Source organism: Agelaius tricolor, unplaced genomic scaffold (genome assembly GCF_023055355.1).
Source record: "Agelaius tricolor isolate 1412-34295 unplaced genomic scaffold, bAgeTri1.0.p SCAF_4, whole genome shotgun sequence".
Classification (NCBI taxonomy): Eukaryota; Metazoa; Chordata; class Aves; order Passeriformes; family Icteridae; genus Agelaius; species Agelaius tricolor.
Window position 1 is genome coordinate 56,053,150 of NW_027269264.1, and position 70,011 is coordinate 56,123,160.

At 44.2% G+C, this 70,011-nt stretch overlaps 3 protein-coding genes across 9 annotated transcripts; 1 reads left to right on the top strand and 2 right to left on the bottom strand.

Moving 5' to 3' along the window:
* Nucleotides 1–754: 754 nt before the first annotated feature.
* Nucleotides 755–29,452, top strand: KATNAL2 (katanin catalytic subunit A1 like 2). 5 transcript variants are annotated; one of them, XM_071425827.1, is made up of 17 exons: nt 870–918; nt 7,054–7,136; nt 7,265–7,335; nt 7,733–7,899; nt 9,969–10,011; nt 10,421–10,544; nt 11,538–11,633; nt 12,150–12,248; nt 12,940–13,017; nt 16,091–16,189; nt 16,729–16,792; nt 18,023–18,141; nt 20,178–20,269; nt 21,806–21,916; nt 27,341–27,503; nt 28,620–28,722; nt 29,050–29,452. In XM_071425827.1, exons 3-17 carry the CDS (start codon nt 7,271–7,273, stop codon nt 29,187–29,189), a joined length of 1,563 nt encoding a protein of 520 aa, XP_071281928.1. In that variant the 5' UTR covers nt 870–918; nt 7,054–7,136; nt 7,265–7,270; the 3' UTR covers nt 29,190–29,452. The 5 variants fall into 5 exon arrangements, with proteins under 5 accessions (XP_071281924.1, XP_071281925.1, XP_071281928.1 ...); XM_071425823.1 differs by lacking the exon at nt 7,054–7,136 and having other exon boundaries at nt 755–918; XM_071425824.1 differs by lacking the exon at nt 7,054–7,136 and having other exon boundaries at nt 755–918; nt 9,972–10,011.
* Nucleotides 29,453–31,280: 1,828 nt separating this feature from the next.
* On the bottom strand, nt 31,281–45,138 carry HDHD2 (haloacid dehalogenase like hydrolase domain containing 2). 3 transcript variants are annotated; one of them, XM_071425830.1, is made up of 8 exons: nt 45,006–45,138; nt 44,638–44,706; nt 42,764–42,896; nt 39,823–40,031; nt 37,715–37,799; nt 34,325–34,541; nt 33,519–33,582; nt 31,281–32,405 (listed from the first exon to the last, which is right to left on the bottom strand). In XM_071425830.1, exons 3-8 carry the CDS (start codon nt 42,862–42,864, stop codon nt 32,302–32,304), a joined length of 780 nt encoding a protein of 259 aa, XP_071281931.1. In that variant the 5' UTR covers nt 42,865–42,896; nt 44,638–44,706; nt 45,006–45,138; the 3' UTR covers nt 31,281–32,301. The 3 variants fall into 3 exon arrangements, with proteins under 3 accessions (XP_071281931.1, XP_071281930.1, XP_071281932.1); XM_071425829.1 differs by having other exon boundaries at nt 42,764–42,899; nt 45,006–45,135; XM_071425831.1 differs by lacking the exon at nt 44,638–44,706 and having other exon boundaries at nt 42,764–42,899.
* Nucleotides 45,139–46,883: 1,745 nt separating this feature from the next.
* Nucleotides 46,884–51,084, bottom strand: IER3IP1 (immediate early response 3 interacting protein 1). The gene is made up of 3 exons (XM_071425832.1): nt 50,876–51,084; nt 49,254–49,355; nt 46,884–48,405 (listed from the first exon to the last, which is right to left on the bottom strand). The coding sequence occupies exons 1-3, from the start codon at nt 50,964–50,966 to the stop codon at nt 48,350–48,352; spliced, it is 249 nt and encodes an 82-aa protein (XP_071281933.1). The 5' UTR covers nt 50,967–51,084; the 3' UTR covers nt 46,884–48,349.
* Between the last annotated feature and the right edge of the window lie 18,927 nt (nt 51,085–70,011).

Below are 70,011 nucleotides of genomic sequence, written 5' to 3' on the forward strand. Positions count from 1 at the left end.
GGATTCCTCATGCAAGAGGAGTTTTGGCAGAGGTCCTGAGACTGAGCTTTAGGTTTCATCTCGCCTTTATCATAGGTCCTTCTCCAGCTGGACTGAAGCTGGACCACATGCAACATGCACAATTCACCTCTCGAATAATTTGCACCCTGAACCCCAGGAGGCTGCAGCAACCAGACAGCCGAGTTGTGCTCTGAAGAGAGCGCTTCTCACAGCCCTGTGCTCCCTCACAGCGGGGGTCTCCATTTTAATACCCCTTAATGTGAAAGACAAACTGTACTCTGCTGCTTCTCAGGCACACCTCAGCTGCGTGGGTGAGCTGGGCATGTCCAACAATGGAGTGAGCTGGGCTGCACTCGTTCGGGATGTTTTGGTTTGATTTGGCTTGTTTGGGGTGGGCTTTGGTTGGACTGGCATGGTTTGGGTTGGTTTGGCTTGATTGGGGTTGGTTTAGCTTGGTTTGGCATATTTTAGGTTGATTTGGCTTGTTTGGGGTTGTTCTGGCTTGGATTGGCATATTTTGGGTTTATTTGGCTTGGTTTATGTTGGCTTGGCTTGTTCTGGGAAGTTCTGGATTGTTTAGGGGCCAGACCGCTCCGTCCGCTCAGCCGAATCCCCCGGCTAACCGCCCCGTGCCACACAGCGGAGCCCGGCGCTCATTGGCCAGCGCCGCCTTCCACCCACGCTCCTCTACTCGTGATTGGGCAGGTCTTCAGTCAATCTTTCACCTTCCGACGTTTCGATTGGCTGCGCTGGAGAGGCGGGGTGCGCCTGTCCCCCTCGGGGGTCGGCGGGGTGCGGGTCCGGGCTTTCGGTGCGCTATTCCCGGCGGCGTTCCCGGTAACATTCCCGGCGGCACCCCTTGTCGCCATGGAGCTCGCCTGCCAGGCGCTGAGAACCACCCACCAGGCGAGGGAAGCGGTGAGAACCGGCGGGGCGCGCGGCTGCGCCTCGCGGTTGCGCGTCGCGGTTGCCTTGTCAACGGCGAGCGGGGGAATCTGCGCATGCGCAGGGGCTGGTGTTATCATGGCGGCGGGGCCGGGGTTGGACCCCCTGGGCCCGGGCGGGTGTGAATCCCTCACAGCCCCTCTCTGCATGGTTCTGGAGCAGTAGACACGGCCAAAGGAGACAGTCCATATCCCTTCCTCCATTCGTTCTTGTTTCAAAAAGTCACGGCTGTATTGCCCTATCCCCAGGTCGGGTTGGATGGGGCTTGAAGCAAGCTGGGATAATGAAATGTGCCCTGGCCATGGCAGGGTTTGGAATTGGATGGTCTTCAGGTCACTTCCAATCTAAACCATCCTGTAATTCAATGATTCTATGGTCCTTGCTCTAGAAAGCCGAGAAACAGCAAGATTTTGCTGAATTTCATAACCTGTTCCTCTGCTTCCATCTGCTGGTTAAATTACACCAGAGGGAGAGAGGCTGCTAAAAGCCTTTCCCATACAGCTGTTGGATGCTGTGCATGCATGCATACACCAATCCCTTTTCTTACTTAAGAATGAAAACAACAGGATTTTTCACAAAAGAGGTGTTTTGGGAGGAGCCCTGAGACTGAGCTTTAGATGTTATTTCAACTTCTTGTAGAATCATAGAATGTTCTGGGCTGGAAGGTACCCACAAGGATCATCATGTTCTTGCTCTTGCCCTTGCACAGCACAGCCCCAAAACTCACACCATGTTCTTGAAAGCATTGTCAAAACACTCCTGGAGCTCTGGCAGCTTTGGACTACTCCTTGGGGAACCTGTTGAGTGCCTGACCACCCTCTGGGGAAAAAAACCTTTTCTTGATATCCAGCCTAAAACTCCCCTTCCCCTGTTCCATGAAATTTCCTTGGATCATGTCACTGGTCACCAGAGGGAAGAGATTGGTGCCTGCCCCTCAATATCCTCCCCTCAGGAAGTGTTAATAGGATAGATATGTTTACCTAGGAATGGGATCCTCTAGCGTGGTCTCCTTCTGAGCCCTAAAGTGAATTCAGATCTTAACCACTGCAAATGGAGCCTGAAGGTGTGGTATTGAAACAGCATCAACATGCAGGAGGAGAAGAGAAAAGGGGACCTGATTTTTAACTTCACCAGTGGGGATTTGCATGGCCTTTGTCACAAAGATGGTGCTCGATACTAAATGCAGAAACATTTGTGGGACTGAGAACTGGAGCTCAAGAGCTCTGTCAGCTGTGCCACGGGTTTTGGTATGATGTGCTCTTGGTAAACTGGCTTCTCCATAGCCTTTTGAAGGTTACAGTCGGTGTTTTGGGTACAGAGATGAGGGAGTTGTTTGTGTTTCTCAGAAGAGCAGAAGTTTGGAGCCTCTTTTTTTGATTAGTGACTTAAAGAACCACCTGAAGCTGCCAAGTGGATTTTTTTCCTTCTTGTTCCCAGTCATAAGTTATATGGTGAGCTCGGTGTATGTCTTTAATTATGAAAGCTCATTGTAATCCTTGAAAAACTTTGGCAACTCTATTGTTTGCAGCACCCTCGTATTATTTGGAGGAGAGAGGAGGGCAAAGTGCCCTTTCTTTGTCCTGGGAAATTCTATTCAATGGCAGCCAAGTTATACATTGTTTAAAACTCACCAGTTCCATTTTCTGCTTGTGTTTCTCAGAAATTATGGTCAGCAAGCCAGACAAGAACTGAACATTCAGCCTTCTGAAATGCCTGTCAAGGGTGCAAATATTCAAAGGGCTATGGGAAAGCAAAGCCGTGGGAATACAGAGTGGTGGAGGGAGGGAGGAGGAAAACTAGGTGAGCCCATCAGGCCTCTCTGTCCTGGCACATGGTGCCAGCTTCATTTTGAGGAACTCCATACTTGCCAGCATCCTGGGATCCCAAAGACAAAGAGGGAAGGGTGTATTACAATTAGTGATTTCCCTGTGTGATTGCACAGCCACCTGGCTGCCTCTTGTCCGAGTTCCTAATCTCAGAGATCTTTCTGAGCACATCCTGACTGCCCCAGTTGTTTGCCCTTAGAGTGCATATGCTAAAGCAGAACAGTTCTTACTCCCAAGTTCCCCAGGTAATAATGACTTACTCTTGTAGCTCTTTATTTTTCATCCCAACAAACCTGCAAAATTCATGCAGAATAGATAGGGTGAAATGATAATGAAATGTTACTGAGTTAAATTAATCTTTTAGTAGGCCCATTAATTTCAGGAAATTGCACAAGAGAATTGGTTCATTCATTTACTTGAATGTAAATGCATTTTAGTGAAAGGTGTGGAAATGACTAAACAAACAATTGCACCTAAGATGCACAACTCTATTAGAATCTAATTCAAAATGACCCAAAAAAAGGAATATGTGCCACTATTTTGTTAAGCTAGAAAAAAAAAATAACAGTATAAGTGTTGAAGCTAATTAGTTAAGTGCTCAACTATTTCGTTTTTAAAACAAGATCACATTTAAGTGCCTTAAGGTTTTATTAATTTCATGGACACCAAAACCCCCTATAGTAATTGAAAATTTAATTACATATGTTTTTCTGTTCTTTTAAGAATGGAAGCTTATTAAACTTTAAACATTTAAACATCTATTGAAATACCAGTGGCTATAAACAACATGCGATTCTAAATACTAATTAAACAGGAAGGCTAGATCACTATAAAGCTAAACTGAATTTTAAGTAACTTTGCACTTGTAAGCACTCCTGTTTTTTCATGCTGTGTGAGATCTGCCATTTCCTCCCTAAGCGCACCAGAAGCCTTGGGCAGTGTTGGTATCTGCCTGGACTGTGGCAGGGAGGTTTTTTTGGGCATAAGTGCAGTGGGTCAGTCCTAGAGGACAAACAGGAGCTCAGGACAGCAGGCCAGGGCAGGCACAGAGCTCTTTTTTAAGGGGACAGATAAAGCTCCTGGTGGCACTGACACAGAGGCTCATCTGCCTTTTGGAAAGGGTGTGTGCTAAAATAATGGTGAAATAATAACGTGCTAAAACAATGGCTTAAATAATGGTGAAATGCAGGAAAGGGATTGGTGGGGCTGGTCAGGCAATAATCCATATGCCCCTGGTTCACCAGATTGGTGACTTGGCAGCAGATGCATGTTGAAAGGTCCTTGGTTTTTCTTTGGTTTATGGAACTCTCACAGAACTGAGCTACCAGAGAAACCTCAGTTCTGTTTTTCAGGTCCAACCTAATACAAGTCATTGTCAGTTGATTAACTGATTAACAGCTTAGTTAATTTTCTTTGGACACATCTGATTCTCAAAATCAGCCATTGCTTGCTGTTTGCATTCTTCTTAACAAAGGCTAAAGACAGAATTAACCTCTCAGTCTAAACTCTCATTTTTAGATGGGGCTCTTTTGGGATGTAAAGGTTCATTTTCCTTCTGTTTGGTCAGCACAACCAGAAGAACATTGCTATGTGAAGGCTGAAGTAGGTGGCTCACACATAGACACAATGTTATCCTACCCCCAAAGCAGGCCTGTACTTAAATTATTTGACATGCTGCCAATCACTGTATCACTATTTATACTAGAACTTAAAGTGCTTTTGGGATATCAGAAGTAACAAAAGGGGATGAACAGCAGCAGATGACATGCCAGAACACAAATTCTTTTCAAGGGAAGTTCCAGCCATGGATCATAAACCCTGTCAGTCCGTCAGGGAGAGGTAATTTCTCTCTTGTCAGAATATCCATGTTTATTCCATGAAACATTTGATGTGTCTTCTGTGGTGGCCACTCTGTTTGCATACTGTATTTTAAATATTCAGAAGTAGCTGTAACCTTGCCCTTTGATACATTAGCAAACACAACAGTTAATCTTTCTCAGCATAAACCTTAAGGAGCAGTTGCATTTTGAGGGATGTACAGGTGGGATTCTCAGCAAATGATGACTCCAGTTTCCTTCTTGCATCTCCAGATGTGTTTCAGAATTTCAGGTCATCCAGGAGAAATGGTAAAAAGGCAACAATTCAAAATCTGTTTTCCAAGCACCAGCATATCAAAAGATTAGGAAGGAAAAGACTCTTTCATCTCAGTGTGTGTGTGTTCTCTCTTTGCTCATGGCAATTCTCAGAATTGGTTCATTTCTTGTTGCAGCACCTCCCAGGAACCAGTCTGCTTCATTCAGGAGTTACCAATCTACAAAACATTTACACAGCACTCCTTTCTCCCCAAAATGGTTCAGAAAAATTATCTTTGTACCACCACTGAAGTAGTATTGTAGCTTCTTTTGGAAACACGTTCTCAAGAGGGTATCAAAGATAGAAAGGGGTTATGATTTTTTCCCTTTTCCCCAGCCAGTTTTAGCCTTCATTCTAGAAAACCAGAATGAACACTCTACAAATCTCATTTGCAGTGTGTGAAATGCCAGTTAACTTTGACTCTGCAGGAAACGTTAAAAGCAAACCCCAGCTCTTCCTTCGTCGTGACACTAGATGGCCCCACGACTGAAGCAAACGTCCCAGGAAATACCTGCTGGACTGAGATACTTTTTCCCAATTCTATCCAGTACATTTTACAGGCTGGCAGATTTTATTTTAAAATAAAACAGTAGCTGATGATGTTATCTCAAGTGTTGATATTAGCAGTGGAATGCCATGTGATACCCAGCGCTGTGTGCAGAGCAGAGGGAGGTCTAACCTTGCAAAGGAATGGTGTATAAAGAGGTAAATTGGTTTTGCACCACCCAAAAAACACCTTTGATTTTTGAAATAAGTGATTCTCTACTATCAGAAGTCTGCTATGGTTGCTCTCTCTTCCAAGAGACCAGAAAGAATAGAGTAATGGTCTTTATGTATATATATTTATTTTGCACATCTTGTGGGGTTTAAAAACATCAGCCTTGGTCAATAGTAGTTCCTTGGCATCTTTGTGTGCCAGGCACGGGTAGAGAGCAGCCCAAGTCCTTGATACAGGTGGTGGGGCTCTGTCTGCAGTATGAAGAGGAGAGAAATCTGTGTTTGTCACCCACAGGCAGTGGGTGACACTTGGGCTGGGCTTTTCCTTGGGGGTGGATGGGGATGCTGCTCAGTTGGGATAGAAGGGAGGAAAATTGGGGCTGGAAGCAGGAGCCTGTGTAGCTTTAGTGTGCAGTGTGATCAGGGCTGTGTGTGTGCTGTGCAATCAACAGAAATCATTGCTCCTTCCCCATCCATTAAGTGCCACTCCTTCCTGTTCATACTGGGTCCTCACAAGTAATCACAGAATCAAAGGAAAGACACAATACCTCAAGCTGGATGAGGATCACCGAGTCCAACTCCCAGTGCCTCCCAACCTAAAAGAGAAGGGAAGTCATTAATTTACCTAAATGCGTGTTTGGCCATACTTACTTTCCCTGTGGTCACGGTTTCAAGTCCCAGTGAAGCAGACCAAAGGCAATGTGCTGATTTCTAGAGCTTTCATTGTAGCACCTTCTGTTATGACCCAAGAATCTCAGAAGTTCTCTGCAGACACTGAGCATACATGGCGTGTTTCATCAGAGTAAGGCTTTATTCCATCATCTTGCATAATTCTGTTTCCACTGTGCCTTTTCCTCTACCTGATATTGCATCTGATACTCTCTCCGCTGAAGCTTCACTGAGTGAAGAACAGGATGTTTTATGCTGCTTATTTTTATTGCTGAACCATTTGTGAATGAGTTTGGGTTCTCCAGTCTGTGCCAAGACATCCATGGGACTGACTCTATATTGAATTTCTTCATGTTGAGTCCTGATTTTGGTCAGTCCTCTGTGAAAGTCATGCAAGTTTCATGTTATCTCAATCTACTAATTCTTCCAATGTCTGTGTTCCATTTATTCCATTTATACATCAAGGCCTATGAAATATGAGGTGTCAGCAAGTGTTACAGCTGGTCTTTGTAGCAGAGTCATGCAGATCTCAGACCTGTTCACCAGCCCCCCTTCTCCAGGCACTCAGAGAACAGGTTTCTGGTGGCAAGGGAAGGACACAGCCAGGATGGAGCACAAGGTTTCCTTGCACAGTCCCTGAAGCAGTGAGGTCTGCAAGAGTCCTGCCCTGACATTCACAGCAGTCTGAACATGTTGGGAGCCATAACCATAGTAAGGGAAGTAAGTTATTTGTTCAACCCTAAAATAATTTTCTCTTCTCTAGGAAAAGGTTTCTACCCATCCAGTAGCCCTGATAATGTGTAAGAAAAATTAGATTGAAAACCACTTTCCTTGTGTTTATTAACAGTGAGTTGTTTTACAGTTCTTACATGCTGTTGTGTTAATTTGTTTGTTTCCAGAGGCTACATTTAGATGTTGTTAACAGCAATAAAGAGAATATTACATTTGATCTAGAGTTCTGTCTTAATTCACAGGAGGAGATGCGAACAGAAGCTCGTCGGAAAAATCTCCTCATTCTAATTTTGCATTATTTAATGGAGGAAGGGTATGTTTTTTAAATAATAGTGCTCTACCCTTGTGGGATTGTGTTTATCTGACCTGCTGTACTGCATCTTTCTGTCCTCTGTTGGCTGAATGGACAGTGTGGGCCTTGGGGTTGATGTGAGCAAGTGGTAAACTACTATGAGGTGTCCTTGCAGGTTGCTTTGCTAAATTGTTTCAGTTTCTGAAACAAAAATTCTCTATATAATTTAAAATACTTTAGATCAACCAACAAAGCTTATTAAAATTAGAGTTTATACTTCTATAAAAATAGGACTATGGACAGGTTAAAGATACCCTATGCTTACTAGTGCCATTGTTTGCTTCTTCTTTCAGAAATCAGAGTGAGATGATGACTCTCAGTTTTTTGATCCTTATTTGTTTTGTTTTTAAATTGCCAGATATGTTGATGCTGCAAATGCTTTGGAACAAGAGACAAAATTAGGTTTACGTGGCTTTGAAGTTTGTGACAACATTGATCTTGAGACAATTTTGATGGAATATGAAAGCTACTATTTTGTAAAATTTCAAAAGTATCCTAAAATTACCAAAAAGGTCCTGGACACTGGTATGTGGCTCTATTCCTAAAAGAAAGCTTTTGTTTCCAAAGTCTAAAATGTTTATTTCCCTGCTATGCTCACAGCCCTTGTCATGTATGTCAGCATTTCATGTTCAGTTTAATGTAATGTTCAATTTAATGTACAGTTACACATCTGAAGTTCTAGCACACAAGATACCAGAATTAAAAGAGGTTCTTTGAGCCCTTCTGTTTTTCCTTTGTTCTTTATATAAAGGACCCAGAGGATGGCATTTTTCTGTCTTTTGAAAGCTGCTTTGGTATTAGAAAATGTCAGCTGAGCACAACGCATAATGGCAGAGATATATTTATTCACTTCCTTCTCATGGTCAGAGAATAGTGGATGAATGATACATACAGAATGAGGCAAATCAGAATATGAACATTCTGTTATGACCCTGAATGGTTTTGTACTTGAGCACAAAATATAACTTGGAGAAGCCATAATAACAACTGTATGAGAATAAATGATGAAGAGCTTGAAGGATCCAAGTTTGGATTAGACATTAGGAAAAATTTCCTCATGAAAAGGGTTGTCAAACCCTGGCACAGGCTGCTCAAGGAAGTGGTGGAGCAACATCCTTGAAGGGTTCAAAACACATGTTTTGAAGGAACAAAACATGTTCAAGGATGTTCACCAATGTGGTACTCTGGGACCTGGGTCAGTGGTGGCCACTGCAGGGGTTGGGGAGTGATTGGACTGGATGGTCTTAGAGGTGTTTTCCAGTTTAAAGGGTTTAGTAATTGAAATTTGCTTGAAAAAGGCAAGTACATGTAGAACCTATGGATTGGTGTTAATACAAAGGGGAAGAACAGCCCTGCAGGACAAAACAAAAAGGATTTGTTACGAGGCAAGAGGGAAAAAATATTATAAAGCATTTTTTCATATCATAGAGCAGCAGGCAAGACTGAATCCATGATCTAAGTAAAAAAAGAATTCCCAAAAAGTGACTCTTGGACACTTATGAGCTCTCTTTATGCATTTTTTGGTCAGTAAAGCTTCTCAGGCATGGAGTAGTCTGCTATATCTAAGCTCAGATTTGTGACCACGCTGGCAGGGAGGCATCATCCTTTTTCCCTAAAGCACAAGCAGCCTCTTCTCTTGCACTGCATGCAGTTTTCACCATGCCCTAAATTGTGCCTGTTGCCAGACTTGGATATCTAAATAAAACCCTTGGTGTGGTGCTCCTTCCAATTGAATTCTTTGCAGCACTCTTGGCAAGTCCTACAGTAGCAGGTTGGTAATTTCCAATGAGTTGGAAATGTAGATATACCCACAAGATTACAGGTTGCTCCGTGAGCTCTGCTGCCCCTAAACCTACCATGTTCCCAAGCTCCTTTCCTTCAGGGAAATAACAGTTTGGGAGGGATTATTTTAGTGTGTGAGAATCATGAGTGGAAGAGCATTGCACAGAGAACACTGAAATGAGAGGTGTTTCGGAGTAACCAGGGGCATGCTGGTAGCATCATACAAATCCTTGGCTTTATGAGTTCACATCTGGGCTTTGCAAGTTGGACATTTTGTGGAAAAAAAGCTCTCCTTTGACAGAAGTTGTTTAAAATTATAATAATGCAAAAGATAACATAGTTTGATAACCACTATTGCAATGTGACATTTATTCTGTCTTGTTATGTTGAACTTGATTCCCCTTCAGAGGAGTAAGGCAAATTCATATTTCCTAATTCAGCAACAAAAAAATTATTAGCATTAAATAAGCATTCTGTGTGCTCTATTAAATTATTTTACTTAATCTAATTTCTGGTGGTGTCCATTTTACTGTGAACATGATACTGGTTTTAAAATGTAAGCAGAGAAACCAAAGACTGAATGAGCTAAAATGTAAAAAACTTGAAGCAAAAGCACTCTTACCAATACCAGTTTGTTTTCAGTAAGATTTTACAAGCTTGCAGTGCTTATATTCCTGCTGTTCCTCTTTATGCCTTATTATTTCCAAGGTCATTATTGTTTGCTTAAAAATACTTTTAAAGGGAAAAAGAGCTTCAAATTGCCCTTTTTAGATCCTTAATTATTTTCCATTTTAATATTAATTTTGCCTCAGCAGAAAATAAACAACAGCTGAGAAGTGGAGGAAGAGCAAGAAGGTGAGATATATGTGTGGGGTGTTTTTCTGGGCAGAAAATATTCATAGTAAAAGCAAATATGCACAGTGGTTAAGATAATGCTGTGATACCTGAGGAGCACCAAAGCCTAGAGCCATGCTCCTGACTGTGTGGTGCATTTTTTCTGTATGTGCTGGAGGAAATTAGAGACTTGTTTCCCAAATGGAGAGGCAAACAATTTACAGAGTTTCTGCAGTGTGGGTAAAGTGGGGTGGGGTGTTTGAAAAAAGTAAGCATTAAACTCTGCTGTGATTGAAATTAACATCATAACTTCAGTGGAAGAAAAGTTAGCCTAAAACTTCTTTATTTGGAAGCTTTGGGCTTTAGTCTTTTGGTATTTTGAAGAAAAAAATGTCATGGAAGTCTTGCATTTTGTTTTTCTTTATTCTAGGACAGCAGCTTCTTCTCAGAATGTACCAAGAGTCAAACAACAGACAGTACAACGATCAGTATCAAAAACTTCAGCTGGGAGTACAGCAGAATCTAAATCCTCCACCAAGGAGAGCCCCAGACAGGTTTAAACATGTTTTATTTTTATCTTGGCAGCAGTACAGTTGAAATTAATGGGATTTTGTCTGGGGAGTCTGTAGGCAGCAAGAGGATGGGAGTTGCACAATTAATAATTGTGCACTAATGGGTTTTAGTGATTTTGTCACTTAAGGATTATAGGTGCAAGATCTTGAGAGAATTTCTGGCCATGAGTTTAGGGGCAGTCACAGGCAAAAATTAGAGGAAAAGGAGGTATATAATCCAACCTCTACCGAAAGCAATCAGAGGGGGTTTTTTTCCATTTATACTAATATATTCATCCTTTAGTACCAGAAATGAAAACAAACAAATAAAGAATGAAGTGGTATCAGTTGTAACCATCTTCACAGAGCATAAGTTGTTTGAGACTGGGGGACTAATTTGGATCTGTAATGTTTAGGTTTGAGAGTCTCATTTTGGTGAGATTGCTGTGAAATCTGCTTTATTACCATCCCTTCACAGAGGGTGGACAGGAACAGCAGGCTGGTGGGCAAGCACTGTGTCTATTGCAGCCTTTTTTTTAAGGGCCTGGCTATATTTCTGCATCAAGAGGAACTCTTCTCTGACCTATTGCTACCCCTAAAAATACCCCAAAACTTTGCCTTTTGGATTGTATACAGCAGTAACTGCTGTGAAGTTACTAAAATAGCTCCTCAAATAGCTCCTAATTTCTGAGTTGACATGCTGTGCCTTTTCCTTGGCCTGTCATTTCCTCTGTGCGTAAGACCTGCTTATGTAAAATGCAGTTTTCTGCTCAGTACGTGGAATAACTTCACTGCTGAGCTCCAGAGCCGTGGCTTTCACTGCTGTCACCAGTTAGGTGAAGTCCAATTAAATCTACAGTGGTGTTTAAATGATCAGTATTTCTCTTGGAACTTCATCTGGGCCTGTGTGAAGAGAGGGAATGATACTTATCATGTAATACCTTCAATCCATTTACTTGGCAACACATCTGTTTTTTAAAAGTCATTTTTCTTTAGGATAGTGATGGTGCAGATACTCTGGATCAATCTGATTTTGGCTTAAGCATCTCAGGAATCAGCAAAACTGGAGGAGACAGCTCTCACCCAAAAAAGGTTGGTGGAAACCTGGTATGTGGTTTCTCAGAGAAATATGTATGTGGGGAAAAAAAAGCACAGAGGTTTTAAAATATATCAAATGGTAGGGTTTTTTCTCCATTTTTATATAAAAATATTTCTGTATAGTCAGCTGAAGAGTCACTTTTATAATTTTGTATACAAAATTTTATAATTCTTTGCATAGGAGGCACTTTTTGCATTAAATACTATTTCAAACATATTCAGAGAGGAATATTTATTTATTTTTAAAGCCCAGTGGTAAATAACTAAGACTGAAGATAAATTTTGAATTCCTGAATGAGGTAATGAAAGGCTCTGCAGTTAAATTATTGAATTGCATGAGTTGTGTGTTCTATCCCCATTGCTACCACAGTTTTTGAGGTCAATTTTTGCCATAATTAGGACCGTAAGGAAACACACTGTTGTAATTGCAAGCAAAATTTGGTCCAGTGTGTTTTTAAGTGTAGTGCTACCACCATGGTAAAGCCTAAGCAACATTTTTTCCTTCTTTAGGGTCAAATAATTGACTACCGCAAGATAATTCAGGATGCTGTCAGAGTGTCACCAGATGGAATTCCCTTGAACAGCCTTAATTGTGATCCAGATCCATCAGTAAGTGTTTCTCTTCATATTTCCATCCAATCAATATGAACTTGAGTTTTGCACAACCAGGAACAAAACAAAACACTGCAACAATGTTGGTTTTGTTCCCAAGTGCTGAAAAAGGCCTCGGATTTCTGAGAGGTATATTTCCTCCTTGAAGGGACAGCCATACTTGATAGTGGTCTAATTTGATGACAGTTGTTTATTCTGAATATGAAAGCAGGCAACAAATAAAAATGAGGCCTTAAGATGAAAAAAAAAATGCAGACACCTGCAGAACTTCTGGGGGTGAAATCCTGGTTCCTTTCAGCTCAGTATTTCTCTAGCATTTGCCTCAGCTGAGACAACAACAGAATTTTGATGGTTGAGATAAATTTTCTGTAAACACTCCACACACAAGCCAGAACTTCTCAGATAGTGCATCCAGCTTTCATGGTACTTGTCTGCCTGGCAACTTGCTACACTGGAAGAAACTATCCAAAAAGAGAATGTGACAAAACAGTGACCTACAGTTACATTTTTTACTCCTCTTAGTCTATGTAGGTCATATTTAGGACTATAAGTGCAATAAGAAAGCTGCTCATATTTCTGCAACTTTAAAAGTTGATATTACTACAATGTATCAGTTTTTTAAAGAATACATAATAGTTTGTCTAAAAATACTTGCAGTCTGACAAGAACCTATGTTTTTCTGTTTTAGGAACGATTATTGAAACCTCTTAGTGCTTTTACTGGCATGACTGGTGAGATGAGAGAACTTGCAGTGGTTGTAAGCAAAGTAAGAGCAGATCTCCATGTCAGTTGTAGAGATGTTGGTTATCTTTATATGGGAATGCTGTTTGTTTCTTTTTACTGTCACTAATAGTGCAAGTTATTTTTTGCCTCCACATAGCTCCCCAACAAGTCATTTCTTTACATGTAATGATGTTTCTTTCTGATGCACAGTGGGAGGAAATTATTAAGTCCTTTCCTTTCTAATGGGGAACAGGTAATTTAATCATGCTGTGCAGACTGTCATGGGTTTCCTTTTTGCTACACAAAAAAGTGCAATACTTCACTGGAAAGAGATTTAAATATATTAGCTAAAACCAACTATTATCTAATGTTTTATCTAGCTGTGATCAGATGGTGGGAGAAACCTTGATTCCACCCTTTGGGTGCAGTTTCCATTCCAGGCACAGGGCTGTAGTCACTGTGGGCAGTGTGCCAGTATCACAGCAATATCTGAATTCTGAATGTATCTACTAGGTAACATCTACCAAAATTACTATTAAACCCTGGTATTCCTGCATGGTTTAGAATCAGAGAATCATGTAGGTTGGAAAAGCCATCTAAGGTCATCAGGACAGCAGCACTGCCAAGCACTGTCAAGGCCACCACTAACCATGTCCCCAAGGGCCATATCAACATGGCTTTTAAACTCCGGGGATGAGGATTCCACCACCACCCTAAGCAGCTGTGCCAAGGCTTGATAAACCTTTCCATGAAGGAATTGCTCCTGAGGTACACCCTGAGCCTGCCCTGGCCCAGCCTGAGGCCGTTCCCTCTGCTCCTGTCCCTGTTCCCTGGGAGCACAGCCCGACCCCCCCGGCTGTCCCCTCCTGTCAGGAGCTGTGCAGAGCCACAAGGGCCCCCCTGAGCCTCCTTTGCTCCAGGCTCAGCCCCTGCCCAGCTCCCTCAGCCTCTCCTGGGGCTCCAGCCCCTTCCCAGCTCCGTTCCCTGCCCTGGACATGCTCCAGCCCCTCAGGGTCTCTCTTGTCCTGAGGGCCCAGAGCTGTCCCAGCACTGGAGGTGCCTCAGCAGGGCTGGCACAGGGACAGGCCCTGCCCTGGGGCTGTGTCACAGCCTGGCTGGGACAGCCCAGGGGCCATTGGGTTCGTACTTGCCTGAGCCTTGCTTTGTGCAGCCTGCACAGTCTGCACTCCCTGTGTATTCTCAGTGGTGCAGTGCAGAGATGCTGTTACTGTCAGCTCTGCAAGCAGTGCCTTCATCCCAGCACTGCCAGGACAGCATCAGTAATGCACCATAACCCAGACTTGGGGATTCCTCCAGGATGGGCAGCTTGACCCCTGGATGGAACCACAGCCTTGTCAGCAGCATTCCATTTCACTCCTGGGCTGAGGTGTAGCCTAACAAACAGGCCCTGGTCTGCTGGGGATCTGTGGCTACAGCACACACAAACGCTTAGCACCCACCACTTTCGGATGAGGCACTCATCAAAAAGATTCTCAGCACCACAGTGTTTGGTAGTGTTGTGATTTTCTGGATATAAATATCATGAGTGTTAGTATCTTGGGTAAACCTGCTTAAAATCATCTCTCTAAAAATCATGGAAGACTTTTGCTGGCTGATTTTTATATCTGTGTATGGCCCGAATTCTTGGTCCACAAGTTTTGTATTTGACGTTTAGTAGAACTGAAGAAATGTCTTAGGAAATTTACAACCTTAAAGTAAGAAAATTTTCATTTGTTTCAATTCCTGTCTGGTCTTATTTATGGTAGACCTTTAAAATAATGTTGTTCTTGCTGCTACATTAACAAAAAAAGCAATAAAAAATTGCTTTCCATTTGTTATAGCGTGTTTTGTGAATTGTGCTCCATTATGGTATGTTGCTAGTTGCTATGGTAATCAAGACTGCATAAATCAATACAAATAAATAGCATGTTATATCTATTTCATAACACAATCTAACTTAATTTGGAAACAGTTATGTAAGTCTCTACTTAATGTCAGAAATCTGATTTATCTTAATTCACTGTTAATAGACAGGGAAAGTGTAATCTATTCTATATAAATAATTTTTTTCTAATTGTATTAACTTTTCTCCTTGGATGCAACCACATAATTTTTCTTCAGTCTGTGTGGACTATTTTTGTTGGAGAGCAAAATTTATCCTGAGTATTTGTACTGAGGATGCGATATTTTCTGCAATTAGCCCCTGGAACACAAAGCCACAAAATATTATAAAGGCAAATGGAAAGATTCATAGAAGATTTGGAAAGTTTGATTAATTAAATGAAATCAATTTAGTGAGTGTTTCAGGGCATAGACTAATTACCATCTATCTTTTGATAGATTCTTAGGGGGAAAATTTCTTCCTGTTGCAGAGTTTCTCACAGCTTTCCTTGCAGCATATAAAATCTTGCATAGAGTGGAGTAAATAGAAATTTTTCACTGTTACAACACAAGAAATAACATAAATAATAGGTATTAACATTATAATAGGTAGTAACATAAGTAATACGTGCAGCCATAAAGTTACTAAGCATCAAGTTTAAAAAACAAAATATATTTTCACATTGCACATGAGTGAGCTGTGGAACTTGTGACTATAAAATAAACATGTTTAAAACAGGGAAGAAAAATTCAATGAAAAATGAGTGTCAAAAGGTGTTTCAGCTCAAAGATTGAGATGTAATTTGAATTACCGAAGTCCATTGTTGTGTAAACTTGAACCAATATGTCACTATGATTACTTTTACTTCTTTTTTTAAACATCCAATACTTGCAGCAGTAGAGACAAAATATAAGGGCTGGTGAACCTTCTTAGCCCAATTGCTCCTGATATGTTGATTGGTTCCTAAATCAAACTAACAGAAAACAGATCTGAGGAAGATCTGCTCAGCATCTACATTTGCTAGGAATACATTAGGGAAACTGAGGCCTGGAGGGGAAGTGATTGCTGTGTGTGCTTCCCTCCTGGGAGGTCCCTGGTACCTCGGGTTAAATAACACAGCCTGTATCACTTAACAGCACCACTCTTTTATCCCTGAGTCGATCCTTTTACTTTGCCAGAGTCATTATCCGACTGCAGAAGGAGTTTTGCTAACAAGATGTGATGTGTGTTGCAGGACATTTATCTCCATAAGCCAAACGTGAAGTGGGATGATATTATAGGGCTGGATGCAGCTAAAAGGCTGGTCAAGGAAGCAGTTGTTTACCCCATAAAGGTAAGGTGCTAAATAGTTTGGACAAAACCACTGTTGGGCTTGTTTCCTTGCAGTTACAGTGGTGTTTTAGAGTCCTCAGTATTTCTGTGCCTTGGTAGGCCATTTGTGTTAGAGCTGTTGGTGTTCCTGTTTCATGCCAGGACTATTCCTGTTCCATCTGAAATGGCACCTGCATTCTTCTACAGGAAAATTACCTTTCAAAATTAATATTGTGTGAGTTAGGTCCAATTCTTTGGCACCTTTGGCATTGTAAGAAGAGCTGGGTTTGATTAATTCCATGAAAAATTACTTACAGAAGAGAATGTCACATCAATTGCACTTGAAAAAAAAACTAACACTGAAAGCAGATTTCAAATAATAAATACAGCATTCTACTCAGTACTCAGGTCATACATGTCCCTTTGTTTTGGTGTGGTTTTATGCCTCTTCAAATTTCTTATGTTTCTTGAATGTGCTAGGAGCAGTGAAGGTGAGGACTACAAGCCCTTGAAGTTTGTTTTAGATGATACATTTTTAATCCCTAAATTACTTTCCTACAGTATCCAGAGCTGTTTACTGGCATTCTGTCCCCTTGGAAAGGATTATTGCTCTATGGACCACCAGGTATGGAGAGCTTTTTACCACATCTTTGTGTTTATCACTGCTTCTTGTTTTGTCCTGTATATAAATCATCAATGTTAATTAGATCAGATTGTTAAAAAAGAGCATGTTCTGTACATAAATTAAAAGGAGAGAATGTTGGATGGTTATGTACAGCTCTGACACTCAAACCTGCCCTTTCTTGTAAGCCTTGGCTATTTTTATAGTGGAATCTTCCAGAGGCAGTACTTACACTAACAATTTAGGAGAATGAAAACTCAGATCTCTGTTTTGCTCAGCTTGGACCATTTTAATCAAGATTGGCATGATCCTATGCTATGTCAATAAATCTGCCATGGGCTTAACTCCGTAGTGAAAAATGTCCTTCCTTTCTTCTGCTTTTAGGGGTTGTTTTGGGAATGAGGTGGAAGCTTTGCCTTCTTCTAGCTGGGTGTTTTCCTTGTTAGTGCAGCTTCCCTGCTCCCCTTGCCCCCCTTTGACACCAGGATGTGGCTGGAAGGGGGCAGAGGGCACAAGAACCACCTGAGTCAGGTTGCAAAGCCTCTCTCTGCAATGAAATACATTTGTTCTGTGAATGTTTAGGTGTTCCTGCCACAGAAGGCATCTGACCATTTCAGCATGCACTACTTCAGGATTTGGAGAATCTGCATTTGCAGTTCTGTATTACCTGAGTTTCTCCAAACAATCCTGAAAGGGCCACAAAATACTCCAAGGGCTGGAGCCCCTCTGCTCTGGAGCCAGCCTGGCACAGCTGGGGCTGCTCAGCTGCACAAGAGAAGGCTCCAGGGACACCTCAGAGCCCCTGCCAGGGCCTCCAGGGGCTCCAGCAGAGCTGCCCAGGGACTGGGGACAAGGCCTGCAGGGACAGCAGCCAGGCAATGGCTCCCACTGCCAGAGGGCAGGCACAGATTTTGGGCTCTTGGCAATTAGGAATTGCTGGCTGGGAGGGTGGGCAGGCCCTGGCCCAGGGTGCCCAGAGCAGCTGGGGCTGCCCCTGGATCCCTGGCAGTGCCCAGGGCCAGGCTGGATGGGACTTGGAGCAGCCTGGGACAGTGGAAGGTGTCTCTGGTTATTGCAGGGTTTGGAACTCAATGGCATTTAAAGGTCCCTTTCAACTCAAACCATCCTATGAGTTTTTTACTGGTTTTACCTGACTGGTAGTAGGATGAGGGGAATTTTTTCAAATATTTTATTCCTTCAGAGAGTCATTTTCTCAAACACTGTTGTTTCTAGGTACTGGAAAAACTTTGCTTGCTAAGGCTGTTGCCACAGAATGCAATACAACCTTTTTCAACATATCAGCATCCACCATTGTCAGCAAATGGAGGGGTGATTCAGAAAAACTTGTCCGGGTAAGAATTCCTCTCTGATGCATTATACTTTACCAAACATCATGTTCCTCCTTGAATGCGGGTTCAGCACAGAACTGGAAACAAGTGTTCCTCTGATACTCATAATCTTTCCTGATTTAGACAAAACACGACTTTGGTTATACCTAGTTCTGAAAGCAGAAATAACTTCTGTAGACATCTCATAATGGATTCTTGCTGTGGGACTTGATGTAATGTAAGATGGAGCAGATGTTCTGCAGGCAGAAAAGATCTTTGACTGCCTGATGAGGAGTCAGACCATCAGAGTTCCAAACTAGTGTGTGCTTAGTGACCTCTTCAGAGCACTTCACATCCATTTTGCAGGGGTTGGCTCCTGGGCTCGCTGGAAAATATAATTTAGATTCCCAAATTCCTAATTGTTCTTTGTGGCATGAAATGGGCAAAGAACTCCATTGTCACAAACATCTTCCAGTGAAGTGCAGATGGAATGTTGTTTCAAGGAAGGTAGTTTGCTGGCAAGTGGGTAAATGCATTTTTGTGTATAAACTAGCAAGGAGTCTGCATGGCTCAGCTGTGGTACAAAAGGTTCAGAGGTTCATGTGTAGCATCTTTGCCCATCTGAATCTCTCCATAGCATCCACTAATTCCGTGGAAATCCACAAGCCCTTAACCTGCCTTACCCTCATCTTTTGAGCTGCACTTCAGGTAAATGCAGAGCTCTTGGAAACAAATAACCTCAGCAAACTATTCTCTGGAAATGGCATTGTTTGTCTCTCTTGAAATGTAGGCAGTGGCTGCAGCACATTTACTCGTCCTGCCTCCTTTGTCCTTTAAAATTGCATATTTTTCTCCTGACATTCCCTTTCTCTCTTACTGATTCTCTTGACATCTGTTTTAGTAGCTTCCTAGAATTTTCTTTTCTGGCAGGAGTATGGGGGACAATCTGGTTTCTGCCACCATGATACAGAAGGCTTTTGTGAACATGCTGCAGCACATGCATTGAGACTGAATTTGTGGCTTTTTACCCTTATTAAAGTTACAGCAGAATCAAAAAATGAAGTAAGGTTGTCGATCAGGAGAGATCTAAGAAAAGTATTGTGTGAATTTATATTCTAAAATCACATGTGCCTGGTGAAGGGGAAGTATATATGGGGTCTGTGGTCATTTGGAGGCATATGCTCTCATCCTGTTTTGCTCAGTTCTACACAGTATTTCTGTATGTTATATATTATATTTCTAGTAAAATTGTATGCTGATCATGGTCTACTTGTTACTCTGGGCAAATGACTTAAATCCTGTGTTTCATGCTCAAAGTGATAAAAATAATATCTATATTTTAAAATTTGATTTTTTAAAGTGTTCAGATTTAAAAGTGCTGGACTAATATACTGTTAATGATACTTATCTAAAAACTCAAAAAACACTTGACTCAAGAAGAACTGACAGTGTTTTCTTGCTCCTAACACAGGCCTCTCCATGTTTACGGAAAATTAGATGAAGCTTCATTCTCCAAAGAGCAGATCCACATTTTTTGTTTCAGCTTTCAGTCTATTTTTTAAATTGTGATTGTTCAAGCAATTTATGTTTGTTTTGATCATGAAAAAAAATGAGTGCTTGATTCTTATCAAAAGAATCAGTGCATTTCCTTTCATTATGTTTCAGCTGACCTGCATTTTTTTTCCTCAAATCCTTATTTAAAAAAAAAAAAAAAGTACAAATGGAGCAACAACAAAAGGCACATGTTTAATCTCAGTAACAATTTAGGAGTTCCCAGAATCCTCTGATGGATCATTTTCTTCTATCCCATTATTCTCAGGGTACTCTGATAGGATTTAGACAGAAAGATTTACACATAAAGACAGGATTACAAGGCTGTGTTCTTTATATCTCCTTTACAAACCTCTCAGATTTTGAGAGGATTCAGGGACTCTCAGCCTACCCAGAGCTTTTTTCCAGCAGATATCCCCTGGGATGTGGGTGCTGTTAATTGATCTTCCATGCCAGTTTACTTTAGTGCCTTCTTGTGTCAGTTTCACATTTACTCTTCTCTCTGGCAGGTGTTGTTTGAGCTCGCCCGGTACCACGCTCCTTCCACAATTTTCCTGGATGAGCTGGAGTCAGTTATGAGTCAAAGAGGCACTGTTCCTGGGTAACTGGTGGGACCAATTTGGGATTAAAGGGAGAGGTGCAGTGCTTGTGTCAGTCACAGCAGCAGAGAAGCAAAAGAGCTTCTGTGAGAATTAGCAAGGAGTCACAGTGGCAGCAAGAGGGAGGGAGATGCAGGGCTTTATAACCAGTTGTGCTGTACTTTAAAGGGACTTGAAATGGAAATAAAGGGCAGTGGTGAGGGAAACAACAGGTGAATTGTTAGAGGTAAGTAAGAAGCAGCTTATTTTGTGGCACTCAGAACATAGGCATAGCAGAGTAATAGGGAGTATATACAGTGGACTTGCATTTCCATTAGTGTCAGATTTTGGTGGCATTGTCAGGACTCCCCACTGCAGGACTGGGAGTATGTTGTTACTTGAATCCAAGATTTAAGACAATTTTTAGTTAAAAACACATTAAAAAGGTTAGGGATGGGAAAGAAGCCAGAGAAATAAAAAAATATTGTTACAACCATTAGGAACCCATTACAGGGGATTTTATGTACAGTGAATTACATGATCACTTTATATATATTATATTCTACGTCGATATTGTGTGCTTACTATTTGTAAATAGAGTATGTCCTATTGTATATATGTTACTTGTAGTCATTTTCACTTAATAGATGCAAATTATGAGCCAAATTTGTCCTTCATATGTACATTTAAAAGCTCTCATTAACATCACTGGGTTATATATTCCAATAAGGATTTTTATCCTAGATGCTGTACGTATTTTTACATGTACTTATTAAATACTGACTTGGCATTGATTTTTGAATGCTTTTGCAGAAATAAATCATTAAACCTGAACATCAGCCCTTACCATCTAAGGTCCTGATGTTTTCCCTGGGCTTGATCCAGGAGTTTCCCAAGAGCTTCACATCTGGAACTGAGAGTTCCAGCTGGTTTTCTGCAAAACAGATTACCTGTATTGGGGCCAGAGCTCCTAGCACTTTGCTTAAGTTCTCCTTTTTTGAAGAAGGATCCTTTCTGTATGGTCTCTGCCCCTTTCTAAATTCATATCAGCATGGTGTATTTTTCTGTTTTCTTTTGATAGAACATTTTGCAAAATGTTGAATTCAGTAGTAGTTTTATTTTCTTGTGACCACTTCACATTCAGTCATGGAAAAATGCTACCCTGAAGAGGTAGGTGTACCAGTTATCTAATGGCAACTATCACATTATAAGAATTCCCTGCTATAGATCAATCAATCTATCAATCAATCTAATTGGAGCCCTAGCTATTTTGCAGTAAATGTTGGTCTTGCATAGAGATTAACATGAAGAAAAAGCCAAATAAATATTTTCTTTGGATTCAGTAATAGTGAATTCTCCTCACTTTAATGCACTGAAAAGAGTCCATTTTAGTAATCATTAGAAAGCTTGATTTTAATGCTTAGATGTTAGCTAATGGAGCTTAATCATGCTTTGAACTGGGGCAAAACTGTGACAAGGGCTCAGTTGCTGTGAATGACACTGTATAAATAAAGATGATTAATGCACTGAGCAAATACCATTTCTCTGAATCTTGGTAGTGGTGAACATGAAGGAAGTCGGCGGATGAAAACAGAATTACTGGTGCAGATGGATGGCTTGGCCCGATCTGATGATCTTGTATTTGTTTTAGCAGCTTCCAATCTGCCATGGTAAGAGATCCAGAGAGTACATTTTGAATACATTTTCATGAGCTTCTAAGCACAGATAAAGATTTTATTTAGACTTCTGCAGAAAAAGCCTTGATATTTGGTTAAAGCATTTAAAGATTAATTTGGAGCTTTTACTTTTAAACTCTTCAATTCTTGCTATTTGTGTCACATGAGAATAATCCATAATAAAGTCAACATATGCTGGTCGTACCAGCTGCTAATATTTAAAATGGAGTATTTGACTTTATGGGCAAGTTATTTACTATGTTTAAGCTAAGAAGGGTTTTCAGCCTGGAACTGTAAGGTGCTTAAAACATCTGGTGCTTAGAAGGATACTCCATAAATAGGAATGTTGGATTTTATTAGTATCAAATCTGACTTTGAAAAGTTGAGGGACAAAATTCTCCAGTTTCTTCAACACAATTTAGTATAGAAGAAAAAACAGTTTAAGATTGGAACTGTGGAATTTCATCAAGCTGGGCAGGAAGTGTATTGGGAACAAGACAAGTTGGAGAGGATAAGGAAGGGAGGTAACATTTTTAGTGTAACAACTGTGGGTGCTCAGGATAGGAGCTGCTGATCCTCACAGCACTGAGATCTTTGTGGGCACCCTTGTCCCTAAGGGCACATGGAGCTAAGTGGGTCTGTTCCCCTCTCACATGGAGAATAGCACAGGCTTGGGTCAGAACAGGAGAAGACAGCAGCCCTGTTTCCAGGGAACTTCAAGCCATGGTCTGGGAGTCACTTGTTGGAGCCCAATGTTTGTGGAATGACCTCGTGTGAGCAGCAGTTCAGCAGCATTTCAAGTGGCAAAACGAGAAATTTTGCTTAGAGGTGGCTTTGTTTAGTGAGATGACACCAGCCCAGCTCTGCAGTGTGACAGACACAGAGCAGGGCACCTAAAACCAGCTGGGAGCCAGAGAGGGCTCTGCCCCCACAAAGCCACAGGCTTCATTTACGGATTGTTTTTCAGCTCGGTGATTTTTGGCTGAATCTTACAAAGTTGCCATGGGGACAAATGTTGGAAAAGCCTCTCTTTGTGACTGGAGAGCTCAGGGTTGTGATCAGCAGACTGTAGGGAGTGTCTTGAATGTCACCGGGTGTGTAACCACAGCTGCTTCCTTTTAAGTACTTAAAAAAAGGCTAAAAGTCCTAGAGCATATATTATTTTGACCATACAAATGCCCATTTTTTGTTGTGCATATCACCAAATGTTCTCTCACAAAGTCTGTGGTAATATTTTATTCCTCTTGTCAGCTGATCCCCTTTTTATCGGGCCTGGCTGAAAAGGTCCAGGGAACAGGCAGATAGAATTAAACAACAGAAGTTTTTTTTTTTGGAGTTTTTGCCTGAGAATTGAGGCTCAAGGTAATATTTTCAATCAGTCCCATGTGTCAGGTAAGCCTAGCTTGTCTTGTTCAGGGTTTTCAGGCTCTTTAAATAAAAGAATGGCTGTGTGAACACCTAAAATTTGCATAGAAGTTAGCTGTACTAAGTGAGGCTGGCCCCTACTCTGGCCCAACAGTATGAGTACAGAGCCACAAGGTTTTTTTTTTTTTTTAATAGCCATAATAGCAAAGTCTGTGTATTGGTTTCAGGGATTTATGTCTTGGACAAACTCATGAATTTAAATCAGTGCAAAATCCTACCCATTTTGTTACAATATCTATATAAAAGGAACTGAGCTGTATGAGATTTAATTGTGTTCCAGTTGTGTAAGAAAATGCTAAAAAAATAACTGCTCTCTGTGTGGACAGTTAAGTTTGAAAGAGAATTAATACAGTATTAATACATTTGTCTGTCTGTTAGTAATACACTATAAATGTTTACGTTATTGCAGCATTGTTGCCCTTTCAGAAGAAGCTCTGAGCAGTGCATTGCACCTGTGGTCTCTTAAATTATCCTGTGAGATAATTATCCATGCAGAGAGATTTTTGCATGTGTTTTGTTACCCTATATCTGCCTTATACAATCAATAAGCTTTCTGGGAAGTTTTGTAGAATACACAGAATTCAGTTTTAAGTATTTTATGTATTTGTTTTTTGATCATTTTGTAATACTGAAGTTCTTATTTCAGCAAAATTGCTTCCTTGAAACATCCAAAATGACAGCCTTTTTTTAAGGTTGAGACAAAATGACAAGGTTTCTGTTTTGAGGGACCTGCCCTGAAAGAAAGCAGTCAAGTCCATGTTGGAACACGAGTGGCAGCTGGGGTGTTCACTTTTGAAAGTTTTATACCTGAGACTTTAGAAATTCCTTTTGAACTTTCTCTGTTGTCTGGTGGAAATGTTCCTACCACAGAGAAAATGCTTTAAGAAGGGGCTGGGCAAATGCTTAGAAAGGTGTTTGAGGAGGATGGAAAGACTGGTGAAAGCCTGAGCTTTCACGTCACTGGGGTTCTCCAGGCTTGAGGAATTTGGGATTATCTGCCTCCAGAGAGCCCAGCAGGTTTTAAACCTCTTTCAGGATCCCAACTATATATTTACAGATTATTTTTATGAGCATTAGGTGACATTTAGCTCCTACTGCCAGACCTAGACTTCATCTCCACAGGAATATTTCACAACAAAATTTCAAAAGACCTACTGCTACCTAAGCTGTGGCTTCACAGCACTGCCCTGTGCTCTTGCAAACATTTGTTGTTAAGCTGGATTTCAAGAGATTTGTTTAACATAGATATTTATTGATCAGGGAAAAAAAAAAAATTAGTACCAAGCTGCTTTTAGAAGAATGAAAAGAAGCCTAAACAAAGCTCTTTACACTGTCCTAAGCTGCACTGCAGCTATTGATCTTCCTCTTCAGCCTGTGCTTGCTGCCCAGCCCTGCTTTCTGCTGCTCATCTGCAAGGTGTTTCTATTAACAAATTACTTGTTGAAATGGTTGAATGTAATTAAATAAAATAAAGGCCTTGTTAGTGAAGGAATAAAGAGATCCTTAATCGTGGAGTGAATGTTTCCGAGTGTATCAGCACATTTAATTCAGTTTTTATTGCAGTGCTGTTTTCTTCTCACCCTTACCCTCAGGATGGGTGAAGTTGTGGTGTGCATGGATAGATTCTTACCTTCCAACCCAAACCATTTTGTGAATCTGTGATGCCTCCTAATGTTAATTGCAAAAAGTCATCCATCTTGTGGATCTGTAGAGCTTTGTTTATCTTTTCATGAGCATCTCTCAGTACTTCCATTAGATGTTGTTTCAGAGAATATTTAGGTTGGCTCAGTGCTTTGTATTCTGCTCTGGTTAATGTCACTTAACCTTGCATCTGGTCACTGACAAAACAATTCAGCAAGAACCTAAACACTCGAGATAACAAAAACATTGTTTCTTTATTTCCCTCTTCAGCCAACAGGTCAGCGTAACCTTCTGGATAAACAGAATCACAGAGTGCTTTGCGTTGGCAGGCACTTTAGAGCACATCTAGTTCCACTCTCCTGCCACTGGAACAGGGACACCTTCCACTGGAACAGGGTGTTCAAGCACCCTGGTTTTGAACACTTTGGGGATGGCACAGCCACAGAGCAGCTGTGGCAGAGTTCCTCTGGGCTGGGCAGAGCAGAGACTTCTGTTGGAGACTTATTTATAGAACATGGTTAAGGGCGCTCATGAATCCGTGTTCTTGGGGGGCCTGAAGCTGAAGGAGTGATGGAAAATATAATTTGGAGGATTTGCAAACTATTTGCAGAGGCTGGCTGTGGTTGTCCTTCAGCTGCAAAGGCTTTTTAGAGTACCTGTGTGGGCACCTCTAAAACTCTGAGAACTTCTGCCCTCTTTACACAGGTGATGTTAATGTGGGTATTAATATGGCTAAATAACAGCAAAGGGTTATCAGCCAGAGTAATTCTGTCCAGCCAAGCAAGGCAATTTTAAGAAGTTGAGCTGAAAAATACATTTGGAAGATGAAAGGAGACTAACATGGTTCTTTGTCTATGCTGGGTGGGACCTTCTGCAAGAGGCATTGCACTGAACACTGGACAGCACCTGAAGCAGCATAAAGATAATAATATCAATATACCAATAATAATATTGTCAATATAGCAACAACTGTTGATTAACAAATTCTGGTATTTACTTCTGAGGCCTTGATTACAAGCACAAGGGTAGATCTGAGTGAATTCCTGTTGTCCTCTGGGCTCCTGGTTTTCTGATTTTTGTGTTCATTGTTTGGATCAGTGCATGTGGAACAAGGTCTCCCACACCATGACATTGTGGGGAGAGGGACACTTCTGTTCCTGCAGAGCTGACAGCCAGGCATGCTAACATTGGGCAGGCACCTGTGTGGGGATTTGGGAGCCCACTTTTGGGGTTTTTTATCATGTGCTATTGCCATAGAAACACTTGGTATTAAAAAAAATAAGGACAAGTCAACAAAGGTGACAGAAATCAGCTCTGGTGTTGGGCTACAAATCCATCTTGAGCTGGCATTGAACTCCCTGGGAACTAAAAGGGAGTTTCCTTTTAGAAGCAAAGAAGAAACTCCATTTGCTGCTTTAAAATTGACTTTGCTGGGAAAAATATTTCACCCAGGGAATTGGAGATAGGGGCAGATTTATTTAAGCGTATCTGCAGTCCCAGGTTGCAGGTAGAACCCTCCAGCAGCTGGTTCCTTGTGCTCAGCCAGCACAGGTGCAAATGATGCTTAGAGCTTCTGTTCTTCTGCCTGTATAAGAAACTTTGAAGTGGGTTTCCCCTGGATGAGATTTTCTTGCCAGGTATGAGGACTAAATAATATTTTAAACTGGAATAATGAATCTGTGACTGAATGGGGCCAGTAGAGAAAGATTGGCACAGGACATTTTTCTTATCTTTTGTTTTAGACAAAACATCATAACCAGTCTTGATGTTGACAGAGTTTTTGGCTCACTGACACATTTATCCAGTGTGTTCACCCTGCACATATTTTTGATAAGGATAATGTCCTTTGCGGTTGTTTATTTATAATTATGAAAATACAAATAAAAACAAAACAAAATTTAAGCAAAATATAAATAATATAAACAATTATTTATAATTTGTATTGCAGGAGGAGTCTCAGTTTGGTGTCCTGTTCTGCCATAATACACAGCCCCACATCCAAGAGTCTGGATTTTATACCTACTGAGCATCCCTTACTAAGTAGCAATTAATTAGTCCTGAGAGTGCCCCAGACAGGCAATTTGTAGTGACTCCCTAACAGCAGAGGGGGAAAGAGAATTGTTGCTGATAAGACATGCTGCAGATGAGTACCAGGGCAAAGGATGGAAACTGCAACTTCTGCTTGTTACTGTTAGCATCGCTGTCACAAGTAGCATATCACTGAACCAGAATACACTGGATAATTAACCCCTTTTTTTTTTTTTTTTTTTCTTTTGGCACAGCTAGGCGAGGGCCTTGCTGTCAAAGCCCCGTCTCCACGCTGAGATGCCCCCTGTTGTCGTGTGCTTGCAGGGAGCTGGACTCTGCCATGCTGCGGCGGCTGGAGAAGAGGATCCTGGTGGACCTGCCGAGCGAGGAGGCACGGCGGGTGATGATCCAGCACTGGCTGCCCCCTCTGAGCAACAGCGGCGGCGTGAAGCTCAGGGCGGAGCTGGACTACAGCCTGCTGAGCCAGGTGGGCACGGCTGGGACAGCACCTGGCACTGCAGATACGCGGCGGCGTGCAGCCACTGCCACACACGGAGCTGGGCACCACCTCAGCTCACCCGGGAACCGGCCAGAGGGGCGCTGGTGGGATGAGGGGCTGGGCACGGCACACACAGACACACACAGACACAGACAGACGGACACACACACAGACACAGACAGACGGACACACACACAGACACACACAGACACACACACACACAGACAGACACACACACACACACACACACACACACACACACAGATACACACTGACACACACAGACACACACACACAAGTGGAAATCGCCGGCTTCACAGGGCTCTGCCTGCAACACGGTGTGTGCTGGCCATCTCTGCTGCGCCAGCTTTTCAGCCTTACATACAGGGAGACATCCAGCAACAGCAGATTTTATCACTGCTCTCACCAAGCTGGGGGCACTTCCAGTTCATCAGGGTAATGAACAGTTAATTGTGAAGGGAGGGTTTGTCACAGCTCCACTGCTGTGGCAGAAAAGAGCATTTGGTAGCGACGAGATTCCTTCGTGTAGCCCTTTGTCACATCCTGGATTCTTTGGAAACAGAATTCTAGAATGGTTTGGGCTGTAAGGGACTTCAAAAATAATCTTGTTCCAACTTCCAGCAGTAAGCAGGAGCACCTTCAATTAGCCGAGGTTACTCAAGGTCCCAGCCTTTAAATATTTTATTTTACCCAGCTGAGATTCTTACATCTGTTTACAAAGACAATACTGCTCATTTCTGGGCCCATAAGGAAATACATTTATTTTAATAACTGGAAAGCTGAGGATGCACTCAAAAAGGTGGGGTTTATTTCACCTATAGAAAACTGGCATTTAGTAAGAAAAGGCCCAGTATTTTTCTTGGTCCTAGGAGATATTGTAGGCATTTAAATGATAACAAGCTACATAATTTTGAGGGGACAGTACAAAAAAAAAAGTGTGTTTCTGTGTGTATATAAATTTGTATTTCAGACAGCAGTAAACTTCACAAATATTTATATAAATACATGCACAATATATATGCCTGCAAATTCCATTTATGTCTGATTCGTGAACTGTAATGTATCATTCTGATCCCCTCACAGGAAACAAATGGATACTCTGGCTCAGACATAAAACTCGTGTGCAAGGAGGCAGCCATGAGACCAGTGAGGAAAATTTTCGATGCTCTTGAAAATCATCAGCCAGGTACCTCAGCTTTGAGCAGAGAATCTGGCCTGTGAAATGCTGATTTCCTGCTGTAACTCTTGGAATGAACATTGTAACTCCAGCAGGTGGAGCTCTGATATCTGCCTAAGTATTAAAATCCACACTTCCAAACCCTGTTAAATTTCTAAAAATCAGGGCTTCTTTTAAAGCTGTCATTATCTGTGCTCTCAGCATAAATGTAATTTTTAATTTATCTCACTACATTTAGTCTGTTGTTTTCCTACATTAAGTGTTGGACTAGGCATGGATATAAAAAAGTGTATTTTGGTAATAGTAGCAGGATTTATTCAATTCTCTTGTCTTTAGGTAACAGTAACTTGCCCATGATCCAGCTGGACACAATCACAACCGCGGATTTCCTGGATGTGATCACCCACACCAAGCCATCAGCAAAGAATCTGAGCCAGAAGTACACGGCCTGGCAGAGGGAATTTGAGTCTGTCTGACAGGAAAAATCAAAAACCTCCAAGCCATTTGCCATCCAAAGTGGCCTCCAAAGGGTCAAATGGTGATGGGGAAGGGTTGTTTCAAGGAACAAAATGCAGTGACAAGTGTCAGAGGGAAATCTTTACTTTCAAAATGCAGGGGGTGGGTGAAGGGGTGGTGGTTATTCTTTATTCAAAAAAGTTCTTGGAGTTAGTGTGATGGCACCATCCTATGCAACAAAGCCTGCAGCCTTAATTTTATGTATAAAGACTTAAAAGACTGATTGATTGATTGATTGATTGATTCTCAGTCTTTACTCAAGACAGATTTTGGGTAGAACTGGAGCAAAGTTTAAAAGCAGATAGACAATTAGTGTAATTCTCCATTTCTGACACTCTGTAGAACATCACAGTCAGTGTAGCTTTCCCAGCAGAGACCTGCACCCTTCTTAATGAAGCACAAAATAGGAGTTTTTCAGTGAAATTAGTGGGGCATGTAAATTTGGCTAGTTTGTCACTATTTTCAGTTGAGTTCAAAGTCTTGAAACATGTTATTGTACTGTTGGTTTGGGGTATTGCCAAAGTGAAAAAGGCAAGGAATTAGAGAAAAACTGTAGAAAATCAGAAAATTTAGGATAATTAACTAGAAACTGTATTGGTGGCTACCCAATGCTAGTTTGCAGCCAGCCATAAAGCAGAATTGCAGAACCCCAGGATGGGTCAGGTTGGAAGGGACCAGAGGGGATCACAGCTGGTGCCACCTCCCTGCTCCAGCAGGGCCATCCCAGAGCACAGGACACAGCATTGTGTCAGAGGGCTCTGGAATATCCCTGGTGAGGGAGGGAGACTCCACTCCTGTCTGGTCTCTGTTCAGGACAGAAGTTGTGCCTCCTGTGCAGGGGAATTGCTGGGCTCAGTCCCTGCCTGTGGCTCTGGTGCCATTGCTGGGCCTGGAGCAGAGCCTGGGCCCTGCTCTGTCCCTCCCTGCACACAGGGACAGACACAGGGACAGACACAGGGACAGCCAGGGCTGAGGGCCCTCTCACAGCCCTGAACAGCCCCAGCTCCCTCAGCCTGTGTGTGGAGTGATGCTCAGTCCCTTCCCAGGTGTGCCAGCCGTGTGGGGGCTGCAGTGAGCTGCGCAGCGCCGTGCCAAACGTCCCCCACGCTGGATTGTCCTGCTCACACACGTGGCCAGGTGAGCAGCCAGCACTGCCACGTGTCCTGCACTCTTCCCATTAGAAATTCCAACATTTTTTTCATTTTTTGTCATTTTTTCAGGGTCCAGGTCCTATCACTGCCCTCTCTCACCCTCCTTCTTGCTCATTAATACACTTCCCCTCCATGCAGTTCTCAATTTTCCTTGGGCTGGTGTGTGTCTGCATTCCAAGCACCAGGGTTGTGCAAACTTTCCAGCACATTCCAGGACCTCTGAGGCACTGTCAGTCCCTTTTATTCCTGCATCAGTCACACATAATTGGAAGTCTCCAAGGGAAATACCTTCACAGGATTTTGCTGGTACATCTCCCACGTCCTGCACCTGACTGTGACCCCAGGCCACAGACCTCCCTCACATCCATCCTTCCAAGCAGAAACCAACAGGTTCAGAATGGCTGGCACAAAACCCAGACGTGTGAATTTATGCAAAACTGAAGCTGGCAGTACAAGGGCCCACAGACACTATCTAAAGATGGCTTCTGTTCCTCAGAGGTCTCTTCTCCCAGGCAAAAAGTGTCATGATGAGAGGAAACAACCTCAAGTTACACCAGGGAAGGTTCAGGTTGGATAGTTGGAATTATTTCTTCCTGGAAAAGATTGTCCAGGCCTGGCACAGCTGCCCAGGGCAGTGGTGCATCCCTGGAGGGATTTAAAAGCTCTGTGGATGTGGCACCTGAGGACATGGGTCACTGCTGGCCTTGGCAGTGCTGGGGAATGGTTGGACTCAGTGATCTTAGATAACTTTTCCAGCCTAAATGATTCTGTGATTTATTCTTGTGTTTCTACTGCAAAATCTTCTCCATCCACCCATTCCATTCCTGGCATAGTCTAAATCTGAATGTAGTAACCACCCACCAAGGGAGGCTGCAGAGAGACGCTGTCACATGTGAGGAATTCATTCATCACCATGGTTTTGTTTAACAAGAACGAGCATGGCTCATTAACACTAAACTGTATTTTCAATAAGGTTAATACTCCAGTAATGCATAATTACAATCTAATAATTTAACACACAGGAGCACTGTAAAACAACTGTAAAGGACTTTGATTATTACAGTTTGCAAATGGACCAGAAAAGCCATTTACCATCATTACAAAGTTGGTTCATATTGGGGGATGTAGTGCATAGGAAAAGCATTGCACGCTACAGAATTAAATTTCATTTTACAGCTCTGCTAACCAACTGTAAAAACTGGAATCTGTCCCCATGGCTTGTGAAGGATTTTTTCCATAACATATAAAAGAAACAAAAAAATCCCCAACAAAAGTGAAGTTTTGCAACTGTAGCATTAATAGGACCCCGCTGGAGCCTAATTTTAAAAAGTCACAGTCTCTAAGGCATTTAATACCAGAGTTTTGTTTCTGTATCATTCTTTTTAATAACAGGATCTAATTAAAACATCCGTAAAATGCTGACAGTTTTTAATTTTATGTAAAATCTGAAAAGCAAATAACAGGATCTGCTCTAATGAAAGACAGCCACGGTAGTTATTATTAAGCAATGGTGATATTTTCATTTAAGAGTCACTTCTAAACAAGCATAATCTCTACCTTTAAGTCAGAGCAGAGCAGAACCATCAGTGAAATCACTACAGGCCATTGAGGCTGTAAGGCTCTGTCTGAGCTTTATCTACTCGAGTGTTTTCAGTGCATGTTTTCAGTTTAGCTTATTCTGCAGAAAGTGACACTTTCCTGACAGTGCCTTTCATCAGGTATTCTTTGAAAAGTGGAAATAAGGAAACACTGTCCTGTGTGTGTGCCTGTGCTGGGCCCACATGGATCCCCTGCCTCTCACAGCCCAGAGTGGTGTCTGATGGATGCCACGCATGCACTGATCTTGGGACCTTAATTTTTGAAGCAAGAATGAAGGAAATGGTGTGAAACAGATGTTTCTTCAAGCTACCTGTTCCCTTTCTCACAACATCTGCTTCAGGATATGTTCCACTGCCTCTGGGAAATTCTCACAGGTTAAGTAGGGACCTGGGTTGATTTTGTCTTCATCTGCTGGACGGTATTTACCTGTAACAGATTAACACAAAGTCGCTTTACCAAAATCCTTTTTCCCCCCCTGAAAATTACAGCCTTGTCATAGCAGTAGCAACCAGGAAAATGCCCATCTAGGCAAAAAACATCCCACAAGGCTTCGCTAAACAAGTGCTGAGCCCTCCTGGAGATTCCTCCAGGGGCAGCTCTGGATCAAAACTAGTGTTAATTGCACTGGTTCACTCTGCTGTACTGGGAAATGTCCATGTTGTAGGTTCTTAAAATAATAATAATCATAGAATCCCAGAATGGTTTGGGTTGCAAGAGACCTTAAACCTCATCCAGTCCCACCCCCTGCCATGGGCAGGGACACCTTCCACCACCTCAGGGTGCTCAAGCCCCATTCAGCCTGACCTGGGGCACTTCCAGGGATCCAGGGGCAGCCACAGCTTCTCTGGGCACCCTGGGCCAGGGCCTCACCACCCTCATAGGGAACAATTTCTTACTAAAATCTCTAACCTAAATTCATGTCTTTCATTTTGAACCCAATACTCCCTGTTCTATCACTACAGTTCCTGATGAAGAGCACCTCTCTGAAGAAAAGCAGGATTACTTCCCTTCATTTTCAACATATCACACTGTGTGGCATGAGCAGCTGCCACCTCAAAGAGACCTTTCCCAGCCCGTGGGTCCATCAACAACACCAACAATACCTGTCAATCCCTCCATGTTCCACTTCCATACAAAGCAAAATTACATTTGTAATTGCTGAGCAATGGCACCAGAGCTCCTGCACAATCAGAGGTTACACTGCTGTGGCTGATTTTGGCAATCTAAGGTGTGACAATAACAGCTCCCTGTTCTGTGATTACTGCTCTGGATTTTTGAGCCAGAGCAAAAATTCACACCTACAAGAGCAGCTGTCCCTATCCATGACTTTGCTTACCCTGCCATCACCGGGGGTCTGTGCTGTGCTCTAGCCCTGGCATCACAATGTTCTGCTTGACAGGCTGCCTCTGCCCCACCCCAGCAGGGATGTGGAAGGTGGGGGCTGGCCCCAGGGTTCAGAGTCCCTTCACTTCTGGGCACAGGGTGACATCACTGAAGGCACCACTGCCTCTTGCAATGACCAATCCATCGAGTGCTTACCTGTCCTTACCAAAATGCCACGCATGCCTGCCTGCTGGGCACCACCAACATCATCCCTGCAGTCCTGGGACACAGCAGGAGAGCAGTGGGTTAGTGGGCACAGACACTTCCATAACCTTCCCTCCTTTGCACATCACTTAAAAGCAGTGACACAGAGTTAGATCTTTCAGCTACCCCATTGGTCACACTGTCACAGGAGTGGTTTTCTGTGTGCTCTCTGCCTGATCAAACAGTGACTGAAGTAAGAGAGAAAACCCCATGGATTACACACTAAATCCTGTGAACTTTCATGGAATTGTTTAGGTTGGAAAGCCCCTCTAAGACCATTGAGGCCAACCATTCCCCCAGCACTGTGCAGGCCACCACTGACCCATGTCCCACACACCCACACAGCTTTTAAACCCCTCCAGGGATGGGGACTCCACCAATGCCCTGGGCAGCCCTGTGCCAGTGCTCAAAGTCCTATTACATGAAGCATTTTTCTCTAATATCCCATCTAAACTTCCCCTGGCCCAGCCTGAGGCTGCTCCCTCTCCTTCCTGTCCCTGTTCCCTGGGAGCACAGCCCGACCCCCCCGGCTGTCCCCTCCTGTCAGGAGCTGTGCAGAGCCACAAGGGCCCCCCTGAGCCTCCTTTGCTCCAGGCTCAGCCCCTGCCCAGCTCCCTCAGCCTCTCCTGGGTCCTTCCCAGCTCCATTTTCTCTCTAGAAATGACAGTTCCATGCTCTGGAGCCCCTCTCTGAGGCCCTGCCTGCCCCAGATGGCAGCACTGCAGGCGGGGCAGTGGGGAGGGTTTGTGCCCACGTACATCTCCGATCATGACGGCCTCCTCGGGGGCACAGTCAGTGCCCCGCAGAGCCTCCAGGAAGAAGGTCTTCTCTGGCTTCCCCACCACGGTGGCTTTGGTGTCTGTTGCATACTCCAGCCCTGTCACAAAAGGTCCAGGTCCCAGACACAGGCCATCCTTCTTCTTGAAATACCTGGCTTTATGGATCGCTATGAGAGGCGCCCCATCCAAAATCAACCTAAAGAATGAATGAATGAAGAAGAGAGGACAAAAATTATATTAAAGGAACTGTATTTACAACTGAAGGCCTCAAGAGGCTTTCGCACAATCCCAGAATGGTTTGGGTTGGAAGAGACTTTAAAGTTGATCTCATCCCACCCCCTGCCATGGGCAGGGACACCTTCCACTGTCCCAGGCTGCTCCAAGCCCCATCCAGCCTGGCCTTGGACACTTCCAGGGATCCAGGGGCAGCCACAGCTGCTCTGGGCACCCTGGGCCAGGGCCTGCCCACCCTCATAGGGAACAATTTCTTATAAGTACAGGATGAATAATTTGACCTTTATATTTTAGCACTGAAGGAATTACAGTAAGAAGTTACATTAAAAAAACCTCAAAGCCATTTGAGGCATTCACATCCCTCTGAATTTCCCTGTTAACCCTGGGAGTTTTAGCAGGCTCAATTCCACAGAACCTGCAACTCATCTTTCGCTCTCACATTTCTGTTTTGTGCCCAGCAGATTTTCCTTACAGCAGACACTGCATCCCCCTGTCCTGCAGCAAAGGGAAGCTGTGTAAGTGCTGCACTACAGGAAAGCTCCTGGTGCACCAAGCACAGCAATATTATTGCAGTCCTCCCCTCCCAAGTTTCAGTGCAACAAGCACTGAACTGCCTTCTGGACTGCCAAACATTTTCCTTTTGATTTTACACTTTGTCCAGGTAATGCAGGTTATTCCGATCTTTATCACAACAGTGTAAAACACTGGCTGTACTCTCAGGGCAGAAAGGAGGATTCATTTTCCCCTCAACCCCTGATTTTCAAAACAAAACAAAACAAAACAAAATAAAACAAAACAACCTTTAAGAAAACAAAGCCTTGCTTTGCCCCTGTTGTAGGAGGCTGGCTGAGGTGAGCTGGATTCTCCTTGGAGGATGTCTGCAGAGCAGTCTGGAAGCTCTGAGCAGGGCGTAAATGATATTTCATTTCACTTAATTATCACAAAACACTCCTATTGAATCAATGTATTCCAAAGCAAGCTGAACAAGAAGAGAGCTGGGTTGTGTTTCTGTGAGCAGCCAGACATGGTTCATGATGGGAGGATGCCTCTAGGACACAGAAAAATTTAATTTGACAGCATCACCACAACCACTATGTTCAGCACTTTGCAGGAGAGATGTCACCTGAGAGAATTCTTTCAAACATGGCATCAAAATCCCATTTATAAAGGAAGAGAAATTTAGTCTCAGTCATTTCAAGTGGTGCCTGGAGAACGGCCAGACTCTGTGTATCTCATTTTGGGACTCGTGTTGGGTTAGATTTACCTAAGTTAATGTTGGGTGTCAATGGAATAGTTGCCTACCACATAATTAGTCAGCCTGGGCTCCTCACAGTTGGTGCAGAGGAAAAGGCACTCCTAGGGCACAGTTCAACTGTCCTATTTTAAGCACTATTAGGTAAAAAAATGCCCTGAAGTGCCTCTCTTATCCCTCCAGAGCCCAGATCACCAGCACAGACACAGGAACCTGTGCTTAGATATCTGCATTTAATCAGATTCACCTCAGAGTTCTGCAATCCCGATGCAATTCCATTTTCAATGTAAATCCCAAGTGACTTAATTATCTGAGCAGTAAAGGGGAAGGAATAGGGCAAGGCTTGACAAGAAGAGAATGTGCCAGTGCCCAGTGTTTCCATCAGGCCACAGAACTGACACCAGCAAAAGTTTATCCCCCATAGAGAATGGGGGGAAACACCCAGAACAAATCAGTGAGGTGTTACAGGCCAGACAGAGCCCATCCTGGCTTTTTTAAAGTGTCTTGGTCTTCAGCCCGAAGCAAACAATGGATATTATTCAACAATTAATATATTTAGGACAGAAATACAAATCAATGAAATGATGTAAGCACTGGGATACTCAACAGGTTAAGCTCCTGCAGTTGTGAAATTAAGAGTTCACTCATGACCCAAAGTAAAATTCCAAAATCAATGCCTTTGGAAAGGCTCACTAACGAGGCAGACAGGGTCAGTTTGGGTCAACATCTGTTGATGTAACACAGAACTGGCAGCAGATGAGGACAGCATTGGCCCCCCACTCCAAGAATCCTCCCTAAGACACTGGTGGGCAGTACCTGATACTCCCTCTTTTACTTTTATGGTTATAAAGACTGGTTAAGGGGTTTAGTATGAGGGTTTTCACCAGATTTCAAGGTGCAGAACTGTGGTAGCCCCCATCCAGTGAGCAAAGATGGGGAAGGGCTCATCCCATACATCACCAGGGCTACGCTCAGCTACAGGCTCACATCCAGTGTCTGAAAGCTGAAGGCTTTTCAAGTCAAAATACAGAGTGTGGAGTCAAGTCAGAACCAGTGAGAAGGACACATGGCTCTGCACTCATGGGTGGTCACAGATGGAGTGTATCTGACTTACCCCTCAGCCTAGAGGCAAAAAGAGCATTAAAAATAAAACTCTCAAGATCAGCTCCATAGCCCACCTGCCCCAACAGGTTGTGCTGGCCACTCCTGAACAGAAGATCCTTCAGAAGATACTGCTGGATATCCTGCATTAGGCAGGTAAGGAATAATCTGCCCTAAACACTGGGTTCCTTCCTTACAGCACACAGACTCTGAAGGCTGGGCTTTGAATACAGAATGTGCCTCTCCTCTTGGAGAAGAGGAAACAGCCTCAGGCTGTGTCAGGGCAGGTACAGGTTGGACATGAGGAGGAATTTCCCCATGGAAAGGCTGGCCAGGTATTGGAAGGAGATTCCCAGGGAGGTGTTGGAGTCCCCATCCCTGGAGGTGTCCAAGGAAGGCCTGGACATGGCACTCAGTGCTCTGGGCTGGTGACACAGTGGGGATTGGTCACAGGTTGGACTCAGTGGGATGGGGGTCTTTTCCAACCCAAATAATTCTGTGAATGCTTCCCCACATCCCTAGTTTTGTGTATTGATTAATTGCTAACTTTTCCCCTCAGTGACAGCTGTGACTGCACTTCTGCCTTATTTAGACTGAAAGGTGTAAAAATGAGGTCTGGGCTGCCTGAAGTTCCTGGTGGAGAACCCAAATCCCACAAGATTAGTGGCTCCCTCACAAGCTGCATAATGTGTGATATTCCTACCACCCTTTTCTTCCCAGAAAGAGCAGAGAGCCCAGCAGAAGACAGCTCCCCCTCCAGCCCCTGCCAGGGGCTGCCTTACCGAAAGGCTCTGTTCATCATCTCGTAGTGGAAGTGCTCAGGAGCCAGCCCCACCACCACAGCGTTGGGGTTATCCGTGCCAATCCCTAGGAAAGACAGGATTTCGTTCACACTTAGCAGCCCACAGTCAGCAAAGTGCATTTAATCACTTTAAGGCAAAACCAAGCATTTTCTGACACAGTCGTAGCACAGAGACTCCTTTTATGTCTTTTATAGATGAAGAAAGCATCTGTGGAAAAGGTGCTGCTGTATCCAGACTGTTCCATCCTCTAGGATCTGGACAGTCTTAACAGCAGCTGTGGGATGATTCTGCTACTGCTCCCACTGAAATGCAGCAGGGCACAAAAATCCCTCTTTTAATTGAACGACTGCTTGCCATCTGAGAACCCCTCTCCACATATATTTATGTGCTCTGTAAGACAGTAAAGCAGGAATTCAAGTGAATCCCATCCAGTTTTTCTATTCCTTCTAGCCACAGGAAATTCCACTGACTGTTGTTCCATGCACCAGTCTGATTCTGACAATAAAGACAGTACTGCAACACAGCCCAAAAGTTGCTACCCTAGATAAATTTGGGCTTTTCTGGAAGGTTTTTTTTCAAAGTGGATTAGTGCCCTTGGAAACAGCTCCACTGCAGTACCACCCCTGGACAGAACCAGCAGTGGAAGCAGAGCAGCACCAGCAGGAGGGTTTTACTAGTGGCATGTTATCAGCTGAGGATTTTTTCCACCTTCATCTGCCTGTGACCAACTTTAACAGAGAGATTAGCCAAAAACGGCTCAATAGCAGCCATTAACTGGAATTTAAAGCACTCTCCACTGTACTTACATGTTCCAAAAGCAGCACTGAGGATATGTGAGCCAAAGCCCTTGTGGCAAAAACAAACCAAACAACCCACTCCAGACCCCAGCAGTACAGGTGATGCACCAATGTGCCCCCATGTTACCTCTGTCTGGGCCATCTTTTACAAAATTAGCATCAGCTCCTGAAAAACTGATGGAAAGATCCCAAAACCATGGAGACTGAGCTGATTTAAATGCTGTCAGTGAAAGAGCTGCTGCCTCTGCTGTTTCTCACCCAGGAAAGCCTTCCTGGAGTACAAATATTGCTGAATATTGCTGGGGCACATTTCTCTGAATATGCTGTTAGGTAGAACAGATTACCAAGTTTCACTGCTCTCACAGAGGTTTTTTCTCCTAAACATTGACATCGCTGAAAATTTCTGACCAGACTATGGCACCAAAATTTAACAGAAAACTCCTAGATCCTGGCAAGCTTAGAACCTACTTAAATTACACAGCCAAAATATTTCAGTTTGTAAGGCAAGGGCAAGGCAAGCCATCCAAACTTCTGCTTGCCTTGACTTTAAATAAGAAATTTTGAGTATACAGTATACAGTTTTCAACTCTAAGTATGTTAAAAACATGAGTATCTTTGCTACTCTTGATGTCCAAGTGAGAACAGATCATTTTCTGCTCCCCTGATTACTGAGGGAGGTAAATGGGAGCATCTGTCAGCAAAGCAGATCTTAAGCAAGTCTTCAGGGATGACAATTTAGAGGACTCAGCCTGATGAACCTTCTGTAACCAGTGAAGGTATCCAAGTACACAGGGTGAAACCTAAATGTTGAGTATAAGATAAGCAATAATTGCCTGGAGATTTTGCATTTAATAATTATTAACAGAGAAAGAGCCTGCTGTGTGTGCCTACACACTGGTTTTTCAGCTCTTTATCAGTAAAACCTCTGCTGGAATTGCACAAACTGACACATCTTTGCTACAAAAAAAATCAGCACTGGTAGGTCCAGTAAAGCACCAATGACCTGGTGATAACTATTACTTCATATTTTACACTGGAAATGAATGGAAAGCACTGAATTTTACCAGAATTCCTGACTATCTGAAGGCCTTGGCCACCATTCCCACTGCTCTTCAAGAAGACACAACTTCAGGCTGTTTTGATGTTTGATTTAAAATGAAGAAAGGACCTTTATGACCCTGCAGCATTCCACATTTCAGGCTCCACCATGGCTGGTGGTCTGTAGACGATCGAGAGCACCACGTCTCGTTAACTGCTGTTCATTAATTAGCTGCTTCCTGAGCACCTCACCTGTGAAATCAGGCAGGGCCTTGTCGTCCACCAGGAGCAGGGGCCGCACCTGCTGCTGCTCCAGGAGGTTCCTGGCTGCTGTCAGGGAGGTGAAGATCTCGTGCTCGGCGATGTCGAAGCCCAGCCGCGTCAGCCTCTCCAGCAGGTCCCTCTTGCTCTCCTTGGTGGTGTTGGTCACAAACCGGACGGTCAGCGGGGCACTGCGCAGCCTGGGGGGGACAAAGGGACAAACTGGACACAGGCTCCTCCTGTTCCCACACCTCTGCTTCTCTCTGGGGCTAAAAACAGCCCCAAAGGCTGCAGATGTGTCAGAACCCAGGAAATTCTTCTTCTCGAACCCCTGCCCAGGGGGCTCAGAGACCTTGGCATAGAGCCCAAGCCTTTGATCTTGACCCATGGAAAAAATTACCAACCTTATATGAGGATTTACCATGAAAGTTTAGGTAGAATGATAGTGAATTCATCTCAGGGTGAAAAAAATAGATTTTTGAGGTTTTTAGAATGGGGGCTTGGGGTCCCAAGATGGAGGAATTTGGGCATGCCTTGTCCTTTTTCCTTCTTCTTCCTAACCTCCATCTTCTGGGTGATGTTGGCACTTTTAGATTGGTTTAGAGTAGAAGCTTACTGTCTAACATAGGTGATAGGTAATGGAAAGTTATTGTAAATAGTGTACATGTAGTTTTTAGTATAAAAAGATAACACCGCCCCAAGGATGGGCAGTGTGCCTCAACCCGACCTGTCAGACAGACCTTGGTGGGTCAGACAAAGAATTTTATAGATAAGAAACAGTAAACAACCTTGAGACCAAGAATAGAAGAGCTCTGTCTCCTTCTTTGACTGCCAGGCTGGGAAAAGAGACTTTCTAACACATCTTGGGGTCACTCTGACCAGCAGAGATTCTGAGACAGATGCAAAGAGCACACATAAGACTGGTGCCACACAAAAACTTGTGTGATGTGGAACAGACAGCAGAATTACACCCCCCAGACCAAGACAAGTCATCCTCCCCTCCTCTCCCTCTCTAGCACAAAGATTCCTGAGGCAAACAGTGATTGCAACTCCCTCCTCACAGCAGCAGCCAGCACATCTATGATAACTAACTTGAAAAGCCTTTTTATTCAAACTACACAATAAATAAGACAGTCCTGCTTCTTGATCAAAAGAAGCAAACAAAATAAGCTTGTTGCTGAATTAATATACTGAACTCCACTGCTGGGTGAATTTCCCAGCAGCTGTGGCTTGTTCAGGAGGCTCCAGGAGCCTGTGTTACCTTGGTAGTGGTTTTATGTCAGCTTCTGCAGCCATTTCCCCCTTTCCTTTCCTTTCCCCCCTTTACCGGAGGAGCACCGGTATCACATAAAACCACGTTATTGCCCTGTGCTGACAGTAAATGCTACCAAACAATCAAATAATTTTAAGTGACAGTTTCAACAGCATTCCTTTTAATTATTCCCCCACCATCACTTTCTCTGTTGCTATAGGAACAAACACATGCATCAGGACTGTGTGGAGAACATCAGAATAAAGTTGGAGACTTGCTTTCACCTGCCACTTCCTTCTATCTCTTGTTTTACACTGACCATTCACAGGTATGAGCTGATAAAAGAGTCCCCTGGTTGATAATAAAATAAAAATTAATATGATTTTTCCCTCTGGACCTCCATAGGGGACTGTGAATGTAGTAACCCTAAAATAGGCACCGCTCCATTTGCTCCCTATGCAAGCTGCATGCTATTCCTTCCAGCTTCTCTTCTGAGAAGGACAGGGACATGGACTGGCAGAAAAGGGAGTGGTATAATAATTTTTTTCAAACCTCTGAGCCAAAATTACACCCCCCTGGTTGTTATCTCTGCCACCTGCCTTCCATACCTGTGACAGCACATATATATTATATGGAATTTCAGGAACATTGACTCTCATTTCTCCCTGCAGCAGGAAACAGTGCAGTGAGTGAAAGGGCAATGAATGAGTACCCAGTGTTTCAGCAGTTTTTACTTCCTTGCAATTTTACATCTTAAGGACATAATAATGTCCACAGCACTACCTGTGGGAAATTCAGCTTCCTCATCCCTCTGTGAACTTTTCCTCTGAGCTACAGCTGTAGAAAACCCTTAGCAGCCCATTCAGCTCCAGCAGAGTTCAGTTCTGCTCCTATATCCTGATTAATCCTTAGTGCCCCAGAATCCTAAAGTGTCCTTCTTCATTCACCACAGTATCATCTATAACTCTGGGATTTTTCCTCACCCATTTCAAGTTGTCTTCTCCAGAAAAACACCACAAATATTCCTGGGATTGTGTGTCCTATTTCACCACTGACCTGGCTGGAATAAATCACTTTGCTGTGCCTCAGTGTCTTTAGGCACCCTTTAACCATGAGAGAAGGAGTTAATTTGACTGCCCTGTTTATTAATGTGTTGAAATTCCTACAAAAGAAAAAACAAATTACATTGCCTACCTAGCAGAAAGAAATTTTATAAACAGTAATAACTGAGAAAAGCATTGTCTGAATGAAACGAAAACACTGCAGAGGTTGCCTTGCTCCCTTGACCAAGGTTTTCTGTTATCCCACTTTATCTCAGCACAGATCTAAAAGATCTGACAGACAATCAGAGCCCTGAAGAACAGCTCAGCTGAACTGATTTTGGGGTAATTCACCAGAACTCAATTTCAGCTGTGGCTGTCTCACCTGAACCAGTGGAGACACCCTGAAGATTGGGGGTTTTATGTCAAGAAAAGGCTCAGAAAACACAGGAAGAGACACTGAGGAAAGCAGCAGGGGCTCAGGTGACACCAGTATCTCCCTCCACCCTTTGCTGAGCTCTCCTGGCATGAACACAGCACAAAGGATTCGCCCGCGTGCTCAGCCCACTCACCCACCCCTTTGTGCAAACAGCACTGACACAACCTCCCAGAGCAAACCCAGAAGAGAGGGGAAACTTGCCTTTTGAGTGCCTCCTGGGCACCGGGCACGGCTGAGTCCTCGATGTGGAGGGTGCCATTGAGATCCACCAGCACGGCCTTCAGCGCGCGCCGTGCCGCCATTGCGCCCGGGGACAGGCCGAGGCACCCTGGGACTGCTGAGGAGTTAAAAAAAACCCCACATAATTCATATGGAGGGAGGTGGTTTTCCTCACAAAGACTCAGTGGAAATCAGGTGCTGTTTGTTCTTTAAGTGCATCAAAATAAAATAATGTTGTTTGGAGGACTCAAGGGTTCCGGGGAGAGAGGGGGCCATTAGGTCTGGGGATGCTGGGCGCAAGGCCTCAGCAAGAATATTTCAGCAAGTCCTGCCGACACCAACAGTGAAAATAAAGACACAGCGCTCTAAAGCTGCATCTCTAAAGCTGCATTTTGGCTGTAAAGCTCAAAATGCTCGGCCAAAGTGGAAATTGTTGGTTTTGTTTTTTGTAAGAGTGATGCACCAACACCGCAGCCACTCTGAGGCTGCTCAGTGGTGACAGTGAGGATTTTTGCAGATTTTTAGCCAGGAAGCTGTCAGGGCTCAGGCAAATCCAGCACCTTGAAGGTCATTCCACGCTCTTGAAAAAGGGGCAGTTTTTCTGGTTCCACGTACCCAGCCCAAAATAAAAGCCAGGATTTGAAGGGTAAAGGCACCAGGGGAGGAACAGAGAGGTGATGTTTGAGTCCCCTGGCTAAAGATCTGTCTCCAGAAACAAACACTTCCCCTCATTTGGGCTGCAAGCACTGCATTTTACTCCATGAACAAGTCTGAGGAGCTGTTTATCAGAAAATGTCCAATACAGCTCCAATACAGCATGGTTTTCTCCTGTTCATTAGACAAGAACCATCTGAAAAGGCAGAGAGAGTTGGGATTATAGAAGAGAAGCTTCGGGGTGATCTGATTTTGGCTTTTCAGTACCTGAGGGACAATTTCCAAGCGATGGAGGGACAGCAGCCAGGCAATGGCTCCCACTGCCAGAGGGCAGGCACAGATTTTGGGCTCTTGGCAATTAGGAATTGCTGGCTGGGAGGGTGGGCAGGCCCTGGCCCAGGGTGCCCAGAGCAGCTGGGGCTGCCCCTGGAAGTGCCCAAGGCCAGGCTGGATGGGGCTTGGAGCAGCCTGGCACAGTGGAAGGTGCCCCTGCCCATGGCAGGGGTTGGGATGGGATGAGCTTTAAGGTCCCTTTCTATCCAAACCACTCTGAGATCTGCCAACCCTACGAGTGACACCAGTTTTGTGTTCAGCTGGTTTGGTTACATACAGCATGTAGCATGTCTGTACTTTTAAAAAAGCACACAAAGAGTCAACACCATGACTGGAACCTGCCCTAATAGATTTCTGTCAGTTTTATCTTTGCAGACAGTTTTATAAATGGTCATGTGGGCCTGGGGTCTCAGGTAGATGGTGCACACACACACAAAACAGGAAACTTTGATATTCCACAACCCTTATTCCTGCTGGTTCTCTGCAATAAGAAAATAAATAAAGATGCTTCTCTTACTGGATGTCTGTTGATACAAAAGCCAAAGTTAAATGTTAAAGACACACAGCTGAAAACAGAACTCCTAAAGAAGCTTCATCAATTTCAATGGAAATTGCTACTATCATTATTATTATTATTACTATTATTGCTACTGTTACTGTTTTTATTTTACCGTTACTATTTTATTTTTACCCTACGTTTCCATCGGTCCTGCTGTTCACAGTGCATTTATTTGGGAAATATGCAAGTTATCAGCAGAGCCAGTTTTCAGCACACCCTGATTTTAAGGAAAAAGCTCATGGACTGCCAAGGAAGTTCTATAAGGTTCCAGAACCTCAGTTCTCCTAATCACATCCCAAGGAAAACTCACCTTGTCAGGACAAAGGGACACCCCAGCCCCGGTCTCTGGGACAAGGACACGAGGAACACAAGACACAACCTAAGGGAAAGAGGGATATATTCTATAGAGATATATGTCGTTATATATGTCCCTCGGTGGGAGGATGGGGATGGCACAGGCACAACCGTCCCCCAAAACCCCCGTCTCTCGGGGATGGTACCGCCCGTTCCCGCCAGCTCACAACGGGCACACGGGCTGGCCCATTTCCTACCGGGGGAGTCCCGACCGCGGCGAGCTCTCCTTTCCCTGACACCGATGGTTCCGCCCGCCCGTTCGTGGCCGAAGGCGGCGGACGCGCCCACACAGAGGAAAGGGGGGAGCAGCGCCCCAGCACTGACCTGTTCCCGCCGCCGCCGCGCTCTGCCCGCCGTCCGCGGGGTCCTGGCAGGGCCGCGCCCGCCCAGCCCCGCGCCGGGCCCGCCCGCCGCCAGCGAGGCAAATAATAAACAGAATGTATTGATTATTGCCATAAATAAGTACCGACCTCAGCCCGCAGCGAGCCTGCCGCCGGTCGGCGTCCGGCAGCCGCGACAGGCAGCGCGGGGGACAGCCCGCAGGGCCCTGAGGGCGCGGGGCGCACCCTGACATGGGTATGGTTATAAATTATATAAATTACACCCGTTCTATCCATTTTATCCCTATTGTTATACCTGCTACAGCTTCTTTATCCTATATATGCAATATGTAACCATACCTTATGTGGATATGATCATAAATCATGTAAATTATATCCCTTATATCCTATATGGACATGTTTGTATCCGTAGCCATGCACTATGGATATCCATAAACTATTTATCAATAATATATCAATAATCTGTATATTATGGATATATTATGCCTTGTATGGATATTATACATAATAATATATTAATATACCGATATTATGGTATTTATACAGATATGTAAACGTTATATACAAAATGCTATCATATTCATATATGGATATATTCTACCCATAATATCTCCACGGTAACTAGTATATATTTATATATACATATACAAACACACACACACACATATATATATATATATATATATATAATATATATGATAATTGGATATTTGGAAGAAATTATTCCCATTATACATCTACAATTTAATGTTTTAAATGACATCCATAATATGTCCATAGTGATAATATAACATAATTATATTATAATCCACTTATTATATTGATATATGAATAGATGAATAGATTTTATACCTATAATTCCACATTTATATGTTTATATATTTTTGTAACATGAATTTTAACCTACAAACGCATTAATTTTATGTATTTTTACAAGCTATCACTAAGGTGCATAGACATGCAATAACTTTATTTTGCATGTTCCTTGTTTTTTGCAGTTTCAGCCACAGCGCTGTTCCAGAGCTGCTGGAAGCCACGTGAGGGGACGGCAGCAGTGTGGTTATGCCCTGGCTGTCCCTGCACTCCCTGCTCGTTCCCTGCACACCTGATCCTTGGATGCTGCCCCACTTTGAATCCCAATTTTTCACCAATGTCAGGTGAAGCTTTTCCCAGTTTTGCCTCCAGTGCGAGATTCCTGCTGCTCCTTCTCCCTGCCCGTGTTCCTGCAGCCCCTCTGGAAGCAGAGCAAGGAGAATATCACTTTTCACCCGTGTTATTTTAAAGCTGCTGCTTGCAGTCTTTAGTGCTGGCCTTTATTTCAGTTAGGACAAATTAAGTTTGGATGCAGAAATGGGGTTACAGCCTCGCTGTGCCTCAAATCATTCAGCACTCACTCCCAGTGCCACAGCCACGGAAACATCCACCGCCGCTTTTCTTTCCAAAAAAATTCCATAGGAATACAGAACGTTCCACACACACATTGCCCCGTTTCCACCAAAGACAGACCTGTGAGAACAGCTGAGCCTCGAGGCTGTACCCTTGTCACCTCTGACTGACACAAAGATCATCATAGAGAAATTACTTCTAACAGATCCACAGGTTGTAAAACCCAGGGATCCTGAAGATCCTGTTCTGCCTCAGGACAGCATTGCCACGTCTCATTGGGTTTGCTACATAAACCAAAATACAGCTCCACAGAGGAGGTGATATTGCTACATGCCACAGGGATGAGGAAAAAGTTACACATTTCATAAAAGAGCAGTAACTCTGGTATCTGGAACAGGATGGAGCAGAGTTTTGAGATATCCCCACTGTACAGAGAGACAGAGAGAGAGAGAGAGAGAGTTGGGAAAGAGAGTGCTTAACTTGGAAATTCAGGATTTATTTACAAAAATCACAAGAGAAAAGGAAACAACATGAACCTCTCCTCCTGGATGTACTTTACTCTGCAAAAACCTGTGATTGAAGATCACATTTAAATGCATTTACATGTTTTACATATTCTTCTTCATATACAAGAGCATATGCTTTAGTCATCAAGACATTGGGAGAAAAGATGATTGGCTAAGCTGCTTTAAAATAATGAAACTGCCAGGTTTCCCTTGGCCTTCCCTCTTTAAAATTAAAGTCAAACACTTTAGCAGAAGAACAGACAAAGAATTCTAACTTCTCTATACAGTTATATGAGAATCACCTTTTCAGACCTAACTCAGCAGTCTTAATTGAGACAAGACTGGTAGGAAAGCAATTAGGAGCACCCTCTTCCACAGAACTGCAAAGTCACACACACAGTTGCACTTTCAAAGCTGTTAATTTAACAAATGATGATGATGATGATGATGATGATGGAGGGCAGGGGAAGGAGCACTAACAGAAGAGGCTGCAAATTCGGGGTTTTCCCAAAGAAATGCAATTGCAAAGTGCAGGGTATTCACCTCCCATGGTATTCCCCTCCCACGTTTCCCAGGAAGCTCAGAATACAAACAGGTCCCCACTTTGACCACAGTGATCACCACGCAGAGTTTAATACATATTTTAAAAAGTATAACAATTCTTGACAGAAAAGTAACAAATACTAATCACTAATATCCCCAAAGTTAACACAGAGTTACTCAGCTTTAAGTACAGCTTTTTTTTTCTTAATTTTAAATTTTTTTTTTCTTTTAATTATGCACTGCAATTGCACCCATTTTCTACTGACTTTACCATCAGTATGAAATACTGATTTGAAGACAAAAATCCCCAATCAAAGCAGAAAAATCCAGCTTCCAATGTTAACCTGAATCAGGACTTTACCCAGCTGATTTTATCTCCCTCCATATCACAGCTGGACTTCAAACCTTTATAACAAGTATTCTTTATGACATGCTTTCAGAGCCTAATTCATATTCTCTTAAACAGTTCCGTGGTAGTAATTGAAATGGAAACAAACACATTGTTGTTTTCCTCAATTTAAAAACAAATTGGAGAGCGTACTGAAGGAAATTCATCCCTGAGTAACAAAGCATTTAAAAGCTGCATCCCATTGCCAGTCACTGCAACATCCTATGACATTTACTCTAATAATTAATCAACACTATGAACAGGCAGCAACAGAACTGGTCACAGTCCAATGTGTTTGCAGCATTGTTGCATTGATCCCATGATCCTGCTTAATGAAACTGCAAGGGAACATTAGGAAATGGGATAAATAGAAACAGTGTCTTTTATTATTTTAAGTTGAATGTCAGATTGACAGCTAAACCGTGCTGGATCCCAGGGAACTCAGAGCAGTGGTGGTCAGCAACTGGCTTCTTTGGATGTCCAAAGGGTTTCCACGGGGTGTCTTCAGCCAAACAGCAGGAGGAGAACAATTGTGATGGAGTTCAGGGCTATTAATGGCACTGCAGAGTTGGGGAAAAAGGGAAATTAATAGTGAAAATTTTGCTTTCCACATCACAAAATGACAGAGCTTCATATAACGTTGAGAGAAGGAGCAGAACCAGTCAAAATTTTAGAAATACATTTCATTTTCCTATGTAAAGTAGGAACCAGTGGAAGGAGTCAGGCTCAAAGACATTAGTAGAAAGCAGCAGCAGAAGTATTTTTTCCACAGCGTGTTTTAACTTTAACCCAGAGCCTTTAGTTCTGTTTTAACTTCAACACAAATAACTTTCTCCAAATGAAAGTAAATGATCTAAAATTCAGCTTATATCCTTGGCTTTACTGTGCTTTAGAATAAATGTTTTGGGTTTTACTCAGTGGTGGGCAAGACAGGTTAAAATTTGTTACTCCCTCTCTATCATCATCTACAAAATTAATTTTTGGTGTCCTTCATAATGAAGAACTATCAGTAACTTAAAAATTAAGTATATTTTTTTCCCCATCTTCTGAGGCATGTAAGCCTGGCTTACCTTTCAGAAACTTTGGAATTACATTTCCCTCACAGATATTTCCCATAAAGTTGGATTTAGACAAAGTGATTGACACTAATTGCACGCTTCGGTTGATCACCAAACTTCCTCCCAGCTGCCAAACCCCAAGGGAAGGCAAAAGCAGGAGAAACACAAGCCAGAGCCAGGGAGTGTTTTTGCATTTTTACCAGAATTAGGGCACTTTAGGCAGGGCCTGCACCCTCTCACAGAGAGTCCAGGCCCGGATGAAGTATAGATTGGTGCAGAAAGCAAGACATTACAGACTGTAATAATAATCATCATAATCATAATGATAATAGTAAATATTGTGCCCTTACCTCTCATAACTGTTCGTATCGATCGAATGAGGTTTGTCAGCTGTGCTTTAATTCCTGGTTCCTCTCCAAATCCTCCAATCCCTTGATCGCTTCCCCAGCCAACTGGGTCACATAAAAACAGACACACACTTTAGGAAAAAAACCCCAAAACCACACAACAAATGCTGCAATTTTAGCGAGCAATCTATCCTGAAAGTAGTTTATACTAACACAGATAGCCCAATTAGCCTCATCTCACGAGCATATTTTAATACAGTAGGCTGAAAGCTGTTAAACCTCAAATCCACATTTCTGTAAAGAAAACCCTCACCTTTTATAACACACCACTGTTCCCTGCGTGCCCAGACTAACAGGTGAGTTCATCTGGGCTTAAAAAATAAAACAGCTGTCAAAATAAACCCTAAACCAACTGCACCCTGTTCATAGTACTGAAAACAAAATACAAATAATTGCTGGGTGTGAAGTGGTGATGCTTCAGCACTGAAAAAGGGGCCACAGGAGAGAAAAAAGGCCAGCACAAATTCCAAAATTGGGGTGATGATTTTTCCAACTGCTGTAAAAAAAAAAGCTAGAACTTTTAAGGAAAAAAAAAAAAATTGGGAATTTTTCTGAGTGTAGCAGAAGTCCTGAAGTTTTACGATGCCCAGACACAGCATGATGGGACCAGGGATGTGTCCAGGGATTTCTAAGACCTGCTGGCTGCAGCCCTTACCATTTTGGGAAGGAGCAGAGCAAGGAGCAGCTCTCAATACACCAAGCTCCACTGCCCAAGCTGTGCATTTCTTTCTCCAAAGACCACTTTTGAGTGATTTCTGTTCTCTCTTTCTCATCTCCCTGGCACCAAACTGAGGGTGGTGGGCGAGTCCTCTCCCTCACCAGCCTTGCTAGCTGCTGCTTCCCACTGGGATGAGCCTGGAACTATACTCTCAAGTCTCACGAGGCTGACAAGTGGCTTCACCCATCCCACTAGTACCCACATCTCCCTTTTTTAATTCCAGCTGCTCGTCAGGAGAGCCAAAGAAAAGCCCAAACTCAAACTAAGCAGATCCCTTGAAAGAAATCTAGCAGGGGAAAGGGATGCCCTTCTGCACTCCTGCCAACAACCCGGGCTCAGCCTGACGTGGAGAAGTCAGGATTCTCCACACGAGTGAACTGGGAAACCTTGAATCGTTGGCCTTTCTTTATTTTTTTTCCCACGGCTTTGCAGATCTTTGTCGGTGGATTTTCTCTGTTTTGCAGGGCTTTGGCTTCTTTTGAAGGGCAAGGATGCCCAGCCCCGGGAATCCCACAGACCGCGAGTCGCCATCTCATCAAGAACCAGGCACGGCAAACAAAAAGGAAACATTTGTACGACACCAAACACTCCGAGGCGCGGCACGAAGGCCGTGAAACAGTTAAAAATGAACAGGGAAAAAAGGACAATTACAGGGGAAAAAAAAAAAAAAAAAAAAGAGAGAGACAAAGGTACGACGAAAACGGCTGGGAATTCATCACCAAAGCCCAAGCCCACCCCGATTCCCAAAGCCCTCCCCCGTGCGCTGCTGCTCCCACCGGCAGGGTGCGGCGGCGGGGCCGCGGCCACCGCGTCCACCCCACCAGGCCGGGCGGCCCTCCCAGCTCACCGTGGCGGAGGAAGCGCTCCTCGTGCAGCACGGCCACGGCATTGACGATGAGGAGCGAGGCCTGCAGCAGCGAGTAGAGCGTGAACGCCATGGCCCGGCGGGGCGGAGGGGGGCGGCCCCGGGAGCAGCACCGGCAGCGGGAGCGGGAGCGGCGCCCGAGAGAGACGTGGCGGGGCTGGGGGCGGGGTCTCGCTTCACGGCCGGGAGGGGGCGGGGTCTCATGGGCGGGGCCTCAACTCAGGGTTTGGGGCGGGGTTTTGATGGGGCGTGGCCTCTCCGCGGCTGCCGCGCGTTGGGCGCACAGGGAGGGGGCGTGGCTTTGTGGAGCAGGACAGGTATGGGGCGTGGCTTGAGGATCCCGGCCCAATAGGGCGTGGCGTGGTTTGTTGGAGGCGTGGCCTCCCGGCAGAGCCGTGCCCGCCCCGTGGGGCGCGGTCTAGAGGGGGCGTGGCCTCCTGCTGCCGGCAGTCGCGATCGAGTCCAGGCTCGCCGGCGGATCCCTCGGGACCCCGAACCGCTCGGAGCCCCTCGGGTCCGGCCGAACCCTGCGGACCTCGCAGAGCCCCGTGGATTCCTCGGCGCCCCTGGGATTCCTTGGAGCCTCTTGAGTCCGCTGGGTCTATGGATCCCTCTGGTCAATGGATCACTTGGATGCCTGTGGATCCCTCGAATCCGTGGATCTCTCGGAACCCCGTGGGTCCCGTGGAGCCCCTCGGGTCCATTGGATCCGGGGATCCCTCACGCCCATGGATCATTTGGAGCCCTGTGGAGCCCTCGAGTTCGTGGACCCCTCAGAACCCTGCGGGTCCTTCGGAGCTCCTTGGTTCTGTCGGGACCATGGATCCCTCGGGTTCATGGATGCCTCGGAGCCCTGTGGTTCCATCAGAACCCGTTGGATCCGTGAATACCTTCAGTCAGTGGATCCCTTGGAACCCTGTGGATCCCTTGGGTCCATTGGTCGTTCAGAGACCTCTGGATCCCTTGGGTCCATTGATCTGTCAGAGCCTCTTGGGTTCATTGGGCCCATGGATCCCTCGTGTCCATGGAGCCCGTGGAGCCGTGTGGATCCCTCGGGGCCATGGATCCCTTGCAACTGCATGGGTTCCTAGGAACCCCTTGGGTCCATCGGATCTGTGGATCCCTCAGGTCCATGGATCCCTTGGAGCCCCGTGGTTTTCTCAGGCCCGTGGTTCCTTCGGAGCCCCGTGGGTTTCCCAGATCCGTGGATCTCTCGGAGCCCCATGGACCTCACAGCGCAGGCTGTGACATGGGAAGCTCCGTTCGCTGTGCAGCAAGTGGCCTTTGGATTCGGAGCAGGAGTAAGGCTCATCCTCATCCTCCTCCCGCTCCGTTGGTGACGTGGTAACGTGGTGTGTGCCAGCAGCAGCGAGACACTGCCCGGCGTGGGGCAGCCCCCGTGGCCATCCTTCATCAGCAACCCAACACAAGCAGAAATTAATAAAAATACATAAACACTGCGCGTGCAAAAATACATGAGTTTATCCTTATATGTATCCGTGCGGACAGCGGGGTTGTTGCGTGTGTTTTCTCAGCACATGGGTTTTCCTTCTGTCCTTACTGGGGTTTCTTGCGGGAGGTCAGCCCAGATCCCAGATGCCATTTATCCAGCACATAATCCAAAACACACTCCAAAAGAAACAATTACCTTTTATAGCGGATTGATCTCTGCTTCTCCAGTCAAATTACAAAATAACCACAACTGGAGCTCAGAGATACTGTATCCCTGTTATACCTGCTGTAGTAACACACTTATCCCTGTACTGTAGTTACACAGTTATCCCACAGTTATACAATAACAGTGTAGTTATTGATGCACAAATAGACATTTTTCCCCCTTTGCCTCTTTCAGTCCCATTGGCTGAAGGGGGTGGTTTGCATAACCCCCCTGATTTCATTTCCCCGTTATCTCACAGTACACAAGCCCCTTAACTCGGATGGTTGGTACTTCTATGACTCAATCAGGGCACAGTGATTTGTATGATCCCTTTGTGGTGGTTATTGGACCCCTCTGCTGCAATAGAGGCGACAGCCTTGTGCTCAGTGTGGTGGACTGCAGAGACCCCATCTCGATTCCCTGCCCTGCCACAGACTTCTGACACAATCTGGGCAAATCATTCACCCCTTGTCAATATTGTGTCCCCATGCTCTGTGTGAAGATCCCCTCACCAGCAAGTGATGATCTGATACTTCAGTTAATCAATTGTCATGAGTATGTAATCAATAGATGCTCAGACAGCATGTGAATCAGCTGTGAAGAAACCCACACCTCAGCTTCTTCTTGTGTTCATCTTTCCTTCCCAAAACACCCTCTTTGGTACAGTCAGTGTCACAATATTGTGCATCTTAATAGTCACTACTATTAAATAACATTACATTTTAATACTGGAGTAAAGATAAAGCACCCCACCACCAGAACCACAGCATATTTTCTTTACAATTTATTCCCAAAATTACTGCTATTGTACAAGGGAGATAGAGAATCAAGGATGTTCATCAGAGTTCTGTCATCTGGTCAAAAGCATTTGTCATTTCAGCCTCAACAAGAAATACAGTTTCAATTCAGGGTAGTGACTAAAACATCTATTGCAGTTCCAGTGAGCTCGATATTTTTAAAGCCTGTACTGAAGTGTTTACTTACGTGAAAACTCATTGTTTTTCCCAGATGCTGGCTTTGGTTCTGAAAACTCTCATGTGTATGATTAACTTCATAAGCCAGCAGTTAGTGGGAACCCTTGAGTGTAGTGGCACATGTGAGCACACACTTGCAGGCTCAGGAGCTCCAGCACAGCTTCTCTATTTCTCATCTAGGTTTTTAGATTTGCTATGACTGCAAAACTCCTAAAACTCACCATTTTATCATTTTGAAATGGAGCCATTTCTAATTGCCTGGTTCCCACTCCCCCTTCCCCCACCCCAAATTTGCGGGGGCTTATAATTCAAATAATCTTTTTCCATCTATAAATAACAAAACAAATCAAAAAAAGCTTTTCTTGAATTTTCCAAACTCCATACAGGCAGAGAAAGTCAATATTGGCGCGAAAAATTTAATCCCAAAGGTCACTACAAATTTTTCAGAAGTTCTGAGTGATGACATGTGATGGTCTCACAAACAGAGCTGTCTTTTGTCCTCAGACATAACTTAGGGCATTCTGGCAGTGATTCTATAATTAAATACAGATGAATATGGGGCTCACTAACATAGATATCTAATAATCACCATGATCAAGTAGCATTTCCTGGGCTACCTCCTTACGGTATACAAGCTATAAATAAATAAATGCTAACCTCAGTGAAGAGCTAATGCTTAGAGTTATGGCCCTGAAAAAAAAAAAGAAAACCCGAGGGTTTTGCAATAAGTACACAAGTTATGGCTTAATATTTTTACCCATAATTAAGATGTATTTCGAAAGAGCAGCAGCCATCAAGCTGACATAAACTTGACATGATTTTCCCCTTAATGAAATCCATCATGGCAACTTAGCAACCACAGGAGTCTTATCTCTGAATCATGTTACGTGGTTGAAGGGAAAACCAGATAAAGTTGCTTGCATTAGAAGGAAAGGGGCTTTTTTCTTTGTTTCATTAAGGTGTCATGTTTCAGTACAGTAAATTCCCCTGGTGTCATCTGCAGGGTGCATTCAATCACCATAAAGGAGAGTTTTAAACCACCTTAGAGATGTCAAAGGATTAAACTTTGGGCTGGTGAAATATTGTGAAGGCACTGCTGTTTTTCATGCTCAGTTTCTTGTTCAATATTTTCAGGCAGAGCACATCTGTCCAGGTCTCACTGTCCCCTACACTTAATGAGAACCCAGCTTGTTGAGTGGGAGATTTTGGGGTTAACTGAGTTTAATCCTGATGAGAAAATACCAGGACAAAAGAAAACCTGTTATGACTTCAAGTCATATACCCTTCACCTCGCTTGCCAGCACCATCTTATGATTTTATTTTCTGAACTAGCTTTAACCATTTCCTTCTCTGAGCACTGTGCATACCCAGATACATATGCATCAGTGAGAAAATTTTGGGGGCCCAGAAAAGTCTGGAAATTGAGCCCAACGATCCCAAGAAGTGAAGAAATGCATTTTGTTGGTGGCAGCTTTTTACCGACTCCTACCATAAGTAACTTCATTAACTGAAATACTTTGCGTAGGTGAAAAAAATTAGGTTCTTTGTCTGAGCCAGGTGCTATAAATAAATCCAATAGCTAAATTTCACAGTCAGACTAAAGCCTTTGTCATCCCTCACTCATCACACCTATAGCACTGTTGAAGAGCTGTAAAGTTAATGGTGCATCCGACTGATGTCACACCTTCCTGGTAAACACAAATTGAGTGACTGGTTTAATGCCCAGATGGGGTTTTTTTTAAACCACCCAAGCTGGGAATGCAGTAAGATTTTGAACATGTGGGAGAATGTATGTCTGGTCCTCACCTGTCAGCAGCTGTGTACAGAAAAGATCCTTGCCTTATCCATGACTCATGGGTCACCTCTGCCCTTGCTTATTTGAGAACAGCCATCCCTCCAAAAACACAGCCTGACAGCCTTCCTGAGATTTGAGACGACATTAATAGGGCTTCATGCACTGAAAAAAGGACTGCCTGGAGATTGAGGAACAAAATGGAAAACCATACACAATTCTGGATTTACACCTAAATTTATCGATGCTGTTTCCCTAAGTTACCTGACTCGGTAACCATAACAGCCTTTAAGTGTCATTTGTTGCCTGGTTCTCTCTCTCTCACAGACACAGAAACAGACACACACACACACATACATGCTGTTCCTTGTCTTGCTACCACCAAGAGTACAGAATGGTCATAGAATCAGGGAATGGTTCGAGCTGGAAGGGAGCTTAAGGATCATCTCTGTGACATAACATTGTTCTATTATTATTGGCACACTTTGTGTTGCTTTTGCACTGGAATACACCAGTCCAGACCCAAACCCTGTCATGCTCAGTGCCATGCAGATATTTTTCAGAGGCAGGCATAGGGATTTTCCAATCCATGTCTGAGATGGAAGACAGTGAATATCTAAAGCAGGCCAACGTGGGGAGTGGGGCAGCAAGGAAACAAATGGATTTTTTCAGGGAATTACAAGTCTCTACTTAGCCCTGCCTCACTGCTGACAGACGGGCAGGATTTTCAGGCATGGAGGCAGCAGAGAGTCTTATGGAGGGATTTAGAGGATGGGGAAGCAGCTCCATGAATTTTGAAAGGGGGGAGATTTAGTCTCTGTGCAGTGAGCAGCATGAAGAAAAGGCAGGGGGATTAAAGAGAGCGAAGACAAGGGTGTCTGAGGCTGCTGCTACAGCAGAGGACAGGCAGGAGCAGCTCAGTACATGGAAAGAGAGAGGGAGACCCAGGGGACACAAACTCCTACAGGCACAGAGTTGGTGTCTGCCACCAGGGACTTGCACGGATTTGCTTTTCTGTTGGACCAGGGAAAATGGTGCCAGTAGAAACATTCTGAGTGGGACTACAGCCAACAGCAAAGGACCAGGGATGGCTGACACGTGCCCACAGCTTTGGAATCGGGATGGCTTCCACCTCAGCTAACAGAAAAGTCACTCAAAGGGCCCTTTGGGGGACAAGCACGAGGAGCTGCAGTGGTGACTGAAGTCCGATCCCCTTTGTGGCACAGATTTTCCTTCTGTGAAATGTGTGGGGTTGAAATGGGCTGTGAAATGTGAAATGTGGATTTGGTGAGGCAGCCTCACCTTCCTGTGCCTGCCCCAAGTCTCTCTTTTGATAGGTGTCGTGTAGAGGAGGTGACACGAGGATTTTGGAGTCCTGGTGTGTCCCAGTGGGGCCAGGCCATCCACCAGCAGCTTGCCCAGGGGACGGTGGCCCCATCCAAGCCTGGAGAAGGAGGAAGCTCACAGGCTGCAGCCTAGGGGCTCCCAAAGGCAGTTAGCAAAGGGCATGAAGCTGGAACAGGCTGACCAGATCCAGGGATCACACTGATCCCTCTTGGAGCCAGATCCCAGCCCAGCCTGATCCCTGGAGCTACCACCTGAACGAGGAGGACAGCCAGGCGAGCTGGTGTCACAACAGACGTCATCAGTGCCCTGAAAGCCACAGCACTCAGCTTAGAGATGAATAGATGGTCTCTTTCTCCAGGCTGTAAAAGTGGGTGGGTGAAAACTAAATCACAGGCCTGGGGCTGTGGAGGCTGCATCCTGTCCAATAATGTCAGCATTAGCAAGCTGGAGTCATGCAGATAATAGGGAGCCATGTGCAGAAGGTTAGGTCTCAGCACAATTCCTGGGATTCTGAGTGAGTCAGAGGTTTTAGGAAATCTTTGTAAAAATAACCAGAAGTCGCCCTCCTGTATTTTTTCCCCATGACTCACCCCGCAGAAAAGAGGCAATATGAAAAGACGTAAAATCTCTGCAGTAAATTTTTAACCCAACAACGTCGCAGAGAAAAGGTACATATGTCTGTGCTTTTTCCCCACTGCCATTAAAAAACTCAATTTTCCTGCATTTTCTAATACTTTTGTGGTATGAGTTTACAGTCCCGCACTTTGGTGGAGAAAATAAAGTGCACAATGTCAGTCCATCCCCTCAGCTAGCACACATCCCCTGAGTCCTTTATCCCCTTTTCTCTCCAGAAGGAAGCTGCAAATGGAAGAAGCTGTGGGCTGTCATTGCTCTGGTGCTGATTTTGGGGGGTGTTGTCAAAGGAGAAGCATCAGAAATGGAAATTGTCTCTTCAGAGATGGCAGACAGTGGCTGGGCACGCATTTTGCTTGTAAGAAATGTAATTTATGCACATTGGGCCAGTCAAATCCACTGTTGAAATCCTGTTAGAGCTGCAGTTTCCCACTGTAACTTTTTCCACCACCACAGGTGTTCTGAGGTCTTTGGAGGAATAATTTGATGTGCAATGCCTGGCACAACAGACATGGAGAAAATACAAATAACTGGGTGTCTGATCAGCATGAGGAGCTGTTGGTATCTTGAAGCCAAGTCAGTTAACAACAGAATGTAATTTATGGCAGCACAGAACTGATAGCTAGGATAAAGCTGATTTAATTAATTACGGAGGTAACATATTCCCTTTTTCCTTAATCTTCTGCCCTTTATAAAACCACATCCTATGACCTCGTCACCCTGCTTCGTCTGGCTAGATGCATTCAAACTAAAACTGAACAATTTTTTTTTGCTTGAAGAGACTCCTCAAAACATATAATTTACCCTCTCTTCATAGAAATAGATGCCACAAGGAAAGTGCCTCTTTTTGTGACTTCAGGTGATTGAAAAAAAATGAAAACATTGGCATTATTGAAGAATCAGGGGCTCTGGGGCCTTGATTTTCCTCTATAAAATTTAAATGCATATCTATAAAATTACACCTATATATGTATATATCTATATATCTATACATAGAGGTATGCAGATACAGATATAGGTATGGATATAGATAAAGGTATAGATATAGATACAGATATATATATATATATATATACACACATACACACACATACACACACACACACATATAAATATATATATACACACACATACACACACACACACACATATATATGTATATATATATCTGGAGGTGTGGAGAATTTGGACCAGATTTAAAACAAACCCGATGTCGTTGCCCTAAATTGCCATTACCCAAGCACCCACCCTGGTGATTTTCCAGCCACTGCTCTCCCATCCAGCTCTAGGCTGAGGAAGGAGCCTGGGAAGACCCCAAGAAGCCCCACTAGGGCTTGGCAGGCTGCTCCCACAGGCTGATGACTCTTGGCTGGAGCAGGAATTCATCCCTGCACACATTCCCATGGCAACCCTGGTTTCCCTCTTCTCCCCTGACACTCACCTCCGGAGAACATTTACTGCCATGCTGATGGCAACCAGCAGCAAGAGGCTTCCACTGAGAGACACCATGACAATGGCATAGGTGGAGGGTGGTGAGCCTTGAAGAGAAACCACGGGTGAGTTTTGCCAACAAACAGCTTCAGGGAACGCAGCCTTCTGTGAAATTACAGGCTGCTACAGGCTGAAAACACTGACATTCCCCCTGCTCAGACCATGAGTGGAAGGGGGTGACCAGCTCTGTGTTAGAGGGGTGTTTCTGGAACAAATTTTTCTTCAAAAATCTCACAGCTCAGTTAAATAACTTGTGTGTCTTAATTTACCAAAGAGCAAAGCAAAGCTGCTTTTCAGGACTGAGACTGAAATGCAGCCCTGTGGATTTCGGGGTGGGAAAGTCTGCCCTGCACTGTTAGATCACAAAGTCATTTCACATATTATCCACCTATTTATTGCAGATCAGGATCCTGAACCTTACTGCCTGTCTAGCCAGCACTTTCCATCAACTTCCACCCTTTTCAATCTGTTTCCATCCTTTTTTTACTCTTCTGTATTATTCCAAACTTAAAGAAATGAACAGTGGCTTGCATCCCTGCCTCCAAGGCTCCCACTCTTTTCTGCTGCAAGCCCTCCCTTCAATTCCCCCATTCTTCCCACCCTAAACCCCAACAGAATCATGTCTAACATGTGTGTCTGATTCTTCCACTCCTTTTGAGCCCACTCAACACCCTGTATCCATAACCTGACAGACTTGGTAACACCCTCAGCAGTGTCACCACACTGCAAAACTGATTTTAAATGCTGATGGAAACAAACAAGAGAGTAAAACACCTTCTTCCTGGACAATCACAGAGTTGTACAAATCTTCGCCACCGGCATGGGCCATCCTGAAAAATTAGGCAAAGAGACAATCAGATCCCAGATTAATGTTCAAAACCAGCATGCTTAGTTCAGATTCCTTTATTACACCTGAGTATTTCACTATCTCTAATGTGAATTATCTTTAACTGGAGATTAAGGCAAGGGGATAGATCCAAAAGACAGAAGTTAATCCAACTCAAAAACCCTGAATGTTTCTGTTAAGGCAATGAGCTCCCACTCTCTTGAGTTTGACTTCATTTTCCTCCATGGCTTCTAATCTTTATAGAATCACAGAATCCCAGAATGGTTTGGGTTGGAAGGGACATTAAAGCCCCTCCAGTGCCACCCCCTGCCATGGTCAGGGACACCTTCCACTATCCCAGGTTGCTCCAAGCCCCATCAAACCTGGCCTTGGACACTGCCAGGGGTGGAATTTTGGCATGGACAAACAACGCAACACTGACAACACGCTCTGATATATCCAGCTGATATTTTTATCTAATCCTGGCCAATTTGCCCCAGGACACAGAGCCTTTTCTTTTACGGCTCCAGAAGTGGTAGCTAAGTGATCTCTCCAGGTTTTGCCTCTTGTCCATCAATGCATGTGAAGAAAATGAAATGTCAGCCCAGAATCTGCTCCAGGATGTCGTGTGAAATTTCCCCTGGAGAAATTCTCCCTCTTCCCAGGGAGAGCTGGGCTGAGTTTTACTGAGAATGGAAAATCAACTTGCTTACTAGAGAGTCCTCCAACCCCCCAAGACACCAAATCTTTTTGTCCCATCTGTAAGATGTCCTAAGGAAAACCTCAGTGCTTAAAAAGAAGTCAAGAAAATACACCAAGGAAATTAAAATATAAAGCAGAATTAGATTACAAATTTGTGGATTACCTTGTGACTGCTGAAGATCCTTGTGTCAGCATCACACTGCTCAAACCTTGCCTGAAAGTAAAGCTGGTCCGAAGGGTTTCAGACTAATTGCTCACTTCATTTGCCTCTGTTGATTGCTTCCTTCTCTCCGTGGCTTTTATAGGGCAGGGCAATCTCTTCCGTGTTTAGACAATCAATAAAGTGTGGAGGTGGATCAAATAGAGGCTTTACTCACCATCCTTTGGATAAGCAATTATTTCCACAGCCTTTCTGGTGGAGCAGGAGGCCCCACCCAGGATCCTGACAGGGCTCCCACAGGGCACGGGACCCCCTCTGATGTGCATGAGCTCCTCCAGCCAAGCCAATCTCTGTGGCTGGTGCCCAGGACCTGCTGCAGGAGCGTGCTGTGTCCCAGGAGGGGTTTGGTGCCTTTGGGTCTTCTCCAGAGGGCTGGGTGGAGAGGCCAGGCAAGGGAAGCCCACCCTCTGTGACAAGTCTGAGCCCTGTCCTTGCTGTCTGGCTGTTGCACGGTCTGAGCTGGCTCTCTGCACTGAAAGGAGCCAGGTAGGAGCTTAAGGAGCTGTTGTTGAGCTGTCAAACGGGAATGGCCAGTTCAGGGCTCCAAAAGTGCTTCACTTTGGTGTTTCTTGCTGCCTGGCCTCACTGCACCGTGGGCAGGGGGAGAATACAACTTTTTATCCCCAAAGCACCTACCCCTTCCTGTCAGAAGCCAAGACATCTCTCTAAACAATTATCAACCTTTATATGAAGAAGGACAAGTCAAGAGAGTTTAACTAGAATGATAGTGAATTCATCACAGGGTGAAAAATAGATTTTTGGGGTTTTTAGAAGGGGGGTTCAGGAGGCAAGATGGAGGAATCTGGGCATGTCCAGCCTTTCTCCTTCTTCTTCTTCTTCTTCTTCTTCTTAGCCTCCATCTTCTGCTGTGATGTTGGCACTTTTTGATTGGTTTAAGGTAGAAACTCGCTGTCTAACATAGGTGATAGGTATTGGGAAGTTATGGTAAATATTGTACAGGTAGTTTTTAGTATAAAAAGACAACAGCGGCCTGAGGGTGGTCAATGTGCCTCTGTCTGTCCTGCTGAGCAGAATTCAGCAGGTCAGGAGAAAGAATTTTATAGATAAGAAACAATAAACAACCTTGAGACTGAGAAGAGCTCTGATTCCATCTTCAGCCGCCGGGCTGGGAAAAGCGACTTTCTGACACATCTCAGGGTCTCTCTGACCAGCAGAAGCCCCGAGACCTTCCCATGCCTCATTTAGGGAGCCACATCTGCACAGCTCTGGGCCTCGCTGTGCTCTGCAGGAGCCCCATTCCCTGAGCCAGGCTGGGGCTGAGCTGGCAGCTGCCCCGAGTTATCTCCTGAGAGGCTGCGGTTGCCTGTGCTCTGTGGGCAGAGAAGGAGTGGTGCTCCAGGGTGGAGACCCTTTCTTCGTTAATGCAGGCACAAAGAAAACATTAATGAAATCCGTATTGGCAGGTATTTCAAAACAATAGAGATAGACTGGTTTTCCTGCTGTGCCTAGACAAATAGGTGCACAGCAAGTCCAGCTCCTCCTACGTCACAGTAACAAACAGGACCCAAGCACCTCTCCGAGTCCCCTGGAGATTGTTTGGAAGGGTTTCAGGCATCCACAGTGTGGAGAATTCTAAAGAATTCACAGTCAACTAGAAGTCTAGTTGACCACAACTGTGAATTTTCCTCTGTGGCTCAAGAAAACAGCGAATTAACTACATTAAATGGATTTTACAGAGAGGTGAACAGCAAAGAGCAGGCTGCAGACCTATGCAGATGTTTTTTTCTGTTGAGGCCACGCATCCACTCTTCATTTTGTGTCATCCATAGAGGAGAACGCTTGGTCTGTATGGACCTTCTCTCCCTCCTCCGGGGAATTACTGGACTTGTGTTTGGCTTTTAGCCTGAACAAGCCACAAAAGAGCTCCTGAGCAGGGAGGACTTTGTATTCAGGCAGGGGCCAGTACTTTCCTTCTTTATCAAACAAAGGGAAAGATCAAATCAAGGCTGAGATTGCTTTGTGGAACCCATTTGTGATTTCTGAGTCTGATCCAAAGGTCACTGAGGTTAATGGGAATCTCTGCTGATTTCTCTGGTATCCAGACCGTGTTTCTAAAGAAAAAGCTGTTAAATACACAGCAGACCTCACTTTTGAAAGTCACTGACCATCTGCATGGTGGATCCACGTGTCTTGTGCATGCCCAGTGTGAAGATGTGGTGGAAGCAACTGGGATGTGTTCTTCTCTTGGGACTGGAAATTCACTTTTATTGAACTTTCAAAGACAATAAGGGGAAAAAAAAAACAATGGATGCCCTCAACATCCCCGAAGATGAATCGTTTTATTTTTTAAAAAATTAGTATGTGAATAAATATTCCATTTTTTCTTTTTTATCCTGGTGTCACCTCACCCCAGACTCAGTTTTGTGGAGAAGCTTGAGATCACAGTGTGGGGAGCTGTGGTGGAGGAGGAGGAGGGGGCAGCAGAAACACCTTATCTCACGTGGCTTGGGTGCAGTTCCAGCACTGAAAACTGCCAGCACAGATAACAACAACCCCAGTGAGACCAGGACAGGCAGCCAAGTGTGCACAAGGCCACAGAGACACACACCACAGGTCGCCAGGATGTGAGCTGTGTGCCAGGACAGAGCTCCTCTGCACCACTCTAGGTCTTTTACCTGCCCTGGGACTTATTAGTGAATACTTGGCTACCACTTTGGAGATCAAAAATTTCACATATGAGGGTGTGCATCAAGGATAATATCCCTATAATGAAAAAAAGCCCTCTCGAATTTGTACTGAATAATCCAAGGCAGCTGGATAAAACAGTGTGAAAATACATTTAGAATTATAGAATCACAGAATCATACAGGTTGGAAGGGATCTTAAAGCCCATCTTGTTCCAGCCCCCTGCCATGCTCATCTGGAGGAAAGAAAAGCTACAGGAGGTGATAGGAAAACAGAGGTATGTCCTACAGGAGCTCTCCCAAGAGCTTTTCTTAGCAGAGTGATTCTGCTTTAAAAGCCAGCAGGGTGAAAGTTTTTATCATAGAGGGTCAGAGAAAACACTTCACTTTGTTTTTGTTAATTCCTCAGTGATACAATCTGAAAAACACAGGTTTTCTGAGGAGGAACTATTTTTGTACAATTTTTGTTATAAATTTTTTGTAAAGTTTTTGGTATAAATTGCAAAATTTGTACCAAACCTTTGGCATGGCTGCCTCAAAGTTTTACATGACATAAAAGTTATGGAAGAGGAAAAATAACCCCAAGAAAATCTGAACTCTAAAAGGCACAGGGATTTACTTAGTCGGTATTACAAAAGAAAAAAATTTTTTTTTTGCTATTAATAAGCAGAGCCTTATCCTACTTGCCATACCCAGCTCAGACAAAACTTCTTGATCTTTCCGCTGGGAGCAGAAAACCTTGAAGAAGCCTATTCTGACAGAGATGCTTTTTTTAATAACCATCAAGGTATTTTTTCCAAGGTATTTATTCATCAATGTGGTCAATCTCAAAAGCAGTAAATGCTCAGATATGCTGTCTGCTTCAGAAAATTTGTTTGTGACTCACAAGGCCAGGTTGGATGTGGCTTGGAACACCATGAACTAGGGGAAAATGTCCTTGCTCAGGGACATTTTTGTCCCATCTGCTCAGCGCAGGGGGTGGAACTGGATGAGCTTTAAGACCCCTTCCAACCCACACCATTCCAGAATTGTGCACCTTCCATTTTACAGCAAGGTCAGCAAAAGGCAGAAAGGGTCTTTGAGGGAGATGGCTTGAAGGCACATAAAATTTTGGTCCTGAGAGAAGGCCTGTTCCCATTTCCTGCAATAAGGGAAAGCAAATATCTCCATGCTTTTGCTTGGTGCACTTCTTCACCAACAAAAATAGCTGTGCTAAAGCATCTTAGAAGCAACCAAAGCCAGCCCTAGGTCCTGGAGAAGCACCACCACACCTGGAGCACAGAGCCCGCCCGGGAGGTGTTGTGGGCAGCTCATGGACACACAGCTGCGTGGGTCAAAAGCAACACTCTCATTCCATTTGGAAATTCAACCCACAGCTCAGTGTGCAGCCTATGCCGTGGGTTTTGCCATGCCCAGGGGATTTTGGTGTCCAGAAGGCTAAAACTGTGGGACTGCTGTTACCCTTTGCCTCTCCTGCGATAGCAGCTGTGGAGGCGATGTTTGGTCGCTTACGCAGGTTTCTTCAAGGTGTTGACAAGCTGCACGTCACACGCTAGAAAAGCTGGGTGTTTGTTTTCCACACCAACACGTCATTCATTTTGTGCTAAGGGCAGCAGCAGGGCTGCTCTGTGTGACAGCAGCTGTGGCTGGGACAGTCCCCACGTGGCCCTGGGGAGCTGCAGCCACATCCAGACCTTCCAGCTCAGGCTGGCCACATCCAAAGCGCCACCAGGACAGGCTGGGGTGACCCCTCAGCCACGCTGGGATTTGCTCCCCAGTGGGCTCCAACACAGCCCTGCAAAGGCCACTGCAGAGGGGCAGCTGAGTGCAAGCCAATTTGTGTAGACACAGGGTACGTGTGCTGCAGATGCAACCATACCAGCTCCTGGGAAAATCTTCCAGTATCCCTTTTTTTTAAACTTTTATTTCTGGTGGAAAGGTTGAGTTGGTGAAACACAACAGTGTTTAATTTCACTTTAACGTGTACAAGCTTTGCCACAAGAGGAAAGCAAACAAAAAGCAACTGGTGATTAGGAGCTTTCGTGGATATTTATCAAAGTGATTTGTTTAGGTGGAGGCTTTCCTTTATTTGTTTTCTAGAATCACGTTCTTGACCTTTATCAGCGTGAGGAATTATTTTTTAATTCAAAACACCTCATTCATGCTTAGTTCTGGGATATATATTCCATCACAGCCTTTGACATTGTGGTCTGTGAATCAGCTACCAACCAGGCAAATGGTGCTTCCATTTCCTGAGTGGGCATAAATAACCAAGTGGAAATTGTACATTTCGAGTCTGAGTGCTCAGTTTGAAGCGCATTTGTTGCCTGTTAATTCATGTGAGCCGTGCATTTAATGCACAGCTCCACAACTGCACCAGCACACACAGCTGGGCTCTGGAAAGTCCCTGGGGAACACAACGGCCTCAGCTGGGAGCAGAAAACAAATAAATCTGCTTTAGGTGCTTTGTGTCAGCTCCAGGGCCTGATTCTCAAATGGTGGGGGACAACCAGGGCTGCTCTGCACGCCTGACCACATCCAGGAGCTCCGGCACTCAGAAGCCATTAGGGAGGTAATTTCTTATTGAGCAGCGGGGTTACTTTATGTCTGGGCAAAACTTTTGATCTATAGTGGTAAGAGATTTTACCACCACCCTGCAGCTGGCTTCATTCATCACAGAAAGCAGCACAGTGTCACTCTGTGCAATAATCTGTAGAGTACCCTGTACCCTGAGTATTCCCAAGTGCAGCTGGTTCTGCATCTCATAAAGGACGCAGGACCTGATTGGGTAAAGGTACATGGGGACTACAGAGTTATGGGGCTGCTCATGTTGGAGGGACGACTACAACTTAATCTGGAAAAATGACAGCCAAAAAGGCTTGATAGATGCCATGAAATCATGTCAGACATGAGGAAAGTGGACAGGGATGGCTAGTAATCAACAATTTTTCTCATCCAGTACAAGAAGCCCAGGGCATAAAATGAGGCTAAATTTGGCAGCTTCAATCATCAGAAGCTGGTTTTCTCTTTTTTCCCCACAAGCTGTATTTAAGCAGTGGAGTTTATTGCCACAGGATGCTGTAATCTGCTAAAAGTGTGCCTAGGTGGAAGAAAAAAAAAAATCCATCGAGGGTTACTAAAAGCAAGACATCATGTCTAGGTCAGAAAACCCATAAGCAGTAAATCATTAGTAGCTAAAACAATATTCTGGGAACATATCTCTAATTGCTGGTGTGCTTTCACAAAGTATCTGATTTCCTCTGCTCCTGGGAACAGGCTACTGGGACAGGTGAAAATTTGAGCTGCCCTGGCCCAGCTTTTCTGGTGGTTTTGCTGTTTTGGTTTGTTGTTTTTTGTTTGTTTTTTTTTCCCACGCCATGAAAGCCTTAATTCTGTTGGTTCCGTGAGTCCTGTCAGCTCACCTAACAGCAGAGCAAACTGTGCAGGGTAGGGCATGAGAACAGGCTGTGCCCTTCCTCCCCTGCCTCCCAGCCCTGCCAGCTGCACCAAGGAGCTGCAAAGCCAGGTGATTTAATCTCACAGGAATTTGCTGGGAATATTGAGAGAGCAGCTCTGCTGGGCATGGCTTAAAACACTTTTGGATGCTGTCCTGGTGTAGGAGACCCTTTGTGTTTGGGACCAAGGCCTTCAGCAGGGAGGTGGATTCACTCAGGAAAGCCCTGACAATCAGGTCACCAAGGAAAGACCTGGGGGAATATCGGCTGCAGTCTTCAAAATCAACTGACTGCCTTTATGTCTGTGGATCCACAAGGCACGTCCTGAAATTGTACTTAATCTGCTTCTTCTGAGCGTTTTCAAAATAACCAGAGGCAGAAATTTCCACCATGAAACCCTTCAGCATATTATTTGTGAATTAAAATACTTCTAAAAAGGCATTACTGGGGATAGATTTCCCAGTTGTTTTCTTCAGTGGACTAAGCATGGCATTAAATTACAGGGAAGCTCAACTATTATCTCATACTTTTCTTTTTTTTTTTTATTATAGACTTTTTATCCACATGAATGATAAAGAAACTACAACAGAGTTAAATACCTTTTTTGATAACAGTGATTATATTCTTAATTACACTCAATATTAAATTGTAAAATATTTCCAGAGGAGTACAATCGTAATTCATACAGCAGGCAAAATACCAGAGGGGGGAAGGGACGAGGGAGAGGGGTATGAGAATCTCCAGACTGCTTTTAAAAAGCACTGTGTATGGCTAACACTGCTCTATCCGTCCATCCATCTGTCCACCCGTCCATCCAAACGTGGTTCTGGCCCATCTGGTGAGACGTTCATTCCCTTCCATAAAACAATCACTATTCCAAAGCAAAAGGTGAACTGGCAGATGTTGTCAGTGCCTGTGGCATTGAAAGGACCAGCAGTTCCTTTCACAGCTTATCTGCACGATTCAAAAGCATTTTTTTTTCTCTATCAAGCTCAATAGTCCTTCTAAAAACACAAAGACTTAAACTTTGGTACCACCAAAAAAAAAAGAAAAATATCAAGGACAGGCATTTTTTTTTGTTGTTTTGTGTTTACTAATAAATGGCTGCTACATTCTATTTGACATGGTTGTCCATGATACTATGAGGTCACTTGTCCTTAGGTTCAGAGGAACCTGATTTTTTTTTTATTTAGATCCCCAAACACTTCCATTTCACAGTCTATATACAAGTCAGGTTTCTGACTGGGTTATAACTTATAAGGTAACAGCTGCAAAAGCTCCTGTGCTTCTGGGAGTGGAAAAAAAAAAAAAAAGAGAGGGAGAAAAAGAGAGAGAGAGAGAGAGAGAGAAAGTGTTATCAACATTAAGCAAAAGTTTGAGACAGTGACAGAATTATGACATTTATTTACAACCCTTGGGAAAGGGACACACACAGGTCACCTGCTCTAGCATCATCCCCTGAGACTTTGACACTTTGATCGTGGTTGTCTGGTTACTCTGTACTTACTCCTACTGCTTTTATTTTTAAGAATCTGCTTCTTCTACAGCCCAGGCAAACCTCCATCATCCTCTCCTACCAAGCCCTTCTCAGATGCCCCAGACTCTCTTGAATACCTCTGTTTTGTGCATTACTGAGATCTCTGTGTACGAGTAGCTCTTCTTTTTCTAATCCCCCTACTTCTCCTTGGGGATTTTTTTAGTGCATCCACAAGCCAGATTTTGTGGCATAACCCAGTGAGGATCTGTGGGGTGATGTGGAAATATTGGCAATAAAGACGGAGTGCAAACTTTGACTGACTGCAGTGCGATTAAACGCAGCCAGAGATGCTGTGGGGAGGAGCAGAGGGGCTCAGGGCAGGGACTGAGGGGTTTCTCTGCCAAACAGAGAGTCTGAAGCCCCCGGGAGCGCTGCGTGGGCAGGGATGTGCAAACACGTTTCCTCCTGAGGAGACTTTTCCTTCTTGGCACATTAAGGACACGAAACTGAACAGCACAGCCCTGGCTCTCCACCTGGCTGGCTCAGCTTAGCACTTTAACAACAGCAAATCTTCCAAAAGCACCGGGGCTGCGTGGAGGCATCCCCGTGGTCTGCGGGGATGCGGGCAGAAGCAGCGTGAGGAGCGCGTCCGTCCTTCCCGGACGGGAATATTCGCCAAAGGGAATAAGGGAATGCTCGCTGCCGGGATGCCAGCACTGGCCCTGCAGGGACTGGGAGCTGCTGGAAGCCCGGTGATGGCAGCAAACTGCTCCTCTCCTCCGATGCTGCCGTCCTCAGGCAGGTTTTTATTGGTCATCAAGCGCCGCAGATGCGGCACTGGGGCAGGACATGCTGCTCCTGACCTGCTGTTTTTAGTCGGGGTGTTAGTGCCGCTGAGTTTGTTTTAAATCAGCGCTCAGATTGCTGTAAGCTCAATTGGAAAACGCTGGCAGTCAGTAAGGAAGTGTGCACAAAGCCGAAAGAGACCAGCTTGGTGCTCAGAATAATCTCCTTATCTCAGCGGGCAGAGCTCCGGGCTACAGATCGTGGCGATCTGGTTACTCTGTACTTACTCCTACTGCTTTTATTTTTAAGAATCTGCTTCTTCTACAGCTCAGGCAAACCTCCATCATCTCTACAATCAAGCCCTTCTTAGATACTCTCTTGAATACCACTATTTTGTGCATTACTGAGATATCTGTGTATGAGTAGCTGTTCTTTTTCTAATCCCCCTACTTCTCCTCGGGGATTTTTTTAGTGAATCTGCAAGGCAGATTTCGTGACATAACACAGCAGCAGGGCTACCAGCTTTTGGCATCTGTCTCCAATCCCTAATCTTCTTGTTTTGCCAGGAAAAAGCCAAGAGAATGTCATTTAAATGTTAAAACTTCAGCGTCCAAAACTGGACTCTCCCAGGCCACTGATGATGGAGGTGGTGTTTCTACTAAACGAACCCTTCTAATAGACAGTCCTGAAAAATGTAGTGTTTGGTTTAGGAAGGCCCTGCACGTGAGCAGCAGGAGAATGACCTTCTGTAGGACACTGAACTTCAGAAACACAGTCAGGGGGTTCTGAGAGACTCCCAAAATTTGCTGATGCACTGTTTTTCCTAAAGCAGTTCCATTAAGGGCAGAAAAACTCCTCCCTTCCTGGAGCACGAACATTTCTTTTTGAGCCCTGAATGCCAAGGTGCTCCCCTCCTTCCACTGAAGGTAAATTGACCTTGATGACACTTTTCAGTGTCAGGAAAAGCACAAGCTCAGGCAGTTAGAGGCATGGAATGGTTTGGATTGAAAAGAACCTTAAAGATCCCCTCATCCTACTCCTGCCATGGGCAGGGACACCTTCCACCATCTCAGGGTGCTCAAGCCCTGCCCAACCTGGCCTTGGGCACTGCCA

What these genes read in the sequence shown, in the direction of transcription:
- KATNAL2 (XM_071425823.1), top strand. Translation starts at nt 868, where the DNA reads ATGGAGCTCGCCTGCCAGGCGCTGAGAACCACCCACCAGGCGAGGGAA. An exon ending in CATTATTTAATGGAGGAAGG is followed by an intron (nt 7,336 to 7,732) that starts GTATGTTTTTTA and finishes TTAAATTGCCAG; the next exon opens with ATATGTTGATGCTGCAAATG. An exon ending in ATTCAGAAAAACTTGTCCGG is followed by an intron (nt 18,142 to 20,177) that starts GTAAGAATTCCT and finishes TCTCTCTGGCAG; the next exon opens with GTGTTGTTTGAGCTCGCCCG.
- HDHD2 (XM_071425831.1), bottom strand. Translation starts at nt 42,864, where the DNA reads ATGGCGGCACGGCGCGCGCTGAAGGCCGTGCTGGTGGATCTCAATGGC. An exon ending in GGCCCTGCCTGATTTCACAG is followed by an intron (nt 37,800 to 39,822) that starts GTGAGGTGCTCA and finishes TGTCTTTCCTAG; the next exon opens with GGATTGGCACGGATAACCCC. An exon ending in AGGCCGTCATGATCGGAGAT is followed by an intron (nt 33,583 to 34,324) that starts GTACGTGGGCAC and finishes GCTGTGTCCCAG; the next exon opens with GACTGCAGGGATGATGTTGG.
- IER3IP1 (XM_071425832.1), bottom strand. Translation starts at nt 50,966, where the DNA reads ATGGCGTTCACGCTCTACTCGCTGCTGCAGGCCTCGCTCCTCATCGTC. An exon ending in GGAGCGCTTCCTCCGCCACG is followed by an intron (nt 49,356 to 50,875) that starts GTGAGCTGGGAG and finishes TATGTGACCCAG; the next exon opens with TTGGCTGGGGAAGCGATCAA. An exon ending in GATACGAACAGTTATGAGAG is followed by an intron (nt 48,406 to 49,253) that starts GTAAGGGCACAA and finishes CCAACTCTGCAG; the next exon opens with TGCCATTAATAGCCCTGAAC.